This window comes from Ranitomeya variabilis, chromosome 4, assembly GCF_051348905.1.
Source record: "Ranitomeya variabilis isolate aRanVar5 chromosome 4, aRanVar5.hap1, whole genome shotgun sequence".
Lineage (NCBI taxonomy): Eukaryota > Metazoa > Chordata > Amphibia > Anura > Dendrobatidae > Ranitomeya > Ranitomeya variabilis.
In genome coordinates this window covers 664,244,279-664,316,367 of record NC_135235.1, presented here as the reverse complement: position 1 = coordinate 664,316,367, position 72,089 = coordinate 664,244,279, and the positions used below count along the sequence as shown (strand labels likewise).

At 44.7% G+C, this 72,089-nt stretch overlaps 1 protein-coding gene across 1 annotated transcript; it reads right to left on the bottom strand.

Annotated features, from left to right (window-relative positions):
- Window positions 1-18,941: 18,941 nt before the first annotated feature.
- On the bottom strand, window positions 18,942-64,582 carry LOC143766217 (uncharacterized). The gene is made up of 6 exons (XM_077253722.1): window positions 64,400-64,582; window positions 64,098-64,277; window positions 63,890-64,013; window positions 63,726-63,823; window positions 63,435-63,525; window positions 18,942-21,532 (listed from the first exon to the last, which is right to left on the bottom strand). The coding sequence occupies exons 1-6, from the start codon at window positions 64,469-64,471 to the stop codon at window positions 19,938-19,940; spliced, it is 2,160 nt and encodes a 719-aa protein (XP_077109837.1). The 5' UTR covers window positions 64,472-64,582; the 3' UTR covers window positions 18,942-19,937.
- Between the last annotated feature and the right edge of the window lie 7,507 nt (window positions 64,583-72,089).

The following is a 72,089-nucleotide window of genomic DNA, read 5'->3' as shown; positions in this document are numbered from 1 at the left end:
TATGAGGGCTTGTTTTTGGCAGGGCGAGTTGGACTTTTGAATTACACCATTGATTTTTACACATAGTGTACTTGAAAAAGGGAAATATGTTCCAAGTTCAGTGAAATTGTGAAAAAAAAAAAGAAAAATCGGATTTTTGTTTTAATTGAGCATTTTGTGATAAAAATTACCTTGCAATATCATTCGGCTCATCAGTATGATGACGGCAATATCAAACGTCCATTTTTTTATTTTTTGAGTAGTGAAAAAAAACATAGAACATTGAGAAAAAAAAAGATTTTGTGTCACCTTATGAGACCAGTTAAGTTTTTATTTTTCGGATGATGGAGCTGTGTGATAGCTTATTTTTTGCAGGGCTAGATAACGTTTTTATTAGTACTACTAGATGGTGGCCCGATTCTAACGCATCGGGTATTCTAGAATATGCATGTCCACGTAGTATATTGCCCAGCCACATAGTATATTACCCAGCCACGTAGTATATTGCCCAGCCACGTAGTATATTGCCCAGCCACGTAGTATATTGCCCAGTGAAGTAGTATATTGGCCAGCCACGTAGTATATTGCCCAGTCACGTAGTATATTGCCCAGTCATGTAGTATATTGCCCAGTGACGTAGTATATTGCGCAGCCACGTAGTATATTGCCCAGTGACGTACTATATTGGCCACTGGCCAGCCACGTACTATATATTGCCCAGCTACGTAGTATATTGCCCAGTGACGTAGTATATTGCCCAGTGACGTAGTATATTGCACAGTGACATAGTATATACAGCAGAGCCACGTAGTATATTGCACAGCCACGTAGTATATTGCCCAGCCACGTAGTATATTGCCCAGTGACGTAGTATATATAGCAGAGCCACGTAGTATATTGCCCAGCCATGTAGTATATTGCCCAGCCATGTAGTATATTGCCCAGCCACGTAGTATATTGCCCAGCCACGTAGTATATTGCCCAGCCACGTAGTATATTGCAGTGACGTAGTATATACAGCAGAGCCACGTAGTATATTGCACAGCCACGTAGTATATTGCCTAGCCACATAGTATATAACCCAGCCACATAGTATATTGCCCAGCGACGTAGTATATTGCCCAGCCACATAGTATATAGCCCAGCCACGTAGTATATTGCCCAGCGATGTAGTATATTGCCCAGCCACGTAGTATATTGCCCAGTGACGTAGTATATACAGCAGAGCCATGTAGTATATTGCCCAGCCATGTAGTATATTGCCCAGCCACGTAGTATATTGCCCAGCCACGTCGTATATTGCCCAGTGACGTAGTATATTGCACAGTGACGTAGTATATACAGAACCACATAGTATATTGCACAGCCACGTAGTATATTGCTCAGCCACATAGTATATAGCCCAGCCACATAGTATATAGCCCAGCCACATAGTATATTGCCCAGCTACGTAGTATATAGCCCAGCCACATACTATATAGCCCAGCTACGTAGTATATTGCCCAGTGACGTAGTATATTGCACAGTGACATAGTATATACAGCAGAGCCACGTAGTATATTGCACAACCACGTAGTATATTGCCCAGCCACATAGTATATAGCCCAGCCACATAGTATATAGCCCAGCCACGTAGTATATTGCCCAGCGACGTAGTATATAGCCCAGCCACATAGTATATAGCCTAGCCACGTAGTATATTGCCCAGCCACGTAGTATATTGCCCAGCCAGGTAGTATATTGCCCAGTGACATAGTATATTGCCCAGTGACGTAGTATATTGCAGTGACGTAGTATACAGCAGAGCCACGTAGTATATTGTCCAGCCACGTAGTATATTGCCTTACTCACTGTGTCACGTCACCTGATTTCCTGAGGACCCCTTCCCCACTGTGTCACCTAATTTCTTGAGGGCCCGCTGTGTGCCCCTTTGGGGCCCTTCCCCAGAGGTGAAATGGTGGGAGAGGTGACCGGGCCCCACAGTAAATTAGGAGACAGTGGGGAAGGGGGACCACAGGAAATTTGAAATTTTCTATGGGGGCCCGGACCCCCACCTTGTGTCACCTTTAGATTGCAGGGGAGTCTCCCATAACTGTCTCAATGGATGTAGAACTATGCTGCAGGCTGCCTGCAGGCATATTTTACTTACACTAACACATTACATTACTGACTCAGTAATCATCAAATGTCCGGACCCTCAGCTCCAGCCTCTCCGACTCCAACTGGATGATATATCATATTGCAGTGCGCCTGTGCTGCTTGGGCAGGGCAGCCGACCAATCACAGCACAGCTCATTGTCTGAGGTGTGCTGTGAGGTCACACAAAGAAAACTAATGCTGATTGGCTGCATGTCATAGTCTCATGCAATGCGGAGTCTCATGCAATGGGTATGTGAATGCAACAAGAAACAGGTGACTGACTGGTGGTGGGTCTGCTGAGCGGCGAGCCTGAGGAGCCTGTTGTGTGCAGTGCGTCCGCGTGTGTGTGTCTCTGTCTCCTCTCTCAGCTCACAGTCAGTCAGCTGTTCTGACTGTGCTGGCTGGCTGAAAGGTCGGCATGCACACACTCGCACGCTGCGCACGGGCCGCTCTTATCAATAGCATAGCACAGTCGGCGTTGGCAGCAGACGGTAGCCAGCACTGCAGGCACTGAGGTGATGAATCATGTGATGTCATTGTCATGTGATGTGAAGAATTAGCTGCCGCGCGGCTGCACTTCTTCACATGATCACATTATTTCTTCCGTACAGCCTGTGCGCCGGGCCCCGGCTAGTCAATAAAGTGTGCACCGCTTGGTGCACAGTCAGCACACTATGCATGCAGCCTGGGCAGGGACCAACGAAGGAGGCAGGCAGGGGCGGGGACCACCGGAGGATTCTCCGGTGTCCCGGTGCCCCAGTCCGACACTGCTTGCGTCACTGCATCCCACAACCTGCTTACACATTAATGACCAGGACAATTTTTACAATTCTGACCACTGTCACTTTATGAGGTAAAAACTCTAGAACGCTTCAACAGATCCTGGTGATTCTGAGAATATTTTTTCGTGACATATTGTACTTCATGATAGTGGTAAAATTTATTTCGTATGACTTGCATGTATTTGTGAAATTTGGTAAAAAATTTGAAATTTTGTAATTTTCCAACTATGAATTTACATGCCCTTAAATCACAGGGAGATGTCACTCAAAATAGTTAATAATTAACATTTCCCACAAGTCTATTTTACATCAGCACAATTTTGTAACCAGTTTTGTTTCTTAGGAAGTTACAAGAGTTAAAAGTTGACCAGCAATTTTTCATTTTTCCAACAAAATTTACAAAACCATTTTTTAGGGACCACATCACATTTGAAGTCACTTTGAGGGGTCTATATGATAGAAGATGCCCAAACGTGACACCATTTTAAAAACTGCAACCCTCAAGGTGCTCAAAACCATATTCAAGAAGTTTATTAACCCTTCAGGTGCTTCACAGGAATTTTTGGATTGTGGAAACAAAAAAAAAGAACTATGAAATATTCATATATTGTTTTTATTGTTTCGTTTATAGTATATTAAGGGGTTTCACCCAACCACTAACCATGAGTGGAGAAAAAGTTTTGGTGTTATCAATCATACTCTGTGAAAAAAGGCCAAGAAAGCAAAACTTCTGTCAGGGTATGCAAACCTTTGAGCACAACTGTACCAGATTTGTATCGGGTTTTTATGTTTGGCTACTGTCACACACCAAAAGATGATTTTTATTGCAAAAACTAGTTTTTGAACAACACAAGAAAAGTAGGAAGACCTACAGAGTACATCTGCCCATTAAAAAAAAATTTATTATATAATTAAAACATACATAGAAAGGAAAAAACAAAAAACGAATGCAGCTAAATACACATGCAAGGGAACATAGGCAAATGCAGGAGGTGAAACACAACATGCATAGTGTAGTATAGGTATATCATAATCCCGTAAAAAAGCTGAAATCAAATGGTTAAATTTTCCAATATACATGAACAGCAGAGGGGAAACTCAAAGAGCCATATAAAACTTACATGTAGATGTCACCGGCAGCCTGCAGCGTTCCCACCGCCCCAACGTACGTTTCGTTAACTCTTCATCAAGAGGCATGGGTTGGGGGAGAAATAGGTAGGGTTTAAAGGCGGTAAGCGGCCAATCGGACAATGGGACAAGAGTTGTGTGTGCTTGTATATTGTATCGCGCATATGCTGGCCATCTCACTCATATATAAAGGATGCTCTGGTTTGCGGCCCTGTGACAAGCGTTCCATCGCCGTCTTATTTTTTTCAACCAGATAAGTTTTTATTAAACATAACAAGATTTACAACAAATCACATGTCAGTACTGATCTTGTGTTTTACAATAAAATAACCCCCCCCCCCCCCCATGGAGACCAAATCAGGAGCAAACATCAATTCCCCCATAATAGATAACATTAAACAGGGTTCCAATTTATCATGAGTTGTACCCATTAACATTATATACTGGTAAAAACATGAATTAACCCTATCCAGCCACGACTGCCACAATTTATGGAAGAATACTAGCTTGTTTCTCTTAGTGTAGATACTTTTCTCAAGTTGGATTATATGATTCATTTGAGTAATGAAATCACGCCTGGATGGAGGCATCTCTCTGATCCTATATCTTGCAATCAGTTTCCTCGCGACAAACAGTAATCTTAGGATTGCAATTTTAGTCGTGTTATCAGCTAATATTTTCTCACATACCCTAATACACATATCAACGGATCCCTAGGGACAACGCACTCATATACCACTCCAATGCGATTCAAAACTACAATCCAATAGGAGGACAATCTGGGACAATGCCAAAGCATGTGCAGTATGCCCGCCTGAGATTGTGAACATCTAGGGCAGTCAGAGTTAGATTTCAACCCGGCTTTAAATAGCATATCAGGGGTTCTATTCACCCTATGAATTACATACAACTGTGACAATCTCCCAGGCTCACTCATAGATATTATAGGTACATACTCTAGAATAGATTCCCACCTATCATCATCTCTCTCCTGTCATGGTTCTCAATGGCAAGAGAACATAGTAAAGCATACAAAAGGGACTAGCTCTTGGAAGATGGGAACTCGAGCTGACTGTGAGCTAAACCTACCGCACAACTAACAGTGGCCGGGTAGCGTGCCTACGTTTTATCCCTAGACGCCCAGCGCCAGCCGGAGAACTGACTGACCCTAGCAGAGGAAAATACAGACCTGGCTTACCTCTAGAGAAATTTTCCCCAAAAGGCAGACAGTAGCCCCCACATATATTGTCGGTGATTTCAGAGGAAATTGACATACGAAGTATGAAGATAGGTTTAGCAAATTGAGGTCCGCTTACTAGATAGTAGGAAGACAGAAAAGGGAACTTCACAGTCAGCTGAAAACCCTTTCAAAACACCATCCTGAAATTACTTTAAGACTCTAATATCAACTCATGACACCAGAGTGGCAATTTCAGCTCACAAGAGCTTCCAGCCTCAGAAATAATCAATCACAGAGAACTGGAACAAAAATGCAAAACAAACTTAGGACTACAAGTCCAACTTAGCTGATAGTAGTCTAGGAGCAGGAACATGCAACAGAAAGGCTTCTGGTAACATTGTTGGCCGGCATAGAAATGACTGAGGAGCAAGGTTAAATAGAAAACTCCCACATCCTGATGGAAACAGGTGAACAGAGGAGATGAAGCACACAAGTGCAGTACCACCAGAAACCACCGGGGGAGCCCAGAAACCAAATTCACAACAGTACCCCCCCCTCAAGGAGGGGGCACCGAACCCTCACCAGAACCACCAGGGCGATCAGGATGAGCCCTATGAAAGGCACGGACCAAATCGGAGGCATGAACATCAGAGGCTGTCACCCAAGAGTTATCCTCCTGACCGTAGCCCTTCCACTTGACCAGATACTGAAGTCTCCGTCTGGAAACACGGGAGTCCAAGATCTTCTCGACAACGTACTCCAACTCACCCTCAACCAACACCGGAGCAGGAGGCTCAACGGAAGGCACAACCGGTACCTCATACCTGCGCAACAATGACCGATGGAAGACATTATGAATAGAAAAAGATGCAGGGAGGTCCAAACGAAAGGACACAGGGTTAAGAATCTCCAATATCTTGTACGGGCCGATGAACCGAGGCTTAAACTTAGGAGAAGAAACCTTCATAGGGACAAAACGAGAAGATAACCACACCAAGTCCCCAACACAAAGACGAGGACCAACACGACGACGGCGGTTGGCAAAATGCTGAGTCTTCTCCTGGGACAACTTCAAATTGTCCACCACATGCCCCCAAATCTGATGCAACCTCTCCACCACAGCATCCACTCCAGGACAATCCAAAGACTCCACCTGACCGGAAGAGAAACGAGGATGAAACCCCGAATTACAGAAGAAAGGAGAAACCAAGGTGGCAGAACTAGCCCGATTATTGAGGGCAAACTCCGCCAAGGGCAAAAAGGCAACCCAATCATCCTGATCCGCAGACACAAAACACCTCAAATAAGTCTCCAAGGTCTGATTAGTTCGCTCGGTCTGGCCATTAGTCTGAGGGTGGAAAGCAGACGAAAAAGACAAGTCAATGCCCATCCTAGCACAGAACGCACGCCAAAATCTAGACACGAATTGGGTTCCCCTGTCAGAAACGATATTCTCCGGAATACCATGCAAGCGCACCACATTTTGAAAAAACAGAGGAACCAGCTCGGATGAGGAAGGCAATTTAGGCAAGGGAACCAAATGGACCATCTTAGAGAAACGGTCACACACCACCCAGATGACAGACATCTTCTGAGAAACAGGGAGATCAGAAATAAAATCCATGGAGATGTGAGTCCAAGGCCTCTTCGGAATAGGCAAGGATAACAACAATCCACTAGCCCGAGAACAACAAGGCTTGGCCCGAGCACAAACATCACAAGACTGCACAAAACCTCGCACATCTCGCGACAGGGAAGGCCACCAGAAGGACCTAGCCACCAAATCCCTGGTACCAAAGATTCCAGGATGACCTGCCAACGCAGAAGAATGGACCTCCGAGATGACTCTACTGGTCCAATCATCAGGAACAAACAATCTACCAGGCGGGCAACGATCAGGTCTATCCGCCTGAAACTCCTGCAAGACCCGTCGCAAATCTGGGGAAACAGCAGATAATATCACTCCATCCTTAAGGATACCTGTAGGTTCAGAATTACCAGGGGAATCAGGCTCAAAACTCCTAGAAAGGGCATCCGCCTTCACATTTTTAGAACCCGGTAGGTAAGAAACCACAAAATTAAACCGAGAGAAAAATAACGACCAGCGCGCCTGTCTAGGATTCAGGCACCTGGCGGACTCAAGATAAATCAAATTCTTGTGGTCGGTCAATACCACCACCTGATGTCTAGCCCCCTCAAGCCAATGACGCCACTCCTCAAAAGCCCACTTCATAGCCAAGAGCTCCCGATTACCAATATCATAATTTCGCTCAGCGGGCGAAAACTTACGAGAAAAGAACGCACAAGGTCTCATCACGGAGCAGTCGGAACTTTTCTGCGACAAAACCGCCCCAGCTCCGATTTCTGAAGCGTCGACCTCAACCTGAAAAGGAAGAGTAACATCAGGCTGACGCAATACAGGGGCGGAAGAAAAGCGGCGCTTAAGCTCCCGAAAGGCCTCCACAGCAGCAGGGGACCACTCAGCAACATCAGCACCCTTCTTAGTCAAATCAGTCAACGGTTTAGCGACATCAGAAAAACCAGTTATAAATCGACGATAAAAATTAGCAAAGCCCAAAAACTTCTGAAGGCTCTTAAGAGAAGAGGGTTGCGTCCAATCACAAATAGCCTGAACCTTGACAGGGTCCATCTCAATAGAAGAGGGGGAAATAATGTACCCCAAAAACGAAATCTTTTGAACCCCAAAAACGCACTTAGAACCCTTTACACACAAGGAATTAGAGCGCAAAACCTGAAAAACCCTCCTGACCTGTTGGACATGAGAGTCCCAGTCATCCGAAAAAATCAAAATATCATCCAGATACACAATCAAAAATTTATCCAAATATTCACGGAAAATGTCATGCATAAAGGACTGAAAGACTGAAGGGGCATTTGAAAGACCAAAAGGCATTACTAAATACTCAAAATGGCCCTCAGGCGTATTAAATGCGGTTTTCCACTCATCCCCCTGCTTAATTCGCACTAAATTATACGCCCCACGAAGATCAATCTTAGAGAACCACTTGGCCCCCTTTATTCGAGCAAACAAATCAGTAAGCAGTGGCAAAGGATACTGATATTTAACCGTGATTTTATTCAAAAGCCGATAATCAATACACGGCCTCAAAGAGCCATCTTTTTTAGATACAAAGAAAAAAACGGCTCCTAAGGGAGATGACGAAGGACGAATATGTCCCTTTTCCAAGGACTCCTTAATATATTCCCGCATAGCAGCATGTTCAGGCACAGATAGATTAAATAAACGACCCTTTGGAAACTTACTGCCCGGAATCAGATCTATAGTACAATCGCACTCTCTGTGCGGAGGTAGTGAACCAATTTTAGGCTCCTCAAAAACGTCACGATAATCAGATAAAAATTCCGGAATCTCAGAGGGAATAGATGACGAAATGGAAACCAAAGGTACGTCCCCATGAGTCCCCTGACATCCCCAGCTTAACACAGACATTGCTTTCCAGTCGAGGACTGGGTTATGAGATTGCAGCCATGGCAAACCAAGCACCAACACATCATGCAGATTATACAACACAAGGAAGCGAATAATCTCCTGGTGATCCGGATTAATACGCATATTTACTTGTGTCCAGTATTGTGGTTTATTACTAGCCAATGGCGTGGAGTCAATACCCTTCAGAGGTATAGGAACTTCCAGAGGCTCTAAATCAAACCCACAGCGTTTGGCAAAGGACCAATCCATAAGACTCAAAGCGGCGCCAGAGTCGACATAGGCGTCCGCGGTAATAGACGATAAAGAGCAAATCAGGGTCACAGATAGAATAAACTTAGACTGTAAAGTGCCCATTGAAACAGACTTATCAACCTTCTTAGTACGTTTAGAGCATGCTGATATAACATGAGTTGAATCACCACAATAGAAGCATAACCCATTTTTTCGCCTAAAATTCTGTCGTTCGCTTCTGGACAGAATTCTATCACATTGCATAATCTCTGGCGCCTTCTCAGTAGACACCGCTAAATGGTGCACAGGTTTGCGCTCCCGCAAACGCCGATCAATCTGAATAGCCATTGTCATGGACTCATTCAGACCTGTAGGCACAGGGAACCCCACCATAACATCCTTAATGGCATCAGAGAGACCCTCTCTGAAATTCGCCGCCAGGGCGCAATCATTCCACTGAGTAAGCACAGACCACTTACGAAATTTTTGGCAGTATATTTCAGCCTCATCTTGCCCTTGAGACAGGGCCATTAAGGCTTTTTCAGCCTGAATCTCTAAATGAGGTTCCTCATAAAGCAACCCCAAAGCCAGGAAAAACGCATCCACATTGAGCAACGCAGGATCCCCTGGTGCCAAAGCAAATGCCCAGTCCTGAGGGTCGCCCCGGAGCAAGGAAATTACAATCCTGACCTGCTGTGCAGGATCTCCAGCGGAGCGAGATCTCAGAGACAAAAATAATTTACAATTATGTTTGAAATTCTGGAAGCGAGATCTATCCCCGGAGAAAAATTCAGGTAAAGGAATTCTAGGTTCAGATATAGGAGCATGAATAACAAAATCCTGTAAACTTTGAACCTTCACAGCGAGATTATCCAACCCTGTAGCTAAACTCTGAGGATCCATATTAATCAGGTGAAATCAGAACCATTCAAGGATTAGAAGGAGAGAGAGACGAAGGCTGCAGTAAGCAGAGATGCAAGTGAATCAACTAATGAGCAAACTCGGGAAAAAAAAAAATAAAAAAATTCTCTGCAGAGTTCTTTTCTCTCCTTTCTTCTGCCAATTATTTTAACCCTTGGCCGGCCAAACTGTCATGGTTCTCAATGGCAAGAGAACATAGTAAAGCATACAAAAGGGACTAGCTCTTGGAAGATGGGAACTTGAGCTGACTGTGAGCTAAACCTACCGCACAACTAACAGTGGCCGGGTAGCGTGCCTACGTTTTATCCCTAGACGCCCAGCGCCAGCCGGAGAACTGACTGACCCTAGCAGAGGAAAATACAGACCTGGCTTACCTCTAGAGAAATTTTCCCCAAAAGGCAGACAGTAGCCCCCACATATATTGTCGGTGATTTCAGAGGAAATTGACATACGAAGTATGAAGATAGGTTTAGCAAATTGAGGTCCGCTTACTAGATAGTAGGAAGACAGAAAAGGGAACTTCACAGTCAGCTGAAAACCCTTTCAAAACACCATCCTGAAATTACTTTAAGACTCTAATATCAACTCATGACACCAGAGTGGCAATTTCAGCTCACAAGAGCTTCCAGCCTCAGAAATAATCAATCACAGAGAACTGGAACAAAAATGCAAAACAAACTTAGGACTACAAGTCCAACTTAGCTGATAGTAGTCTAGGAGCAGGAACATGCAACAGAAAGGCTTCTGGTAACATTGTTGGCCGGCATAGAAATGACTGAGGAGCAAGGTTAAATAGAAAACTCCCACATCCTGATGGAAACAGGTGAACAGAGGAGATGAAGCACACAAGTGCAGTACCACCAGAAACCACCGGGGGAGCCCAGAAACCAAATTCACAACACTCTCCCCTATATCAGCCTCCCACATCCTCCTGGCCCTGACAGGGTGCCCTTCCAAAAAGGTGTGCCATAGATCTTCGTATACCTCCAATATTGCCCCCTTCGTTTCACTATTTAAGTATAAAATCTAACGTGAGATTCGTCTGAATCACTATAGGACCTCTTCTTCTTTACGCCTGGAATGCAGATTGAACCTGTCTGTATTGGAAAATATACAGCCTTGAGAACTGAATTCCTCCTGTAACATTTCGTATGACTTGAGGTTTCCCCCGCAAATCAACTGATCTATCAACTCAACACCCATTTCCTTCCACTCACTCAGTCCCTCCATATTGCTTGAACTCCTGAAAATAGATATTATCCCAAATAGGCAAAAATTATGTGAAACATGTCACCCACCTAATCTGTTTAACCTTCTGCCAAACTTTGTGCCACCGCCGTCTTAGAGACGGCGCATGCACAGGTGTGTCAAAGCCGGCCACTTGCCCGAGTGTCTATGGGGAAAGGAACACGCATGCGTTCTATAGCAAGCAATACACTCAGGAGGAGAATACAAAAGGTAAAGAAGTTTGCACAAAGTGAAATATTGAATGATAATTTTAAGTATATGTTGCCTACATTAGCATGTAAGCATGTATCCAGGGGAGGACATACCGCATGTGCAGCTGCATCGGGGCCCGGAGGTGGAGGGGGGCCCCTGCAGGGCAGCTAATAATGAGAACAATCTGGCCTGTTTATCTATCCTCGAGGCTCCGGGAGGCCCCTGGCCGCATTGCCCTTATGTGCGGCGGGCATGGAGAGATCTCCACTGTCTACAAGAGAAATGGCAGCAGAGCGGAGCAGCCGCAATCCATCCTGCTTCCTGCTCACGCATCCTGTCTCACACAGCAATGGTTGGAAATTGGACCATTTTTTTCAAATTTGGATACAAAACAAGAAGCATTTAAAATAATAGAAAATATGTTCAAAGACCTTGTGTGGAGGTAAAGAGATGAAAAAAATAACCTTTATTAGGTATACATTAAAAGAATAATCCTAAAACGGTGAACAAAGAGCAAATGTGCCAGAGTGCAACCTCACCTGCAGGACATCTGTCCTCTACTATGTTTATCTATTTAGATCTCCTGATGAACCTGATCTTATGGGGGAAACGCCTTGCGATGGAGATATAAATGCCCTTTTGAAGCCGTATCAGCTTAAGATGAGTAATATGATTCTGGCTTTCCTTTATCTATATTGACTTTTTATTATCAGATCTCACTATTGAGATCATGTTCTGTCATCTTGAGGCCTTACTCACACCGCATTCTTAATGGGATTGTTATAACGGACAGTAGGGTAGTGCAACACTAATGTATAGGTACCATGCATATCTCAATATAACACCTGTATTGTTCTTCGTTATTTTTGCCATCCTAGATATCTGACCAGTTATTTTTAACTGGTCTTTTTCCAGGGCTATCCCCAATACTATATGCCAGTGTTCCCTAACTCCAGTCCTCAAGAGCCACCAACAGGTCATGTTTTCAGGATTTCCTTAGTATGGAAATCCTGAAAACATGACCCGTTGGTGGCTCTTGAGGACCGAACTTAGGGAACACTGCTATTCGCGTTTGAGATCATTATATACTATCACCTTCTATATATATGTATATATATATATATATATATATATATATATATATATATATATATATATACTTACCACGGCACTTTATTCATCCTACCACTACTTTATTCATCCTCTACTATACACCAGCCCATTCACTAGGGGAACCCCTACCTTCCCTTTTTGCACATTGGTCCACTCTGTACCCTCTAACTATAGGTCTTTATTTAGTTATACCTAGGGGAGACTAGGATCAGTCACCGCATGAGTAGGGGCGCCATTTCTCGTCGTTTTAGGGTGCCAACTTCCACAAGCAGGAAGATACGCATTAAGCCCCAGTCATAGGGACAGAACACCGTTTCCCAGACCGGCCTTTTGGGTGTTTTGAGGTATTCTGGTTGTATTTTGCATCTACCTCACTCAGTCCTACCTTCAATATATATGAAGGCTCCATTGCTGTTATATTTATTGTTGAAATCCCTCTACTGTGCATCTCATACACCCTGGACAATCTGTTGTACTTATTTTCTTCTCTGCAGTAGAGCAGCCAAGCATCAGCGATATAGTCGACTTTCATCTGTCCTTGAATTAGGGCTTTCAAGATTAGTTTAGGGAACAGTCGATGTGTGAGCGGGGGGCGCCATTTCTCATTATCTCTTTAAAGGGTGCCAACCTCCGCAGTTAGGAAAGTGTGTAAAAGACTTCGTTGATAGGGACAGATCACCTTTCTGACCTTTTATGATATAGCACCTTGCACTTTGGCACATTTTCAGTGTGCACACCTTCTTAGGATTATTCTTTTCATGTATACTTAATAAAGGTTATTTTCTCTATAATGGTTTATTTTGTGAGCAGTTTGACACCCTTACTTTATCGCTTTTCTGTTAGCAAGGTAAAGAGCCGAGGCTGAAGAAGCTCCATCTCCAAAAGTCTACAAAACAGGGAGGATTGGCAATTCGGAATTTCCTTGTCTATTTTTTTTTTATTTGGGAGCTTGGAAACTTCTTAATCAGAAGGTTTGGATGAAATGGGCGACTCGTCAGATTCCATTTCTTTGTGTTGAAGGGAATCAGTTCCCAATGATGGAAAGGGAATTAATAAATGGATCACATCAGATGTTCCTACAAAGAAGGAACGAATCATAGAGCTAACTAGTAATGTGTAATATGAACAGGTTTATTACTGTAGTGTAGAGAAATTACAGACTTTGATCAGACATGGAGATTGTGAGCTGAAAGTAACAGTAATGAATGGCTGATCGCTGAGATTGGGAGTCAGGAAGAAGAGGGAGGAAGATATTTTGGGTATTTTCATTAAGGGTGGTGGTAAGGGTTGATATAATTGTCCATATAGTGCATACACATATAAATATATAAAAATGTGAGTTATTCAATGCACATAGAATACTGGTTTTTATTCGCTTATTACATGAAAAATATTAGTAATTGCAGATATTTTAAATACTAATTATATAACTAATGCTGTGGTTTTTTTTGGACTATAAGACGCACTTTACCATAAGACGCACCCCAGGTTTACACTTTAGAAAATAGGAAAACATTATTCCTACTAATTAAATTTTTTCCTCTTGTACAGTGGAGGGTCAATATAACTAGTTGTAATGCACTGAGGTAGAATAGGGAAATAATAAATCTATTGTTAGGGTTTCTCTGAACCATGTGTTATATGTAGAAATGACAAAGAACACACTGGTGCTCATGGGCTGTATGCAGGTTGAAGCTGCTGGTGGTTTTGACAGGCTCTGTGTGCAATCTTGTCTAAATACTGCATGCACTTAAAAATAAATAATAAAGTTACCTGCTGAAATGTGAAAGATAGTGCGTGTAAAGTGCGGACCAACCCTTTGCCGGTATCTACACATGGATTGCAGTACTTTCTCTGTCCTAGATGAGTGTGGCTTGCATCCCTGTTGTCCTGTACTGAAGCAGTCCTCGTGGAGCGGACGGTATGCCGTGGGAGCGTTCTCCCATTGCTATGCCTCCCCTAGTGCTACAAAATGATACAAAAAATGGCATGCTCAGGCCGGAAGGGATGCGGGGGGCGTGGTAGTAGTGACGTCAACTGCCCTATCTGATGGGCTCATTAATGGGCCATAAACCGATGCGTTTTGTAGGACACAGTCCTTCTTCATCAGGGTATGGTCCACCTGATTTAAATGTCTAGATATACCCTGTGTACCCCCCACCGCTAGGCACTAGTGACAGATGGAAGCCCCTAGGCAGAATTAAATGCCTTAGTCATTGAATGTATGGTGGAAATGGGATAAAGTACTTTATCACTTGATTTATGGTGAAAATAGGAATGACAACCGTGTTGCAATCCTAAATTTGCAAAATTTATGGTGGAGAACTGATTCGTTCAGAGAGTGCTTAGTGGTGTAGCGTGAACCACAGAACATCTGTGGATGCAACATACTCATGATCTTCTCTGTATTGGAACGATAGTAGTTCCCCCACCCCACCGATTGATAGTGTGCTTCCTGGCCCTACTGCTACATCTCAGTAATACATATATGATTTCAATAAAAAAAATACATATAACTTTTTTTACTTTATTATTAAAAAAACTTTTTTCCCCAAAAAAAGTTTGTTTTTAAAAATGTTTTCTTTTTCTTTTTTTTTTTTAAATCCAGAGAAAAATTAGTTAAGAACATCGTTTACTATAATAAAGCAGATTGCTCTAAAAAAAAATTAGTTTTTAATTTTTATTTATTTTTTTATTTTTGTAGTTTGTGAAGTTTGTATTTATTTGTTTTTGTTTTGTATTATTTATAGTTTTTTTTAATGTTCTGCATGTACTTTATGTAGCTGTGTCAAAAAGAAATGTTTCTTACAAGGCTTAAAGAGACCAACACAATAAATTTAGGAGTTTTTTTTTTAGAATGGTACTTGGTGGATCCCATTTGATTGAAGAGATTTAAGTGCTGAAGGATAGAAAATTGGGGGGAAAAAGGGATTTTGTCCAAAAATGTAGGATCGAAGCCATGATGAGTATATGCGATCTCTCTCTGTACGTATGTTGGGGACAGTATAATACAGACAAAATGGCTGTCCACCCAGTCAGCGTAGGGCATTAACATTATTTACAATTTGCCAAAGAAGGCAACTGATCGCTAACTAAAGACAGTTAAAAATTAACTTTTAATGAACTATTTAAAGGGAACCTATCACCCCGTTTTTTAAAAATTAGATAAAAATAGTGTGAAATAGGGGCAGAGCTGGGCTTTACATTAGTGCCTTTTTGGTGCCCTTACACCCCCGTTAGGCTGCCAAAATACCTTTGTGAAGTGGCCGTTTTGTCCTGTCACTCAAGTTGGTCAGGTCGGATGGGCATGGTCACAGCGCTGTTTCTCCCCCAGAATCCTGCTCATCATTACGTTGGTGGCGTAGTGGTGTGCGCATGTCCAAAGAGAAGATCCACTGCCCAGGAGATTCAAAACAGCGCGGTCTTCGCTATTCGCCGTTTACCGGTGGGCGCGGCCATCTTTCCTGTGGCTGCGCGTGCGCAGATGGAGCGCTCTGCTGCCCGGGGCTTCAGGAAAATGGCCGCCGCGATCTCCATCTGCGCACGCGCGGAATCCCGCGGCCATTTTCCTGAAGCCCCGGGCACCGGCCCACCGGTAAACGGCGAATAGCGTAGACCGCGCTGTTTTGAATCTCCTGGGCAGTGGATCTTCTCTTTGGACATGCGCACACCACTACGCCACCAACGTAATGATGAGCCTGATCTGGGGGAGAAACAGCGCTGTGACCACGCCCATCCGACCTGACCAACTTGAGTGACAGGACAAAACGGCCACTTCACAAAGGTATTTCGGCAGCCTAACGGGGGTGTAAAGGCACCAAAAAGGCACTAATGTAAAGCCCAGCTCTGCCCCTATTTCACACTATTTTTATCTAATCTTTAAAAAACGGGGTGATAGGTTCCCTTTAAAGAATAGGATTAAGGGTAAGTTCACACAGGGCGATTTTGCTGCGGTTTTTTTCTGCAGCAAAACCTGATCATCTTGACAGGAAAGAAGCTGCGCCAAAATGCAGGTTTAGGTGCGTTTTTGCTGCATTTTGTTCATGCATTTTTTTTCTCTTTGTGCATGCCAATAAAATTTAGAGCACAAAGAGAAAAAAAACAACTTCCTGTAGATAGATAGATAGAATTAATAGATTGATAGAATAGATAGAATAATAGAATAGATAGAATAGATACAGTACCTGCGGTATCCTCTTCCCTGGCATTTTCGCACGGTGCAGAGGTTACCTCAGGTCAGGCAGTGAGGGAGCGCAGGCTCGGTGACGTCACCGCTGGTTACTGAGCCTGCGCCCGCTCCGTCTCAATCATTCCCCAGTAGCTTACAGCCGGGAGCGGTCGTATTAGCATCGCTCCCGGTTGTAAGCTTTATCTCCCCCAGATACTGCGTGGGAAACTCGGTATATCGGACTACGACGGATCAGGGAGTATACTTTTGCTTTTTTATTTTATTTTTATTACAGAAGATCGAGGGCTTCGCTTTGGAATGGCAGAACAATAAAAAGATGGTCAACACTTTTTTCTGCATGTGTGTGTGTTTATTTAACCCTTTAACCGCTATATGATTAGTAATGGGTAGGTGTCTTATTGATACCTCTCCATTACTAAGCCGGCTTAATGTCACATTACAATAGCAAGGTGACATTAACTTCTCATTACCCCACTTGCCACCGCTACAGGGCAAGGGGGAAGAGGCGGGCAAAGCGCCAGAATTGGCGCATCTAATAGATGGGCTCCTGCTGTCACTGTAATTAGCGGCTGTAGGTGTCAGATGATGGGCCCAGTAGTCCCATCAGCTAACACCAGTGATCAGAGGTGAAGTTTACACCTCCGATCACAGCTGTCAGAAGACAGCAGGGAGCCGAGGCTCTCTGACCTGCAGTGAGGATTTCATGCATATGACAGCGTGTCAAACACTGTAATGTCAGACCCCCCATTCAAGCGAATGGGGTTTGGGTACGCTCTGCTGGATGACAGGCTGCATCATGCAGCTTGCCATCTAGATGTAGCAGAGCCGATTGTAAGGTCACATCCGGCTCTCCTTGACTTTTCTGAAGCAAATACACTGCAAGAAAAGTCAACCTTGCGTATTTGCAGCGTTTTTTCACCATCCATTCAAATCAATGGGTGGAAAAACGCTGAAAGAAGTGACATGCCCTATGTCAAAAAATTCTGCAAAGCACAAAATACTGATCAAACAAAAATCCAATGCGTGTGCATGAGATTTCTGAAATCTCATAGGCTTTGCAGGTACCATAAAAAGCAGCTGAAAATTAGCATAAAAAAGCAGCAACAAAAAACAGCAAATACGCCCTGTGTGAACTTACCCTTAAAGGGGACATCGGGATATAACCCCTTTTTTTCCACTATGCTCACAATATAGTAAGTCCCTATATCCCACACTAGTGAGCATTGACAAGTATTAGCTTGGTGCGGCCGCTACCAACTGCTCTCTAATATTGTTCCCAATAACACAGACTGACTGAAGCTAGTAAAACCTTTAGATTTTTTGCCCTGATGAAGAGGTTGTGTGAGACCTTGAAACGCGTGGACCTGTAAACCTTTACAATAAAATACTATTGATTTCACCTTGCCATCGAGCTTCCTTCAGAATCACACTGAATGACACCTCCTTCTTGTGCTTCATTTCTCCAACAATGGCAACTTAAAGCCTTTATGAAGGAATTGCTGTTTGAGATGTTCTGTCTCGGTATTATATTCTTCCATATTAGTGCAATTTCACCGAATTTGTGTGAACTGGCCTTTATGGATGTTGGTTAGCCATACTGGTAAATGGCAACTGCTAATGTGGCTAAAGCTAATGGAATGGACTTCCTTACGATAGCACTTAATTATCAGACGATGATGTTCTACACAAACATTCTTTGTATATCTATATATATAATTGTCTAAGGGTTTTTCTGTCTGTCTGTCTGTCCTGGAAATCCCGCGTCTCTGATTGGTCGAGGCCGCCTGGGCCTCGACCAATCAGCGACGGGCACAGTATCGACGTAGATGTCATAATGGAAATCCCGCGTCTGGAGGCCTCGACCAATCAGCGACGGGCACAGCATGGCGACGATGATGTCATAATGGTTGCCTCGACCAATCAGCGACGGGCACAGTCTGCCGCGAATTCGCCTAGACGAATCAGCGACGGGCACAGTATCGACGTAGATGTCATACTGGTTGCCATGTCGACGATGATGTCATAAAGGTTGCCTCGACCAATCAGCGACAGGCACAGTCTGCCGCGAATTCTGGAATCATCATTGTCCATATACATGCATATTCTAGAATACCCGATGCGTTAGAATCGGGCCACAATCTAGTATGTTATATTTAGCTATAACGTCGAAGTACGGACATTAATGAACACTCTGCAGCACACATATACACACAACACTGCACTTTTACATACACACTCAGCTCTGCTGCATCTGCACATTTACATACATTCAGCTCTGCTACATGTGCACATTTACATACAAACAGCTCTATTTATTTTTATTATCCATTGCTTATATAGCACCATCATATTTTGCAGTGCTTTACAGACATTATCATCGCTGTCCCCAATGGGGCTCACAGTCTAAATTCCCTATCAGTATTTCTTCGGAGTGTGGGAGGTAACTGGAATACCCAGAGGAAACCCATGCAAACACGGGGAGAACATAAAAACTCCTTGCAAATGTTGTCCTTGGTGGGATTTGAACCCAGGACCCCAGCAGTGCAAGGCTGCAGTGCTAACCACTGAGTCACCATGCTGCAGGTCTACAACATACGCACATTTATATATATATACAGCTCTAATATATACATGCAAATTTACATACACACAGCTCTACGACATACACACATTGCATACATACACAGCTCTACTACATGAGCACATTTGCATACACATACACTGTGTATACATTAACCCATTTTGCAGTTCCTTCCAGGTCATGTGAAAGGTCCTGTAGCAAGTCAGGTGGAAAGTTCATCAGCTGCTCTCTCAGAACATGCAGCCTCTGTGCAGGTCCTGGTATCTTCCTCTCCTGCTCTGCAGCGATCACATAGATCAATGTTGGGCAGGAGGAGAGAACACATCTCACAGTGATCGGGAAGGATGATGTTTGCTCCATCACAGGAAGCTGCTTCCAGACTAAAAGTGGCTATCACTTATTATCAATAATTTTTACTGTTAAAAGTGCATCTAACAGTACAAAAAATACAGGATGTTCTAATGTAATTTCCCTATTTTGCTTATATGACTGTAATATGGTTTTTGAACAATTTCTCAATAAAACATACAGTTTCTCCCCTTGTGCATTTCTTTTTATGTTCAACAAAATATATTTTCTATTAATTCATTTTTCACATTCCAGATATGATAATGACTTCTTCCCTTGTGGAATTTAAAATGTTCAACAAAATAGCATTACTGTTCAAAATATTTCCCACATTTCCCATCATATGAACATTGCTTCTCACTTGTGTGAATTCTCTGGTGCTTAGCAAAATATGATTTATACGCAAAACATTTTCCTCATTCTGAACATGAATATCACTTCTCCCCTTTGTGAATTTTTTGGTGCTTATTAAGACTTAATTTATCTGACCAACATTTTCCACATTCAGAGCATGAATATGGCTTCTCCCCTGCATGAATTCTCTGGTGTATAACAAGGTATGCTTTCCATGCAAAACATTTTCCACATTCAGAACATGAAAAAGGTTTCTCTCCTGTGTGAATTTTCTGGTGTAAAACTAGATATTCTTTCGATGCAAAACATTTTCCACATTCTGAACATGAATATGGCTTCTCCCCTGTATGACTTCTCTGGTGTATAACAAGGTATGAATTCCAAGCAAAACGTTTTCCACATTCAGAACACACAAAAGGTTTCTCCCCTGTGTGATTTTTCTGGTGAGAAACAAGAGCTGTTTTTCGTACAAAACATTTTCCACATGCTGAACAAGAAAAAGGCTTCTCCCCTGTGTGAGTTTTCTGGTGTAAAACTAGATAGTCTTTCGATGCAAAACATTTTCCACATTCTAAACATGAATATGGCTTCTCCCCTGTGTGAGTTCTCTGGTGTAAAACTAGGTACCTTTTCAATGCAAAACATTTTCCACATTCTGAACATGAAAAAGGCTTCTCCCCTGTGTGAGTTCTCTGATGTTTAACAAGTTCTGATCTCACTCCATAACATTTTCCACATTCTGAACATGAAAAAGGCTTCTCCCCTGTGTGAGTTCTCTGATGTTTAACAAGTTGTGATCTCACTCCATAACATTTTCCACATTCTGAACATGAAAAAGGCTTCTCCCCTGTGTGAGTTCTCTGATGTTGAATGAGTTGTGATCTCACTCTGTAACACTTTCCACATTCTGAACATGAAAAAGGCTTCTCCCCTGTGTGAGTTGAATGGTGATTAAGAAGTTCTCGTTTACGTAAAAAACATTTCCCACATTCTGAACATGAATATGGCTTCTCCCCTGTGTGAGTTCTCTGGTGAATTACAAGATTACATTTATGTTTAAAACATTTCCCACATTCTGAACATAAATATGGCTTCTCCCCAGTGTGAGTTCTCTGATGTGTGTTAAGATTTGATTTCTCTGTAAAACATTTCCCACATTCTAAACATGAATATGGCTTCTCCCCTGTGTGAGTTCTCTGGTGAATAACAAGATCTGATTTCCAGTTAAAACATTTCCCACATTCTGAACATGAATATGGCTTCTCTACATCATGAATTATTTTATGCCTAACAAGATCTGATTCATAGTGAAAATACCTCTCACATTTGGAACAAGAAAATCTTTTTTCCTCTGTGTGATTTTTTTGATGTCGAACAAAAGAAGTTTTGAGGGGAAAATTATTTCCGTATTCTGAATGTGTAATTTGCTTCTTTGCTTTAAGAGAAGTTCGTTTTTTAATGCCTCTTTTCTGATTTTTATTTTCATTAGTAGACTGTAATGAATCAGAAGATAGGACCTGTTTCAAAGAAGGAGATGATAAATCTTTGCTGTGAATAGATGATGGTGTATCTGGAGTAATGGCATTCACTTCAATTGTATCCTGTGTGATCTCAAGGTCATCTGATTTAAAAACTGAAGATGTCAGTTGTCCCTCTGATCTCCTGGCACTGTCATCTGCCAAGAATAAAACCAATTATTATTTTTGAATAAAATATCATTGAAACTTATATTTTTTAACATTTCTACTCAAAATCTCCATAGAAATGGAAAAAGTTATGTAGTAAAACTGAATCATTCACTATGACAGTCCACGATCTAATAGAAGAACTCATTGCATAAACCAGTGAAGCATGGTGTTCAACTGTTTGTTCATTCTGCCTCCCAAATCTAAGAATAAAGAGCCACAAAAAATGTTATGTAGGTGAAAATGATACAAAAAAACCTTTCACTGCTCCTGTAAAACAAAAAAAAAACATTCAGGTGTCAAAAAGTCACTCCTCCTATATATTTATTCACTGATTATTAAATTTACAAATTAGAGTCACTTTATGGAGTTTTCTGTCTTTCTGCAACACTAGGGCCTCTGCAAATGGTATGTCTGATCTCCTCTGGGGTCTGATCTTGCGATGTCTGCTTCTATCATCACCAGTCGCCGCTAACATTCCTTCTGCAGGTGGCACTGGTGATAGAGGACACATTGTAACCAGAAGCTCTGTCCAGCCACTAAGAATAAGGTGGCTGGGACCAGTAGTACCACCCACTGTGGTAGTATGGGCGTGTGCGCAGTCCAGCTGGAATAATCAGCTCCCTACTTCAGGTAATTGTAAAGCACCACACCCTACTAAAGCTAGAAGCATATTGCCAGAAGCTGCCAGATACAGCCTTGTTCTCCTCTGGTTCAGTCCTGTGTGATCAGCCCCTGGCTTGTGTATTTGATCCTGCTGTGACCGTGGCCCGTTTCCGGACTACTCTTCTGTCTTCTGACTTTGTATTTTCTCTGCCCTTTTGGTTCTAGCAAAAATCTAGGCCCCTTAAAGTAATTTCAAAAAAAGATTTGTTACCCAAAAACTAGCTTATGTAAATTTAGTTAAACATATAAAAACGTTTTGCTAAACTTGTAAGCCTTCTATTATCTGAGAAACGTAAAAAAGTTGAAAAAATAAAACCAAATGTTAAACAAAAATCTTTTTTAATAATTTGCAATTTTTAGATATTTTCAAAAATAAATGTAAAATATATTAACCTAAAATTACCAGAATCATAAAGTACAATGTGTCACAGAAAAAAATATTTCAGAATCACTGGAATCAGAAGAAGCATCCAAAGTTATCACCACATAAAGTGACACGTCAGGTTTGAAAAATGGGGCCTGTTTAGGAGCACAAAACTGGCTGCAGGGAGTAGTTAAATCAGAGTATTTTGGGCAATAAAAACTGTAGGAATCTGTACTCACCCAGCTGCTCTTGAGGTAGGCACCGGAGGCGGTTTTCATGCAAAGTTCAGGCAAGTTTATTTAATTTCATAAACCGCACCGGGTGGCAAAACAAAACATAGCCTTGTCAAGCACAAAGTGAAAAACCAACTGAAAACAAATAGTCCATATGGTATTGCGGGTCCAACCGCTTAGGTCAGTGCCTTTAGCAACACACACTGAAGGTGAACACAAACTGCAAGTAAATTGTCCATATAGCACTGCGGTTCCGCCAGCTCAGGTCAATGTCTTTAGCAACACATATTGGAGGTCTGCACACCTCCAGCCACAGACACTGAATGAGAGACTCGACCTCAATTTTATCGGCCAAACCACGCCCCTGGGGTTGGGATATGTAAGCGGTCATCCCCACCCATCTCTTATGACCACTTGTAAAACTCGGCCCTGGAATGGCCCAAATAACTCTCTCAGGACTATAGGTGCTGGAGCATATGCAGCGCCCCAGAGTCCTGGTCGCTGCAGTACTGTGGCTCCGCCGCTAAGGGGAGCTATGGTACGTCTGATGGCACTGAAGGAGTTCACCTGACCAGGTATCACAGACACCAATACATTTCACAGCCGGGCCTCCAGGGGGAGCTAAGGGTTCTATTCATTAGGCCACTCCTCACATACTGGTAAAACTGGGGGTCAGGCAGGAAGTTAGACAGAAAGCTGACTGGGTTGGAACCAGGCAACACCTTGTGGCAGAGGGTGTTGTGGGGGAAGATTCGGTAGGGTCCCTGTCAGGGGTGGGATCCTGACAGAGGCCTGGCAACTGGAGAGAACGTAACGGGACTGTGCCTGCTCAGTATAGCGGCGGTGCCCGAGGAAGGATTGGAAGCGAGATAGATTGTGCTGAGTGAGAAACGAGATCAAAGCAACAAGGAGAATACCAGTAGGAGTCGTGCTGTAAGACCGAGGCAACATTCTACTGAGGCGCATAACTGGCGGCCGGAACGCCGAGGAAGTATTAATAAATCTAGCTTCAAGCAATACTTCAAATCAACGGCAGGACAGTCAGTCATAGGCGGGCTGTCTCACCTAAAACACCTACGAAGACATAGGGGGCAACTAGTGGAGAGGGGCAACTCTAGGGTCCCGGAAGAGCTCCGAGCCTACCCGTCATACGGGTGCCATCCTAACCGTAACATCAGGGAGGGATGGAAGATTAGTAGAACATCACCTAATCGAGTTGTGAGGGGACTTAAGAAACAGACACAACAGTTGCGGGGACTTTCCGTAAGCACAGCAGGGAAGGACCACAACACATAGCGCTAGCAGGAAGGCACAGATTTTCACCTGCAAAGAGAACTCTGGAGGTGCCATTGGACCGGCCGGACTTGCGCAGCCTGGTTAACCGTATTCCGGATTGAGGACCCAGAGATCTTCAGTAAAGAGGTAAAGAAACTGCAACCTGGTGTCATCGTTATTTACCCGTGTCCGGCACTACACCGCATCACCATCCTTGTCTATCATTCACTGTACGTCGCCTCCCCACCAGCAGGGTCACGGACCGGGCCTAGCCACCGTGACAACCCCAGAGCAGAGACTCGGAGGCCCGGTACCGGGTACCCCTTGGCCCTGTGGCGGTGGGGGCGCTGCAACTTGGCGTCACGAACAGGATCTACTTAAGCCTGAAGAATCAGGTCATGTGTGCCTTGGAACTGTGATTTACTGTGTTTGGACTGTACTTTATTGCAAAGACTGTGGATTGTCACTTGCCGCCAAAAGTTTGCGCCAAAACCGCCGCCATTACAGCGCTAAGGAGAGCGCAGGAGAAGAAGAAGGGCGTGGAAGTGGGCATGAACAAGCTGAAGAGCGCGAAAGACAATGGCCGCCCAGTCTAAATATCTCGGCCCCTTGAGGACGTGTCCGTCAGCAGCCGAGATCCGCCTCCTGATCCTCAATGGTGGGCAGAGACAGAAAACGAAACCGCCCACGAAGGAGAGAGCGGGAAAAGGACCAGGAAGAAGAAGTCAGCGACATGGAGGACGCCATGGCCAGCCGCCCGGAGCCGGAGCGTGGGGTCGGAGCCGAGGACTCCCCCAGCTACACGGAGAGGCACCGCAGCCAGACCTCCACAGTTGACGCTGACCTCCTGCAGACCGGAGCGGACGGGCTGATCCACCAACCCCTGCAGATGCAGCTGAGCACTGAGGCCGGGTGGAAGAAGACCATCATCGGGAGCCTCGCCAGACGCCTGTTGGCAGCCTCGCTTGGTCCGGAGTAGGGAAGAAGGTCCGGCGCTCCGAAGCTGGAAAGCGAGGCCCTGCCGGAAAGCGGGATGCTGCAAGCAGAGATGACAATGTCGCAGCACCAGGCCCCGCAACAAGCGTTCCAGACCCCAGCGGAGACGGAGCAGACCGGCGCCAGAGGGACCGCATCTGAAGCAGGTATGAAGGACGACCCTGCCCTGATGACCAACACCACTCCAGTGACTGACCTTGCAGCAGCCGCTACCTCTGCTGCAGCAAATGCCCCTACTCAAGCTGCACAGACTGCTGCGCATGATTTAACCATACATGAAAGACGGATTAACGGCGTTTGTCCAGCACTGGGTGTAACCCTGGACCTCACTTTTCCCAGACCAGGAAGGGTTAAGTGCCAGGTGCAGCCCTGGAAACCGTTCAACTAAACCTCGGAAACCTGAAACTGTAAATAGTTAACTGTTTGTTTCCCTGCTTTTTGCTGCTTTAAACCCGACTAGGGTTATTCTTAAAGGGATCCCTTTGTTGACCCGGGATCCCTATTGCTTTTTGGTTTGTTTTCTAATTTTTGCACAAGTTCTCAAAAACTGCTGGAATCATGAACAGTGCATGATACAAACTGCTTGTAAATAGTTTGCACCTTCTTAAAGGTGCTTCCTACTGGTTTTACTTAAAGAAGGACTCTTTGCGAAGATACCGCACCGGAGCCTTTGCGAAGTATGGACTGGTAGCTTGAGAAGATGCGCTACCTCATAAAGACTTGGTCCCCTCTTAAAGGGGATGTCCACCTGTGTACTTACGAGTAATACTGCCTTAAAACAGTAAAGTGATAATGATGCCTTGAAAGAAAGTAATAATGTTGACAGGTGAAAGTTATGTGTCCCTAACTAGTTGACTGTAAGAAATGTTTGATAATGTTGATAGGAAATGAGGACAGAAAGTGAACCCGTACGGGTTAGTTGGTGAGTCCTCTTAGGAGCCATATAGAGATGGCTCAGTGACCTTAAATTGAAAGAAAATATATGTTCTATACTGTGTATAGTAGTTGAAAAGGCAGTAGGCCCGGGCTGAAAGGGGCGGTCCTGTAAAGAAAGGAGAGGCAGTAGGTCTGGAGCCGTTAGGACAGGCGGTCCTGCAGATTTAAAGAAGGAGAATGAAGTGAATTGCCTTATAATGTGTTATAAGAAGGTCTTTAGTGGATTCAGAGTGTACATCCTTAAAGGCAACGTTGAATTAATGTCTAAAAATTTTGCACTTAGTAGAATACCCGGTTGGGTAAAGGAAGTTATTTATAGAAAAGTTATTTAAAGGTATTTAACCGTGTTTGTAACGTTCAAGTGTCCTCACCTCCCATAAATGGAAGCTCTGTTCAAGTATACTTATTGTTATTACACTCAACAAAATTGTATGTCTTTTTGCTAACCTGTATTGTTGTTTTCTTCCCAGTCCAGGAGTACTGGATTTAACCGGGGGGGAGTGCAGCGCCCCAGAGTCCTGGTCGCTGCAGTACTGTGGCTCCGCTGCTAAGGGGAGCTATGGTACGTCTGATGGCACTGAAGGAGTTCACCTGACCAGGTATCACAGACACCAATACATTTCACAGCCGGGCCTCCAGGGGGAGCTAAGGGTTCTATTCATTAGGCCACTCCTCACATACTGGTAAAACTGGGGGTCAGGCAGGAAGTTAGACAGAAAGCTGACTGGGTTGGAACCAGGCAACACCTTGTGGCAGAGGGTGTTGTGGGGGAAGATTCGGTAGGGTCCCTGTCAGGGGTGGGTGTTGTGAATTGAACTTTTTGGCTCCCTCTTGTGGTCACTAGCGACATGACACTTTGATTTTCTTTCCCCAGCTTGGTACCCACCTGGTTCGTTAGTCCAGGTGTGTTGCTATTTAAACTCCCTGGATTCTCAGTCTGGTGCCTGGCATCGTTGTAATCAGTTCCTTTCTGTTTGCTCCAGTCTGCTGGTCCTGGTTCTTTGCAAAATAAGCTAAGTCCTGCTTCCTTATTTTTTGGTTATTTGCATTGCTCTTATTTTTGTCCAGCTTGTACTAAATGTGATTCCTGATATTGCTGGAAGCTCTAGGGGGCTGATATTCTCCCCCCGTGCCGTTAGACGGTTCGGGGGTTCTTGAATATTCAGCGTGGAAATTTTGATAGGGTTTTTGCTGACCGTATAAGTCATCTTCCTATATTCTGCTATTAGTCAGTGGGCCTCTCTTTGCTAAAAGCTAGTTCATTCTTACGTTTGTCTTTTCTTCTTACCTCACCGTTATTATTTGTTGGGGGCTTGTATCCAACTTTTGGGGTCTTTTCTCTGGAGGCAAGAAAGGTCTATTGTTTCCCTTTAGGGTTAGTTAGTTCTCCGGCTGGCGCGAGACGTCTAGAACCAACGTAGGTACGTTCCCCGGCTACTGCTATTTGTTGTGCTAGGATCAGTTATACGGTCAGCCTAGTTACCACTGCCCTATGAGCTGGTTTTTTGTGTGTGCAGACTTGGTAATAACCTCTGAGACCCTCTGCCATTGGGGTCATAACAGTACTTGGTGATGCCTTTTGGGCTCTCTAATGCCCCTTCAGTGTTTCAGTCCTTTATGCATGATATTTTCCGGAAGTACCTGGATAAATTTATGATCGTTTATCTGGATGATATTCTGTTTTTTTCTGATGATTGGGACTCCCATGTAAAGCAGGTCAGGATGGTGTTTCAGGTTTTGCGTGAGAATGCTTTGTTTGTCAAGGGCTCAAAGTGTCTCTTTGGAGTGCAGAAGGTTCCCTTTTTGGGTTTTATTTTCTCCCCTTCTGCGGTGGAGATGGACCCAGTCAAGGTCCGAGCTATTCATGATTGGACTCAACCCACGTCAGTTAAGAGTCTTCAGAAGTTCTTGGGTTTTGCTAACTTCTACCGTCGTTTTATCGCTAACTTTTCTAGCGTTGTTAAACCTTTGACGGATATGACCAAGAAAGGTTCTGATGTTGCTAACTGGGCTCCTGCAGCCGTGGAAGCTTTCCAAGAGCTGAAGCGCCGGTTTACTTCGGCGCCTGTTTTGTGTCAGCCTGATGTCTCACTTCCCTTTCAGGTTGAAGTGGATGCTTCTGAGATCGGTGCAGGGGCCGTTTTGTCGCAGAGAGACCCTGGTTGCTCTATAATGAGACCATGTGCTTTTTTTTCTAGGAAGTTTTCGCCTGCTGAGCGGAACTATGATGTTGGCAATCGGGAGTTGTTGGCCATGAAGTGAGCATTTGAGGAGTGGCGTCATTGGCTCGAGGGTGCTAAGCATCGTGTGGTGGTCTTGACTGATCACAAAAATCTGATGTATCTCGAGTCTGCTAAACGCCTGAATCCTAGACAGGCCCGTTGGTCATTGTTTTTCTCCCGTTTTGACTTTGTGGTCTCATACCTACCGGGTTCAAAGAATGTGAAGGCTGATGCTCTTTCTAGGAGCTTTGTGCCTGACTCTCCTGGAGTCTCAGAGCCAGCTGGTATTCTTAAAGAGGGAGTTATCTTGTCGGCCATTTCTCCGGATTTGCGACGTGTGTTGCAGAGATTTCAGGCTGGTAGACCTGACTCTTGTCCACCTGACAGATTGTTTGTTCCTGATAAATGGACCAGCAGAGTCATTTCCGAGGTTCATTCCTCGGTGTTGGCAGGGCATCCGGGGATTTTTGGCACCAGAGATTTGGTGGCTAGGTCCTTTTGGTGGCCTTCCTTGTCACGGGATGTGCGGTCGTTTGTGCAGTCCTGTGGGACTTGTGCTCGAGCTAAGCCTTGCTGTTCTTGTGCCAGCGGGTTGCTCTTGCCCTTGCCTGTCCCGAAGAGGCCTTGGACACACATTTCCATGGATTTCATTTCAGATCTTCCGGTGTCTCAGGGCATGTCTGTCATCTGGGTGGTATGTGATCGTTTTTCCAAGATGGTCCATTTGGTGTCCTTGCCTAAGCTGCCTTCCTCTTCCGATCTGGTTCCTCTATTCTTTCAGAATGTGGTTCGTTTGCACGGCATTCCTGAGAATATCGTGTCTGACAGAGGATCCCAGTTTGTTTCCAGGTTCTGGCGATCCTTTTGTGCTAAGATGGGCATTGATTTGTCGTTTTCATCTGCCTTTCATCCTCAGACTAATGGCCAAACTGAGCGAACAAATCAGACTCTAGAGGCTTATTTGAGGTGTTTTGTTTCTGCAGATCAGGATGATTGGGTGACCTTCTTGCCATTGGCTGAGTTTGCCCTTAATAATCGGGCTAGTTCCGCTACTTTGGTTTCGCCATTTTTCTGCAACTCTGGTTTTCATCCTCGTTTTTCCTCGGGACATGTTGAGCCCTCTGACTGTCCTGGGGTAGATTCTGTGGTGGATAGGTTGCAGCGGATTTGGAATCATGTGGTGGACAACTTAAAGTTGTCACAGGAGAAGGCTCAGCGTTTTGCCAACCGCCGCCGCGGTGTGGGTCCCCGACTTCGCGTTGGGGATTTGGTGTGGCTGTCTTCTCGGTTTGTTCCTATGAAGGTCTCCTCTCCTAAATTTAAGCCTCGCTTCATCGGTCCTTATAAGATTTTGGAAATCCTTAATCCAGTGTCCTTTCGCTTGGATCTTCCGGTGTCATTTGCCATTCACAACGTGTTCCATAGGTCTTTGTTGCGGCGGTACGTTGTGCCGGTGGTTCCTTCTGTTGAGCCTCCTGCTCCGGTGTTGGTTGAGGGCGAGTTGGAGTACGTGGTGGAGAAGATCTTGGATTCTCGTCTCTCCAGACGGAGGCTTCAGTATCTGGTCAAGTGGAAGGGCTATGGTCAGGAGGATAATTCCTGGGTGGTCGCCTCTGATGTTCATGCGGCCGATTTGGTTCGTGCCTTTCACGCTGCTCATCCTGATCGCCCTGGTGGTCTTGGTGAGGGTTCGGTGACCCCTCCTTAAGGGGGGGGTACTGTTGTGAATTGAACTTTTTGGCTCCCTCTTGTGGTCACTAGCGACATGACACTTTGATTTTCTTTCCCCAGCTTGGTACCCACCTGGTTCGTTAGTCCAGGGGTGTTGCTATTTAAACTCCCTGGATTCTCAGTCTGGTGCCTGGCATCGTTGTAATCAGTTCCTTTCTGTTTGCTCCAGTCTGCTGGTCCTGGTTCTTTGCAAAATAAGCTAAGTCCTGCTTCCTTATTTTTTGGTTATTTGCATTGCTCTTATTTTTGTCCAGCTTGTACTAAATGTGATTCCTGATATTGCTGGAAGCTCTAGGGGGCTGATATTCTCCCCCCGTGCCGTTAGACGTTTCGGGGGTTCTTGAATATTCAGCGTGGAAATTTTGATAGGGTTTTTGCTGACCGTATAAGTCATCTTCCTATATTCTGCTATTAGTCAGTGGGCCTCTCTTTGCTAAAAGCTAGTTCATTCTTACGTTTGTCTTTTCTTCTTACCTCACCATTATTATTTGTTGGGGGCTTGTATCCAACTTTTGGGGTCTTTTCTCTGGAGGCAAGAAAGGTCTATTGTTTCCCTTTAGGGTTAGTTAGTTATCCGGCTGGCGCGAGACGTCTAGAACCAACGTAGGTACGTTCCCCGGCTACTGCTATTTGTTGTGCTAGGATCAGTTATACGGTCAGCCTAGTTACCACTGCCCTATGAGCTGGTTTTTTGTGTGTGCAGACTTGGTAATAACCTCTGAGACCCTCTGCCATTGGGGTCATAACAGGTGGGATCCTGACAGAGGCCTGGCAACTGGAGAGAACGTAACGGGACTGTGCCTGCTCAGTATAGCGGTGGTGCCCGAGGAAGGATTGGAAGCGAGATAGATTGTGCTGAGTGAGAAACGAGATCAAAGCAACAAGGAGAATACCAGTAGGAGTCGTGCTGTAAGACCGAGGCAACATTCTACTGAGGCGCACAACTGGCGGCCGGAACGCCGAGGAAGTATTAATAAATTTAGCTTCAAGCAATACTTCAAACCAACGGCAGGACAGTCAGTCATAGGCGGGCTGTCTCACCTAAAACACCTACGAAGACATAGGGGGCAACTAGTGGAGAGGGGCGACTCTAGCGTCCCGGAAGAGCTCCGAGCCTACCCGTCATACGGGTGCCATCCTAACCGTAACATCAGGGAGGGATGGAAGATTAGTAGAACATCACCTAATCGAGTTGTGAGGGAACTTAAGAAACAGACACAACAGTTGTGGGGACTTTCCGTAAGCACAGCAGGGAAGGACCACAACACAGCGCTAGCAGGAAGGCACAGATTTCCACCTGCAAAGAGAACTCTGGAGGTGCCATTGGACCGGCCGGACTTGCGCAGCCTGGTTAACCGTATTCCGGATTGAGGACCCAGAGATCTTCAGTAAAGAGGTAAAGAGACTGCAACCTGGTGTCCTCGTTATTTACCCGCGTCCGGCACTACACCGCATCACCATCCTTGTCTATCATTCACTGTACGCCGCCTCCCCACCAGCAGGGTCACGGACCGGGCCTAGCCACCGTGACAACCCCAGAGCAGAGACTCGGAGGCCCGGTACCGGGTACCCCTTGGCCCTGCGGCGGTGGGGGCGCTGCACATGCATCCGAGCTCACATCACCACAGCTAACAGCTGCAATGACACATATCTCCCCTCAAGGACTTGTCCAGCGGTCCACTTACAGACTATAGACAATAGCACATCTACTGAAATAAACAAACTCAACAGTTTTACTCAGTAAAAAATGAGTAATTAGTGGTGAAACCTCTGTGGAGTAATTAGAGTATTTGCAATGGCATAACATCAATGGAGGCCAAGCAGCTGCTATGTGGCACTTGAGCAGCTCCGCTCTCCATCGCAAGTCGAATTGTATTGGTATCCTGGATGCTGATACAGTTGATAGCAATGATGCAAGAGGGAGCGTCAGCAGATGCTTCCTCCTCTACCATTCTTTCTCAACAGCTGACATCTCAGAGCAGTGGGCGCTATGACGTTACTACTGATGTGCTGAGATGCATGGGCGCTTCAGAACACTCACTGCAAAAACAGGAGCAGTGTGGGAGCGAACAGGAGAGGCGTGTATTGTACTTCTTTTTTTGTTAATTAAGGAGTACATTGTGGTGGCCATAACACTGTATAGTGGAATATGGGGACTGCATTATATTGTATGAAGTATTGGAGAGTGCATTATAGTTTATAGAAGACTATTGGGTGCATTATGCTATATGGATTATGGGGAGCAGATTATACTGTAAGTACTATGGGGAATGCATTGTACTACATGGAGAACTAAGAGGGTGCATTATACGGTATGGAAGACTATGGGGATGAATTATGCTATAAGGAGGTCTATGAGGAGTGCATTATACTATATAGAGGACTAGTGATGGTCCAATATACTGAACGAAGGGCTATGGAGAGTGCATTATACTATATGGAGGACTATGGAGGGTGCATTATACTATATGAAAAACTATGGGGAGTGCATTATACTGCATGGAGGGCTGTGTGGGAGTCACAGTTGGGTGATCATACTGTGTCAGGGTCACCATAGTTTGCCGGGGGAGTTGAGGTGGGGTGCAAGTAGGGTCATCATACTGTGCGTGTGGAGGGTACTATGTTTCTAGGGCACTTTTGATTGCATCATACTTTATGGGTGCAATGAAAGGGGAGCACACCGAATCACCGATACTTCATATATGGTGCAAAATTACTGTTTGTGTACATGGCAAGGCTCGGAAGGGAATGAGTGCCCAATTGACTTTTGGAGAGCAAAATTAGCTTAAAAAGATAGCGGCGCAATGTCACATTTGAAACAACAGATTTTGGGGCCCATTTTCCCCTGAGTACGCAGATACCCCATATGTGCTGGAAAACTACAGTTTGGGCACATGGCAGGGCTCGGAAGAGAAGGAGCGCCAATTGTAGTCTGAAGCGTAATTTTAGATGGAATAAATTACAGATGCCATGTCACATTTGATGAACTCCTGACATGCCAAAAGAGCAGAAACCCCAGACAACTGACCTCATTTTGAAGTCTACACTTTTTGCATCTAAGGGTGCAGTGATCATGCTAACACCATGGATGTGTCACAGAATTTTATACCACTGGGCAGTGATGAAAAAATAATTACATTTATACCACAAAAAAATTATTTTAGCCCCAGACTTTACATTTTTACATGGGGAAATGAATCAAAATGGCATCAAAAATTTTCACGCAATTTCTGCTGAATGTGAAAATACCCTTTATGTGGCTGTCAGTACTGCTTAGCCATATGGTGAGACTCAGGAGGGATTAAGTGCTATTTGACTCTCAGAGAACAGATTATCATAGAATAGTTTGCGGACTCCATATACAGAGCCCCTAAGTGCCAGAAGAGCAGAATTCCCCCTCAAGTGACCCAATTTTGGAGATTTTACCCCTCTAGAAATGTATCTACAGGTGTAGTGACGATTTTGACTCCATGGGTGTTTTCCACAAACAAGAAGCAATGGGTGTTAGTGATTGAAAGTTACAAATCTACAGTTGTAGTGCAGGTACATTGTAGTGCCAATACACTACAGCGCCCAGTACATTGTGCCCAGCTCATGCTTCTGGAGAAATGCACCCATAAATCAAGCGAGCTCTCCCAGCTACAGAAATGCCAAACATGTGAATGCTAAACTTTGTTTAGGCACACTGGCGCTCAGAAGGGAGATGGTGATTTGGGAAAGTCGAATTTGCGGGATTTTTTTTGTTGGGCGAGTATGCAGTAGCGCTGCTCAAGAGCCTTTGTACTACCAGTAAAGCCCCCTATAAAGTCCATTGACAGATGATGAACCCGAGTGGGGACTTTTTTTTTTTTTGTGGTTTGAATTTAAGGTTTTATTGGGAAGATTTTACATAATGTTAGGGATCACATTTGTCCGGCGCTCTACGCTCAGCACTTACATCAGGGTTTCCATTTAAATCTCTGAGTGACATGAATCAGATAAAACCCCTGAGGGATCCACTCACTACAATGAGTTAGCAGAGTAAGGCCGGGGTCACACTGGCGACTAAAACGGACGAGTGCAATGCAATAAAAAATCGTATTGCACTCGGACCAATGTTAAACTAAGGGGGAGCTCCCAGCAGCCGATTTTTTTGTCGGCCGTTTTCCTCAGTCCGAGACAATCGCAGTATGCTGCAATTGTCATGGACACTCTGCCAACTCTCGGCTCACTGGCACCCATATAAGTCTATGGGTGTGAGTGAGACAACGCACATCACTCGGATATCATTCGAGTGATGTGCGTTAAACACTGACCTCGGCAATGGAGGAGATGGAGAAATTACTTTCTCCGCCTCCTCCGCAGCTGTGCTCCGATCCGCTCTCTGCAAGAGGCTCGGAGCACAGAAGCATGACACTTGGCTCCCGCTCGCAGCAAAGCAGGAACCGAGGGTCATTAGCATATTGCATCCGATGCTCTCGCATTGGATGCAATAAGCTAGTGTGACTCCAGCCTTACTCTGCTCTCCATCTGGCCTCTGTTCAGCAGTGTCCTTCCTTTCAGAGGTGCACAAAACTGCGGCAGACGTCACATTTTTGCACGCCTAAAAAGACCTACACCAGCGGATCATAGGCCAGACAGCATCCACAGTGCCTCTGTCTGCCTCCCTATAAGGAAACTTCAGTTGGGGGTTCTGTCTGAATCACATATTTCCGAGATTTACATGGAACCCAGGTGTAAGCGCTCAGAGTGTGATACAGTTATATGGCCATCCCAGTCCCCAGACCTGAATATCATTGAACATCTGTGGGATCATTTGAAGAGGGCTGTCCATGCTCGGCGACCATCAAACTTAACTGAACTGGAATTGTTTTGTAAAGAGGAATGGTCAAAAATACCTTCATCCAGGATCCAGGAACTCATTAAAAGCTACAGGAAGCAACTAGAGGCTGTTATTTTTTGCAAAAGGAGGATCTACTAAATATTAATGTCACTTTTCTGGTGAGGTGCCCATACTTATGCACCTGTCAAATTTTGTTTGAATGCAGATTGCACATTTTCTGTTAGTACAATAAACCTCATTTCAAGGCAGAAACATTACTGTGTCCAACAGTTATTAGATATATGAAACTGAAATAGCTGTTGCAAAAAATTTTTTTTTTATAAAACATTAAGCTTAAGATTAATAGGGGTGCCCAAACTTTTTCAAATAACTGTAAATATGTGCCAACACTCATTGTGATCTTTGGAAGGCAGAATGAACAAATCAACAGAAGGTCAATAACTGATTTTATTTATTGTTTTACGCTGTTCCTTGAGCAGTATAAGTGATTAGATAATTTTATACTTTGGGTCAGGGTGATTACAGCGAAACCAGATTTATGTTGGGTTTTTATGTTTAGCTGCTTTTACACAATAAAAATTAATTTATAGAAAAAAAGAATTGTTTTTGCATAGCTATGTTCTGAGAGCTTTAGCTTTTTTATTTCTCCACTGACTGAGGTGCATGGCGGCTTATTTTTTGCAGGACAAGACGTTTTCACCTATACCATTTTTATTTACATTCGACTTTTTGATCAAGTTATAGTCTACTTTTTGTTCATTAGTATAATGAAAAAATAGTTTTTTTGCCACGATTTTTATTTTTTTACGGTGTTCACTCAAAAGGATAACTAGTGTGACAGTTTTATTCATTGGGTCATTCTGGATGCGGTGATACCAAATATGGGGAAAACTCTTTTTGAGGCACAGTGCAAAGCTCAGAAGAGAAGAAGCGCTATATTGGAGTTCACATTTTGCTGGAATGGTTGAGGGTGCCATGTCACATTGGCAGAGCCACTGAGGTGCCAGAACAACATATGCGATCTCATTTTATAAACTACACCCTCCAATTAATTCATCTGGGGTGCAGTGATCATACTGACACCACATGTGCCTCAAAGAATTTTATACCATTGAGTCTATAACAAAGAATAAATTAAATTTTTACCAATAAAATGTTGTTTTAGCCCTAAGTTTTTAATTTTTTTAAGGGCTAATGGGAGAAGTTTTTACAACAAACCGAGGTCCATTTTTTCCTGAGTGCACCAATACCCTACATGTAATGGGGGAATACTTTTGAGGCACAGTGAAAAGATCAGAAGGGAAGGAGCGCCAAATTGCAGATCAGATTTTGATGGAATGGATTGAGGGTGCCATGTCGCATTGGTAGAGCCCCTGAGGTGCCAGAACAACAGAATCCCCCCATAAGTGACCCCATATTACATACTACACCTCTCAACTAATTCATATATGGGCGCAGTAGTCATATTGATGTAAGGGCTGTACTGGGAATGTGTAATACTCCACTCCCTTCTTTTATTCTAATTGTATATTTGATGTATATTAACTTCTGTGATGTTCTGTTATGCCCTGTTTGTATGTTTACAATGTATGCTTTATTATAGGGAATTTGCAGTACCCTAGTTTGGACACTAGATGGGGTATGATAGCATACATGGTTAATTATAGGAGAAGGCCAGCTGCAGTTATGATAGGGAAGACTTCCTGATTTGAGTCAGACAGGCTAGGGTGCCCAAACCACCTGCAAGGGCTTAGATGCACAGAATGATATATTTTATTTTGATATTGGTTTGTGGCTGACCACCACTGTTGCCGTGCGCACTGGGTCATGCACGGTGCATTATACTATAGGGGTGCATTATACTATATATGATAAGGGGGTGCATTATACTGATACGAGGGTGTATTACAATGCTATGGGGGTGCATTATACTGCTATTAGTGTGCATTATACTGCAATGGGGATGCATTATACTATATATGACAAGGGGGGGGAATTATACTATGAGGGTGCATTATACTATGGGGGTGCATTATACTATGGGGGTGCATTATACTGTATTTGACAATAGGGTGTATTATACTATATATGACAAGGGGGTGCATTACACGATATATGAAAAGGGTGTGCATTATACTATGGAGGTGCACTATACTGCTATTGGGGTGCACTATACTGCTATGGGGGTGCATTATACTATGGGGTGCATTATACTATAGGTTGCATTATACTACTATGGGGGTGCATCATACTATATATGATAAGAGGGTGCATTATACTATGGGGTTCAATTATACTATGGGGCTGCATTACACTATGGGGTGCTTTATACTATATGTGACAAGGGGGTGTATTACACTATATATGACAAGTGGGTGCAGCTATTATATCTCGGACATGCTCGCATGCTCGGACCTTAAGGGCCCATGTTATAAGACCCACGTAAATCTTGTCATGTGGACAAGACGCATGGTAAACAACCATGGTGGTTGAGCAAGTGATGGCCTGAGTGATAACAAAATTCCTACCATCAGAAGAGGAAAAGTTATTTGTGTTGACATTGTTTTGGCAAGCCACGTATTTCCCACAGAGCCTGCACCCCCATGCTAAAGCACGAGGTACCGAATCCGTAGGAAACACAAACTGCAAAACTCAAGGACAATTCTCAGGTAAGATTGGTGACCCAATATCACTCTCAAAGGGTGAAAATGCAGGATGTATTGGCTAGACATTGGCCGATACTCCTTGCTGACATTATTTTCAGGCAATATTTACCACCTCGACCTTTGATAACAGCTAGGAGGTCCCAAAACTTAGGTTACCATTTGGTAAGGAGTTACTTTGCACCCCGTGATCCACCTTCTGTGTTTCCTACGGAGTTGGTACCTCGTGCTTTAGCATGAGGGTGCACACCCTGTGGGAAATGCGTGGCTTGCCCAAACATTGTCCACACAAACAACTTTTCCTTCTCTGATGGTAGGAATTTTGTTATCACTCAGGTCATCACTTGCTCCACCACCATGGTTGTTTACCATGGGTCTTGTCCATGCGACAAAATTTATGTGGGTCTTACAACATGGGCCCTTAAGGTCCGAACATGCGAGCATGTCCGAGATATACTAGCTGCAGCTAAGGAAGATGATGTTGAGTCTCTTAAAACCATCCCTTGACATTTTAAATTGTATCACTCCTGTGACTCTTCTGGCCTTAAAATCAGAGGGATTGGTCATATTGTTTCCAATCTTTGGGGTGGAAATCTAGGCCGCCTACTGGCACAAAGGGATTCCTGCTAGAATTGGAGGCTCCATACATTACAACCCCATGGTCTCAATGAGAATTTAAGTTTTGCCCCTTTCCTTTGAGTAACCTGTTCCATGCGGTTTTAATTAGCATTGGTTTTTTTAAATATATATATATATATTTATTTATTTTTTAGTTTTGTTTACTCTTGTTTTTAATTATTTGTGTTTGTTTGTTTACCTTTTGTTTTTATATTTTCAGATTTTGTTTCTTCATTCCCAGTTTGCCTTTACTGTCTGGGTGACCCTTTGGCTTTAATGGACTAGCGTCTGCTAAGATTCCTGTGTGGATTACACTCAGTCACCTCCTTCTGATGGGATATCACTTGAGACTCTCATCCCATGCAACACGAGCGTTCTTACATAAAGCACCACACAGTGGTGTATTTTTATTGTTTTTATTTGTTATGCACGATTATCACTTTATATGTTTTCACTTTATTATGTCATATGTTTACATGTGTATGATTTACTTTGTCTACATTGGCATATTAATTATGCATATTTGTATGCTTATGTATGTATCCATGCATTTCTTGCTTATCTCTGTTGCCACTTTTACTTTTTTCAATCATCCACACATCAGTCTCCCCACTCCTCCTTTTTGTATTGTCTGCCATACTCTTTATACTTACCTGCTTGTGCGCATGTGTGCTGGCGTCTCATTGCTTGGCATTGCCAACGGCGTCTTTTCCCTGCCGTGGTGGGTTTGTGTCTGTGGTCCTGCTCATATGATTCCATGTGGGCGTGGCCTGAGGACATGGACCCTCCTGACTGAATTCCGGGAGCAGCCAGCGTCACATGTGCCACTGATGTGCAGCGTTACTAACCTCTTTGTTATACTTATCTGGATAGGCTTACCCAACATATTTAAGGCTTACATTTCCTATTGATGCTACTCCCTCGGAAGAAGGCACAGCGCCGAAATGCGCGTTGGAGCGGGTGGCACCACAGATGCTCAGTAAGACCAGGCTTGGAGGAGGCGGACTGCCCCACTACCATCCTATAGTCCGCTTCACAAATAAAAACCCTTACCGGGTTTTGCTGAACATTACCTTGGTCAAATAGCTTGACCCAGGTCAACACTTACTTTTACTTTGCATTGTGACTCACAGGCGTCCTGCTGTGAATACAAGGCACTCCAGCGGGTCTAATAGGACTCGGTCCAAATCCTGGAGGATACATATCAACCCTCGCATATAATCCCCTTCACTGCCTCACATATCTCCCCCTCTGTACAAACTTGTGAGGTTGAACATTTGTCACCATACAGGGGGCCTGTGACAGGGCATCCGCATTTCCCTGCGATTTCCCCACCTGATGTTCAATGGTGAAATTAAAATTCTGCAGGGATAGAAACTATCTAGTGAACCGAGCATTCCTCTCCTTGGCATTCCTCATCCACACAAAGGTTGAATGATCTGTCACCAAGCAAAACAGTTGACCGAGTAAATAATAGAATAGGGACTCCAAGACCAACTTAATGGCAAGGCACTAATTCTCCACTACGCTATAATTTTTCTCGGCAGGGGTGAGATTCCTACTTAGGTAGGTGATTAGATGTTCCACCCCGTTCACCTCCTGCGACAAGACCACTCCTAGGCCCACATTAGAAGCATCCGTCTGTACGATGAAGCGTTTCTGGAAGTTGGAGCTAATGATGTCCGCTCAGCAGCACCTTCATGGATTGGTACGCTTCTTCCCCCTGGGGGTTCCACCAAATCATGACTGATTTCTTTCCCTTGAGGAGATTGGTTAGGGATGTTGTTCTAAAAAAATTAGGTATAAACCTCCGGTAATACCTTATGATGCCTAGAAACGCTCTCATCTATTTGGTGGTAACAGGTCAGGGCCAGTTCTGAATGGCCTTGATTTGATTTATTTGAGGTTTGATAACACCACAGCCGATCAGGTACTCCAAGTACTGGGCTTCCTCGCGCCCTATTGCATATTTTTGGGATTCGCCATTAAGTCCATGCTCTGAGCGAATCGCTTGTACCTGGGACAAGTGGGTGTGCCAGTCATTACTAAAGATGAAGATGTCATATGTGGATCCTGATGCGTACTTCCGATGGGTTCCAGCAGGGCCGGACTGGCCATCGGGCACTTCTGGCAAATGCCAGAAGGGCCGGTGCCAGTAGTGGGCCGCTTGATCACTGCACGCTGTGCCGCTGTCAGCAGTGCCAGCACGGACTCACCCCCCCGCCAGCGCCACCTGTTGTGAATTCTGCTCTTGGGCTCCCTCCGGTGGTTGTTGGTGGTAGTGCAGTTGTCTTGGGGTTGTAATCCAGGGCAGGTGTTTCTGCTTATTGCAGTTCTATTAGATATTTAGGTGTGCAGGATCCATGAGTCCTGGCCAGTTGTTCATTGTTCTTGGAGGGATTGCATCTCTCTCTGGTTCCTCATGCCCTGCTGCCAATTCAGCTAAGATAAGTGTCTGGTTTTTTTTGTCTCTGTGCACACATGCAGTGTGCTTTGCAACTCAGTGCAATTCATTGTGTTTTTGTCCAGCTTAGACTTTGTTTGGATTTTTTAGTCATGCTGGATTCTCAGGAGATGCAGATATACTGTCTATGTCTTTAGTTAGATGTAGAATATTTGTATTATCTGCTGTGGATATTTATAGGATTTTAATACTGACCGCTTAGAATTCTGTCCTATCCTTTTCTATTTAGCTAGAAGTGCCTCTTTTGCTAAATCCTGTTTTTCTGCCTGCGTGTGTCTTTCCTCTTTTACTCACAGTCAATATTTGTGGGGGGCTGCCTATCCTTTGGGGTTCTGCTCTGAGGCAAGATAGAATTCCCATTTCCATCTACAGGGGTATTTAGTCCTCCGGCTGTGTCGAGGTTTCTAGGACGTGTTAGGTACATCCCACAGCTACTTCTAGTTGCGGTGTTAGTTTAGGGTTTGCGGTCAGTACAGGTACCACCTACTCCTGAGAAAGTCTCTTATGCGGCTCCAAGATCACCGGATCATAACAGCCGCCACATTCAACGGTACCATTGTCCATGACGATGGTACAGTTGAATGCAATGATGGAGGAGAGGGCGTCTGCTGACGCTCCCTCTCCCATCATTCCCTACGCTGCCTCTGACACTGTGAGTGCACGATGATGTCATATCATCGCGTACCTGCTGTGTTCCGGGCAGACTGCGGCCGCTGAGACCGGAGCCGCGCGGGGCACGTGGAGAGGTGAGGATTGTATGTTTTTTTTAATATATCAATGAGTGATAACTGGATTGTGGGGCTATTGGGGGGGGCTGTATTACATTCTATGGGGGGTTGTATTACATTCTATGGGGGCTGTATTACATTCTATGAGGGGTTGTATTACATTCTATGGGGGGCTGTATTACATTCTATGGGGGGCTGTATTACATTCTATGTGGGGGCTGTATTACATTCTATGGGGGGCTGTACTACATTCTATGGGGGGCTGTATTACATTCTATGGGGGGTTGTATTATATTCTATGGGGGGGCTGTATTACATTCTATGAGGGAGGATTGCGTCATACTCTTTTATGGGGCTACATTATATTCTATGGGGAGGTAGGCTGTATTATATTCTATATTAAATGTATTCTATGTATTAAATTTATTATATTCTATGAGGGGTGATTGCATCATACTCTATGAGGGGGCTACATTATATTCTATGGGGAGCTGCATCATACTATATGAGGAGGGCTGCATTGTATTCTATGGAGGTGCTACATTATATTCTATGGGGGGCTGCATTATGCTCTATGAGGGGGCTACCATATATTATATATGTAGGAGCTGCATTATACTATATGAGGGGGCTGCATTATATTCTCTGGGGGGTTACATTATACTCGGGGCTACAATATATTCTGTGGGGTGGCTGCATTATACTCTGTGGGGTGGCATCATTATACTATATGTGGGCTGCATTATACTGTATCGAGGACTATGGGGAATATATTATACTATATGGAGAACTATGGGGTGCATTATACTATGGGAAGTGAATTGTACTACATGGATGACTATGTCGGTGCATTATACTATATGGAGCACTATGAGGAGTGTATTATACTATATGGAGGACTGAGCAGTGTATTTTAATATATGGAGAACTATGAGGAGTGTATTTTTATATATGGAGAACTATGAGGAGTGTATTATACTATATGGTGGACTGAGGAGTGTATTATACTATATGGAGGACTGAGGAGTGTATTATACTATATGGAGGACTGAGGAGTGCATTATACTATTTGGAGGACAGAGGAGTATATTATACTATATGGAGGACTATGAGTAGTGTAATATACTACGGTATATTGAGGACAGAGGAGTGTATTATACTATATGGAGGACTGAGGAGTGTATTATATTATATGGAGGACTGAGGAGTGTATTATACTATATGGAGCACTGAGGTGCACATTATAATATGTGGAGGACTATGGGGTGTATTATACTAAACAAGAAAAATGCTGCCTATTCATCGAGTGATTGGATTATGTATGGGATAACAGAAATCCTTGTTCTCTGCAGCACATCACCTGTGTAAACTGTAGTTGTGCTGCTGATAACATGATACTGTATGGGGACAGCTTGATCTAATTGTGATTGTTCTGTTCCATTCATTCTTTCTCAGTTGGTGTGAAGAGGCCGGGAAACAAGAGAACGACTTCAGTATTGTCAATCACACTCGTTTAGTGGCCTGAGATCAGCGCATGTAAATACAACAGAAATGAGGGAGACCAGGCAAGGATGATGACAATTGTAGTTAGCACCCGGCACCTGGGAATAGCGCTAACTCTACTGCTTTTCCCAGCCGCCAGAGCATCTAATTCTGGTATGTGTAATGATTTTTAGGGTTGATGTCAGCTGCTATCAATCCCTGGTGTAAGTAATGGAGAGGTGTCTATCAGACACCCCCCACTACTAGCCCAGATCTGGCTAGACACAGCGACTCTGAAGAGCGGTGATGGTAGTCACAATACCGCTCTTCACAGTCGCCGAGCTCAGCGCAAGACCCGGAATATCTGAAGAGCGGTGACGTTACTGATGTCACTGCTCTTCAGAGTCACCGGGTCTCGTGCTACGCAGCGGAACCAAAAGTGGCTGTAGGCAAAGTATATGGAGCATCAGAATAAGGTTTCATAGCCTTTGGTCATCTCAATCCCTTCATTATCTACGAGATCCCGTTATGTAGGTAAAGTAGCGGCTTTTCTTGGTACTGCAACTAAAAGCAATAAATAGGACTGAGCTGTAATGCTGGATACAGCTGTGATTATATGTTATATAGTCGTGTTACACTCCCCTCACTTCTTGTAACCTACAAGTGTACAAAGATATTATACAGTCACCATGTGACAAGTGGGCCTGTGTAACTTCAAATGCCAGGGCTGAATTTTAGTCCCAGTCCATCCCTGGGTTCTAGCATTATGTCCATCAACCTCTGGAACGTGTCTGGGGACCTATGTAGTCCAAAGGGCAGGACGACATAGTGGTACAGACCCTTGGGTGTTATGAATGCGGTCTTTTCTTTTGCCGACTCTGTAATAGGCACCTACCAATAACCCTTGGTCATATCGAGCATGGTAAAATACTGGGCCTGACCCAGTCGCTTGATCAGCTCATTCACCTGGGGCATTGGGTACAGGTCGAACTTCGACACCTCATTTAATTTAAGAAAGTCATTACAGAATCATAATGATCCATCAGGCTTCAGAATTAGCACAATTGCGCTACCCTAGTCACTCCGGGATTCCTTGATTACACCCAGTTGGAGCATTTGCTTTACCTCACTCATGATGGCTTGTCTCCGGGCCTCAGGCGCACGTTTCATTTGTACCCTTACGTGAGGCTCGGTGACAATGTCATGCTGGATGACAGATGTACGACCGGGTAATCCCGAGAATTCATCCATATTCTCCTGTACCCAGTAGCGTAGCTACCAGGGGGGCAGAGGGGGCGGTCGCACCGGGCCCTGTGCTCTGAGGGGGCCCACCCGGAGCTACGCTACTGTCAGAGCCGGCGTTAGGCACCCCTGCCTCCGGTCAATGTTTATCTTTAATTTCCCCTGCGTTTGTACTGTGTATGTAGCTAAAGTAACATGCACGGTACAAACACTCACAGAGGGTCAACAGAGAGATGGAAGAGAAGGCCTCCAATCAAAGTGCAGGGAGTGAGTCATGTGATCACTCTTCTGCAGTCTGTGGAGGAGAGGGGGAAGGGAGGTCACTCACCACTCACCCAATCCCGGCTGAGCGCGCTCTACTTCAAAGCTCCTGTGCTGCAGAGAAGTGATCAGCTCCAGCAGCAGCAGCCGGGGACACAGGGGGACTCTGCCTCTGACTGTGACCTGAGCTCACTGCCTGCACATGATGTCTGCATCTGACTGGAAGGAGCCTGAGGAGCCACCCCCAGGACCAGAGGACACTCTCCACACAGCATGATGAGTATCTTGGCACATGTCATTTGCTATTTAATATGTCTGATCTGTTGCCTTGAATACATACATACAGGCACAGTATATAAAGCAATGAAGGTTCTTAAACTTGTACGTCTTGTTTATCCTACAATCTGGACAGACACTGAAAACTGACATGTGATTGATAAGTGTCTTGGCACATAATTTATTTACTGCTGATTAGCTTATGAGAAGGAGAATGATTATTTTCTTAAGTTTGCGAGTGGCTGGAATCTTGCAAGACGGCTTTTACATGTGGGAGCCTGTCACCGTATAAGGTCCGGCCAGCATCTGTACTATGCCCTCACATAGTGTTCTAGAATGCTCTCTATGTCCCCAATCCTCTATGCAAGGCACATAAAAGAGCTTTTATTATACTCACAGATGGCGCAGTCCGGGCGTCACTAGTCTTGATCCGGCGCCGTCCCTCTTCCTGTGATCGCTGTCCCTCTTTGTGTGGAAGATGCGATACATCATGCATTCAGTGTCCTCTATCGCACTCCCATGCAGGTGCACTTCTCTTTGCCCTGCTGAAGTCAGAGCACAGTATTGTAGTGCGCATGTGCCGGCTTTATTTCCAGGTCATCAGCGCCCTTTGGCCTTTCCCAGCACATATGCACTACAGTACTTAGCTCTGCTTTCAGCAGCTCAGAGAGAAGTGCGCCTGCACAGGAGCGCGATGGGTGACACTGTGTGGATGAAGTAGGACGTGTCATCCAGATGAAGCAGTAATGGAGGATGGCGATCTTAAATCAAGACCAGCTATGCCTTGGTGAGCGCCATTGGGGAGTATAATGAGAGGTCATTTTTATGCCTTGCGGAGGGGATTGGGGACACATTTACAGCCTTCCTTATAGAGGCTGCCTATGGGAGCTGCATTATACTATATAGTCTTCCTATGTGAAGGGCATTATACTATAGGGTCTGCCTATGGGGAGTGCATGATACTATATGGAGGCCTATGGGGAATGTATTATACCATATTGAGGACTATCTGGTGTATTATGCTATATGGAGGCTATCTAGAGGGCCATCATTCAGTGTGGAGATTACAGTGACGGGGCCATCATACAGTGTTGGAGCCAGTTTGGGGGATATTAAGCGGTCAGTATATACAGTGAGGGGGCATCATACTGTGTATAGGGGAGCTGTACAGTGGGGGAGACTCAGGACTTTATTAAATGTAAAGTGGGCACTTATTCTTACAGGAGAACTCAGGTTACTGTGACTATCAAAGGGTCACACACAGAGGGCATTATTACTTTCTAGGGGACAAAATGTGGGCACTGTTTTCTAGGGCACTTGCACCCGGCATTACTATATTATAGAGGGGTGCATTAGAATTTAGAGGGCACAGAGAACCACACAGCAGGTGCAGTAATAGGGACACATACGGCAGCAGCGACTCAGTATTGGGGTATCAGCAGTAATAGGGACACATACGGCAGCAGCGACTCAGTATTGGGGTATCAGGTGCAGTAATAGGGACACATACGGCAGCAGCAGCTCAGTATTTGGGTATCAGGGGCAGTAATAGGGACACATATGGCAGCAGTGGCTCAGTATTGGGGTATCAGGTGCAGTAATAGGGACACATACGGCAGCATCGGCTCAGTATTGGGATATCAGGGGCAGTAATAGGGACACATACGGCAGCAGCGGCTCAGTATTGGGGTATCAGGTGCAGTAATAGGGACACATACGGCAGCAGCGGCTTAGTATTGGGGTATCAGGGGCAGTAATAGGGACACATACGGCAGCATCGGCTCAGTATTGGGGTATCAGGTGCAGTAATAGGGACACATATGGCAGCAGCAGCTCAGTATTGGGGTATCAGCAGGATGAGGAGGTTGTGCAGGTTGGGAATAGATGGTGGTGTGGCTGGAATGTGAGAAGTGAAACGTGTCTTTGTTGTATTCTCTGCAGATGAGTTGTAGCTGGAAGAAGTTGTCATGTCGGTCTGGGCCAGATGGAAAAGACGGGAAAAATGAACAATTCTATCAGAAAGAACGTCAGAGGTAAGTCATTATCTGTAACTGTGCAGTGATCTGTTATATGTTCTGTAGGACTGGTATCTACCACTGACCATATGGCGGTAATATCTGTGTTGGTCTTTATATAGAGATTATCTTCAGTAACAGCGCGGTCATCTGCTGAGGTTCTCCTCCACTATTAGGGGGCGTCATCGAGTTGTAATGAAGGTTACCTGGTTAGGGGCCCACTCAGAAGCTTCGCCCCCCCTGGACCAAAACCCTAGCTACGCCTCTGCCTGTACCAATTTCTGCACCTCTCGCTGCTGCTGTTTCGAGAGCGTGTCTCCTATCTTTACCGATCCCTCAGCTTCCGTCCACACACCGACATTGGAGGGTCCCCAGATGACATGGCGGGAGTCACCTTGGTAAGCATACACTCCCAGTCCTTCCACGCTTTCAACAAATTAACGTGATACAACTGTTTAGGTTTCCTTTTCCCGGGCTGGTAAACTTGGCAGTTTACTTCCCCCACTTTTTCCTGGACTTCAAAGGGCCCTTGCCCCTTGGCCATAAGCATGCTTTCGGTGGTGGGCACCAACAATGCTTATGCATGCGCTAATCATATCCCGCCTCAACTATTGCAACATCCTCCTCTGTGGCCTACCTTCTAACACTCTCGCTCCTCTCCAGTCCGTCCTATACTCTGCTGCCCGACTAATTAATCTCTCTCCTCGCTACACTCCTGATTCCCCTCTTTGCAAATCTCTTCACTGGCTCCCAATTTCCCAGCCTATCCAGTTAAAACTACTAACACTGACCTACAAAGCCATCCATAACCTTTCTCCTCTGTACATTTCCGAACTAATCTCTCAATATCTTCCCTCACGTAATCTCCGGTCCTCCCAAGATCTCCTTCTCTCCTCCACGCTTATTTGCTCCTCACCCAATCGCCTCCAAGACTTCTCCCAAATATCCCCCATTATCTGGAATTCTGTGTAACACATGTCCGGTTATCCACCACATTTGGATCCTTCAAACAGAACCTGAAAACCCGTCTCTTCAAAAAAGCTGACAACATGTAATGACCACACGGCCAACTCAACACCATCGGAGCTACTGCATCCCCCGACCTACTGTCTCCTTCCCCATATTCCTGTAGAATGTAAGCCCGCAAGGGCAGGGTCCTCTTCCCTCTGTATCGGTCTGTCATTGTTAGTTTTGTTTACTGTAAGTGATATTTGTATTTTGATGTAACCTCGTCTACTGTAAAGCACCATGGAATTAATGGTGCTATATAAATAAATAATAAATAATTAACAGAAGCATACAGTCTAGATCACGTGAAGTTATTATTGCCCTCTACGCCTCCTTGGTCAGACCTCATCTGAAATACTGTGTCCAGATCTGGGCACCAGAGAAGAGTGATCAGAATGGTAACCGGACTGCAAACCATGTCATATGAGGAACGGTCACAGGATTTGGGAATGTTTCGCTTGCAAAAAAGAAGACTGAGAGGAGACTTAATAGCTGTCTACAAATATCTCAAGGGCTGTCACATTGTAGCACCATTATCTTTATTCTCATTTCCACAAGGAAAGACTAGAAGCAATGGGATGAAACTGAATGGGAGAAGACACAGATTAGATATTAGAAAAAACTTTTTGACAGTGAGGGTGATCAATGAGTGGAACAGGCTGCCACAAGAGGTGGTGAGTTCTCCTTCAATGGAAATTTTCAAACAGAGGCTGTGATGATTTAGTGAATCCTGCTTTGAGCAGGGGGTTGGACCAGATGATCCAGGAGATCTCTTTCAACTCTACCTATTTCTATTCTATGATTCTATAGTATGGGGCTGCATTATACTGGTATGGGGTGCATTATACTGCTATGGGGATACATTATACTACTATGGGAGTGCATTATACTATGGGGCTGCATTTTACTACCATGGGGCTGCATTATACTGGTATGGGGCTGCATTATACTGGTATGGGGGTGCATTATACTACTATGTGGGTGCATTATACCGGTATGGGGCTGCATTATACTATATATGACTAGGGGTGCATTATACTACTATGTGGGTGCATTATACCGGTATGGGGCTGCATTATACTATATATGACTAGGGGTGCATTATACTACTATGAGGGTGCATTATACTATATATGACTATGGGGTACATTATACTACTATGGGGGTGCATTATACTGCTATATATGACTATAGGGTACATTATACTACTATGAGGTGCATTATGCTGCTATATATGACTATGGGGAACATTATACTACTATGGGGGTGCATTATACTACCATATATGACTATGGGATGCATTATACTGATATGGATGACTGTGCTCTAGATAACGGTGTTATTTTCTGCAGAGACAAGTCCTGACTGGAAGAAGTGATGATGGTGTGCGCTGGATGAAGATGAAAAGCAAAGATGAAGGACTTCAACTAGAGACATCACTGGTGAGTCAGAGAGTTACTTGTACACTTACATTATACCATATAAACAATATACAGAGCTCCTGTGTATAATGTCTCTGGTGATCACTGTATTACCTGTACACTATACACTATATACAGAGCTCTTGTTTATAATGTCACCGGTGATCACTGTATTACGTGAATACTGACACTATACACTGTGCGCTATATACAAAGCTCCTGTGTATAATGGCACTTATGGTAAATTTAGTATTGCTTTTTTATTAATGATCAGTATAGTAGTATTCCGTCACTATGTGGTTGTAATATGTGGTCCACCCATGGCGTAGTCATATTTGTCTCTTGTATGTGGTATTATTCTGTCACTATGTGGTGGTAATATGTGGTCCGGCCATGGTGTGGAGGTATTTGTCCCTTGAATGTGGTATTATTCGGTCACTATGTGGTGGTAATATGTGGTTTGGTCATGGTGTAACGGTATTTGTCCCTTGTATGTGGTGTTATTGTTAATTTTAAAAATTGTATGTGACACATTCCCTTAACCCCTTCGAACCGAAGCCTGTTTTCACCTTCCTGACCAGGCCAGCATTTTACAATTCTGACCCCGGCCATTTTAAGAGGTCATAACTCTGAAACGCTTCAACACATCCAGGTGATTATGAGAATGTTTTCTTGTAACATATGGTACTTCATGATAGTGGGAAAATTTCTTTGTCATGACTTGCGCTTATTTGTGAGAAAAAAACAAAAATAAGTCGAAAATTTTGCAATTTTCAAATTTAAGTTTTTATACCCTTAAATCAGAGAATCATATTGCACAAAAGAGTTAATAAATAACATTTCTCCCATGTCTACTTTACATCAGCATGATTTTGAAAACATTTTTTGTTTGGAAGTTATAAAGCCATGTTCACACAGTGCGTTTTTTACCGCGGAACCGCAGCAGTTTTGCCGCTGCGGTTCCGCAGCTTTTTTCCATGCAGGGTACAGTACAATGTACCCTATGGAAAACAGGAACCACTGTGCACATGATCCTGAATTTCAAAAAAAAAGCCGCGCTGAATAGCTGCGGGAAAAAAGAAGGAGCATGTCACTTCTTTGTCCGAAACAGCAGCGGTTCTGCACCCATAGACCTCCATTGTGAGGTCAAACCCGCAGTAAAACCCGCAGATCAAAAATATATCTTATTGCGGTTTGTGGTGCAGAACCGCTGCAGCAGGAAGTGCGGGGAAGCGGCCGGAAGTGCGTGGGCGGAATTGCTTGGGCGGAGAGACATGGAGGCATACCGTCGCATGGGGATCGTGTCGGCCGTTTGATTGATTTGGTATGTGTGTGTGTGTCTGTGTGTGTGTCTGTGTGTGTGTGTGTGCGTGTGTGTGTGCGTGTCCCCATGCGACGCTAGTGCCACCATTGTGCTAAGTCGCCGTATGGGACTACTACTCCCATCCGGTATTAGGATGGGAGAGTTGTCCCTGTGTCCGGCGACTTAGCACAGTTGTAAAGTTACACAAAACACACACAATACACATACATGACACACAGTACAGTACATACAACATATAACACAGAGTATATACTCACCAACAGCACACTTGTAGGCGAAGCCCTCGATCCTCCAGGAAAAAATCACAAAATAAAAAATCAAATCCATACTCCCTGTCCGCAGAATCCATAAAACGAGTGTCCCACGCCGATCGGCTGCTCTCCGGCGATACACTGCCAGGAGCGAAGCTCCTAGCAGTGTATCGCGTACTGTTCCGGAGTTCAATGACTCCGGCATCTCGGTTAACGGCAGTACAGCTGCGTTGAACTTTCCCACGCAGCACTGCCGTTAAGCGAGAGTGCCGGGGTCAATGACCGCCGGTAAACTCGCTCGCGCATGCGCAGTGACACACCGACAGGAACTATGGCTCCTGTCAGTGTGTTGCTGCAGCCGTGGAGAGCAGACATATCTCTGGATGTGTCTGTTCTCCATGGAAGATCTTCGTGGGATACGTGATACGTGGCACTTAAATACGTGGCAATTAAATACGTGATACGTGTCACTTAAATACGTGATACGTGTCACTTAAATACGTGATACGTGTCACTGAAATACGTGGCACTTAAATACGTGATACGTGGCACAAATACGTGGCACTTAAATACGTGGCACTGAAATACGTGATACGTGGCACTTAAATACGTGATACGTGTCACTTAAATACGTGATACGTGGCACTGAAATACGTGGCACTGAAATACGTGGCACTGAAATACGTGATACGTGGCACTGAAATACGTGGCACTGAAATACGTGATACGTGGCACTTAAATACGTGGCACTTAAATACGTGATACGTGGCACTTAAATACGTGGCACTTAAATACGTGGCACTGAAATACGTGATACGTGGCACTTAAATACATGATACGTGGCACTGAAATACGTGATACGTGGCACTGAAATACGTGGCACTGAAATACGTGGCACTGAAATACGTGATACGTAGCACTGAAATACGTGGCACTGAAATACGTGATACGTGGCACTGAAATACGTGGCACTTAAATACGTGATACGTGGCACTTAAATACGTGGCACTTAAATACGTGGCACTTAAATACGTGGCACTTAAATACGTGATACGTGGCACTGAAATACGTGATACGTGGCACTGAAATACGTGGCACTTAAATACGTGATATGTGGCACTTAAATACGTGGCACTGAAATACGTGGCACTGAAATACGTGGCACTGAAATACGTGGCACTGAAATACGTGGCACTGAAATACGTGGCACTGAAATACGTGATACGTGGCACTGAAATACGTGGCACTTAAATACGTGATACGTGGCACTTAAATACGTGGCACTTAAATACGTGGCACTTAAATACGTGGCACTGAAATACGTGGCACTGAAATACGTAGCACTGAAATACGTGGCACTTAAATACGTGGCACTTAAATACGTGGCACTGAAATACGTGGCACTGAAATACGTGGCACTGAAATATGTGATACGTGGCACTTAAATACGTGGCACTTAGGCTATGTTCACATTTGCGTTGTGCGCCGCAGCGTCGGCGCCGCAACACACAACGCAAACAAAAACGCAGCAAAACGCATGCACAACGCTGCGTTTTGCGCCGCATGCGTCCTTTTTTTGATTGATTTTGGATGCAGCAAAAATGCAACTTGCTGCGTCCTCTGTGCCCGGATGCGTGCGCTGCAGTGACGCATGCGGCGCAAAACGCAAGTGCGACGCATGTCCATGCGCCCCCATGTTAAATATAGGGGCGCATGACGCATGCGGCGACGCTGCGGCGCCCGACGCTGCGGCGCAGGCCGCAAATGTGAACGTAGACTTAAATAGCTGGATAGAGCTGGATCCGCGGGCTGTGATCTGGCCTACGCTCAGCACTCTGCGGAGCGCTGTCATTCAAAACACGTCCACTCATTTTGGTGTTTAGTCCCAAAATGGAGGATGGAAGAAGAAAAGGGTTGGACAAGGAAATGACATCATTTCTTTTTTTTTTTTTTCCCCACTGCAGTTAAAGCTTTATTTGTGTCAAACACAGACAATCTGCAGAGAAAACTGCATAAAAAACCGCACTAAAAACCGCATAAAAAAACGCATCAAAAACGCACCAAAAACGCACCAAAAACGCACCTGCGTTTTCTGCCAAGAGCTGCGGTTTTTGTCCTGAAAAAAAAGGATTGAAATCAGGAACGTGTGAACATACCCTAAGGGTTAAAAGTTGACCAGCGATTTCTAATTTTTCCAACAAAATTTACAAAACCATTTTTTTAGGGACCACCTCCCATTTGAAGTGACTTTTGCAAGGGAAACAGGAGAAAATGGACAATACATTTTGTTGTGCAATTTCTCCTGAGCATGCCGATACCCAAAATGTGGGGGAAATCTACTGTTTGGGCACACGGCAGGGGTCAGAAGGGAAGGAATGCCATTTCACTTTTTGAATGTAAAATTTGCTGGCATAATTAGCGGACACCATGTCATGTTTGGAGAGGCCGTGATGTGCCTAAACAGTGGAAACCCCCAACAAGTGACACCATTTTGGAAACTAGACCCCTTAGGGAACTTATCTAGATGCGTATTGTGGACCTTGAACCCACAGGTGCTTCACAGAAGTTTATCAAGTTAAGTTGTGAAAATAAAAAAATCACATTTTTCCCAAATAAATCTTTTTAGTTCTATATTTTGCAATTTCATAAGGGTAACAGGAGAGATTGATCCATGCAATTTGTTGTGCAATTTCTCCTGAGTATACCGATACTCCATATGTGGGGGAATACTACTGTTTGGGTACATAGCAAAGCTTGGAAGGAAAGGAGCGCCATTTTACTTTTTGAATGCAAAATTTGATGGAAAAATGAACGGACGCCATGTTGCGTTTGAAGAACCCCTGATGTGGAGTGCCCGCTAGGACCCTGGGGTACGCGGGCCGGGTCCGGTGGTCGTTTAAAGGGGTGGTAATGGTGGCAGAGACCCAGTCCGTGGCCCTGGGCATCCAAGTAAAAGGAAAGGACTTTTAAGGGGTTATTTGAATAAAGAGTGATCGTGACGGAACCTGTGGTATTCGGTCAGGGATGACCGATGATGCTTAAAGGGGTCCTCTGGGGGTGATGACACTGCAGCAAGGATGGTATGGCTTCCCACAGGTGAAGCTGGGTCCCCAGGGCTCCAGGTGTAATAGGCAAAGAGGGTGTGGTGCCAGAAAGAATCAGAGGACACATGGTTACAGTCTCTTTACCTGTTTACTGGTGGTGAAAAGCCACAGTCCAGGGTACTGGTAACAGGTAATGGTGAGGTCCAGGCAGCCTGGAAACTATTTGGGATCCCCTTAGCTGGGTGGGATTAGGAGCCTTCCTTGTTGCGCTGTAAGGTGCGTCCCTTGCTGCATATGGCTTCTCACAAGGTCCTCTCTCTTTCTATCTCTGTGTCCTGGGAAATTACCCTCAGGCAGTGCGAGCCTTTTTACAGGTGTCTGTATTTATCATGACTCCGGGCTCTGGATGCTGCTGTGCCTTCGGGTATAGATGTGTGCAAGCAACTTTTAATCTCCGGCCCGCTGCTTTCTGCTGTGGGGCATACAGTCCCACAGACCCTCAGACTCCCGGTGTCCGGTTCCTGCGCTTCAGCATGGAGGGAGCCCAGTCGCAGCTCCCTTCCAGCTCCTCACTTCTCCTGTGCTCCTTCCTCCTTCATTGTCTGCTACAGACTACACTATCTCCTCCTCCAAGCCAGAATATATATATATATATATATATATATATATATATATATATATATATATATAAATATATATGAGTTCCCCTGAAACCGGGTCTAGAGCTCCCCCTTCTGGCCTGGTGGTAGAACATGTTGCATGTATTGTGCTACCTGTTAAAGGGATCCTCCTTGTTTCCTGGCATGGCATCACCCTCCCTGAAAGGAAGGCAATTCCACTGTGGTACCCGAACTCCTGGGGTGCCACAGATGTGCCTAAACAGTGTAAACCCCTCAAATCACACCATTTTGGGAACTATACCCCTTTGGGACCCTATCTAGATGTGTATTGAGCACCTTGAAACCCCAGGTGCTTCACAGAAGTTTAGAACGTTAAGCCGTGAAAATTTTTCCCACAAAAATCTTTTTTAGCTACAAATTTTGTATCTTCACAAGGGCAAAATGAGAAAATGGACCCTAAAGTTTGTTGTGCAATTTCTCCTGAGTTCATCAAAACCGCATATGTGGTCAAAAACTACTTCTGAGGCACAGTGCAAAGCTCAGAAGGCAAGTAGCACCATATTACAGTGCAGATTTTGCTGCACTGGTTTGACGGTGCCATATTACATTGTCAGAGCCCTTGAGGTTCCAGAACAGCAGAACCCCCATAAGTGACCCCATTGCAGGGGTGCAATGATTATATTGACACCATAGGTGTGTGAAACCTTTATACCATTGGGCAGTGAATAAAAAATAATTTACATTTTGACCACAAACATTGTGTGTTAGCCCCAAATTTTACATTTTCACACTGGTAAATGGGTAAAAATGGCAACAGAACTTCCACAATTTCTGCTGAATGTAGAAATACCCCATATGTGGCTGTACAATACTACTTTGCCATACAGAGAGATTCGGGAGGGACAGAGCGCTATTTGCCTCCTGGAATGCAGATTTTCCTTTACTAGTTTGAGGATTCCATATAAAGAGCCCCTAAGTGCTAGAAAAGCAGAATCCCCTTCAAGTGACCCCATTTTGGAAATTATACCCCTTTGGGAATTTATGTACAGTTGTAGTGACGATTTTCACTCCATGGGTGTTTTCCAGAAACAGGCAGCATTGGATGTTGCCGAGAGAAAATTGCAAACTGCAGTTATAGTGACCAAAACGCTGTAGTGACCAGGACATTATGCCCATCTCGTGCTTCTGGATACACGCACCTGTAAATTAGGCGGGCTCTCATCATTACAGAAATGCCAAACATGTGGGTGCTAAATGTGGTTTAGGCATACTGGGGCTCAGAAGAGAGGGGGGGGCATTTGGATTTGGAAGTAGAGAATTTGGTGAATTTCTTTAGGGGGGCGAGGAGCCATTTAGCTTTTCCAGAGCCTTTGTGCTACCAGTAACGTGGAAGCCTCCTATATTTCCTTTAACAGATGACAAATCTGAGTGGGAACTTGCTTTTTTATGTGGATTGAGTTGAAGCTTTTATTTGGAACATTTTACATAACATTTGGGATCACATTTATCTGGTGCTCTACGCTGACCACTTACGTTGGGGTTTCCATCTGAATTTCTGAGTTACTTTATTCAGATACAACCACCAAGGGATATATTCATTAAAATAAGGCAGCAGATTTACTCTGGACTCCATCTGGCCTCTGTTAAGCGGTATCCTTTTGAGAAGTGCACAAAACTGTGGCCACTGGCACTTTTATTCAATCCTAAAAAGATGGACACCGCCGGATCACAGGTCAGACGGCATCCACAGTGCCTCCATCTGCCTCATTATAGGGAATCTTCCGCTGGGGGTTCTGTCTGAATCATGGATTTTAGAGATTTACATGGAAACCCCGGTGTAAGCGCTCAGTGCAAAGCACAGGATAAATGTGCGCCAAGCCTTACTGCGATCTTTGGGAGGCAGAATGAAAAAATCAACATGTGAAGAACTGGTTTTATTTATTTTTTACGCCGTACCTCGTGCGGTATAAGTGATTAGGCGACTTTATTCTTTGGGTCGGTGCGATTACAGTGATACCAGATTTATATTGAGTTTTTATGTTTGGCTGCTGTCACACACTAAAAGACACTTTTTATTGCGAAAACTAGTTTTTGCATCACCATATTTTGAGAGCTATAATATTTTTATGTTTCAGCCAACAGAGTCATCTGAGGGCTTGTTTTTTTGCGGGACCAGCTGATGTTTTTATTGGTACCATTTTCAGGCATATAATTGCTTTCTATTCTGATTTTGGGGAGACAGAATGAACAAAAAACAGCAATTTAGGAATTGCTTTTTGTTTTGTTTTTTTTTTAATCCGTTCCACGTGTAGTAAAATTGGTAAGACCGCTTTATTCTTCGTGTCAGTACGATTACAGCGATACTTCATTTATATCTTTGCACTTCTTTATTCTGAGAGCTATAACTTTTTTATTTTTCTGCTGACGGAGCTGTATGGTGGCTTGTTTTTTGAGGGACAAGATGTTGTTTTCAGGGGGTCCATTTTTATTTACATCCGTCTTTTTTATCACATTTTATTGCACTTTTTGTTTGGCGGCATGATGATAAAGCATTGTCTTTTGCCTCTTTTTTTTTTTTACGGTGTTCACTGAAGGGGTTAACTAGTGGGACAGTTGTATAAAGTGGGTCATTACGGACGCGACGATACCAAACGTGTACTTTTACTATTTTTTTTATTTACATAAATAAATGCATTTAGTGGTAATATATATATATATATATATATATATATATATATATATATATACATTTTTTTTTCCTTTATTTACGGATTTAAAAAAAAATATATTTTTACACATTCTAATATTTTTTACTCTTCTACGTTGTCCAATATGAAACATTACTATAATGCATCAGATAGCATTGCAGAGTATCAGATCAGGATCTGACAGGCAGGGAAGGAGGCATGCTCACAGCAGGCACTCACAAACCACCTTCCCTGCAGGACCCGGAATTACCTGGCGGACTACTTGGAGCCGGAGGTCTCAATGGAGACCATGAGGACAACATGATCATATCGCGTTGTCCTGATGGAAGTGTGCAGGGACCCCCTCCCTGCACGATGCTCCTCTATGCCGCTGTCACAACTGACAGCGGCATCAGAAGGGCTAAATGCCCACATTCAGTGATAGCACCGATCGTGGGCGTTGCAGCAGGATGTCAACTGTTACATACAGCTGACACCCGTAAGCAATCGCTGCGGCGCTCAGTGTGAGGCCACACCATACATATATTTCTGTTTGCAGGAACGCACCTCCCGCAGAGCAATATATGTACGGCGCACGTCGAGAAGGGGTTAAAGTGAACCTGTCATCAGGTTTGGCTGAAATGAGATACGGCCACCACCTTTCAGGGCTGGTATAATGCTGTTAGTCTGTCCCAACCTGACCTGTAAGAAAAGAAAAATAACTTTCATTCTACTCACCTGTGAGGTGGTCCAGTCCGAGGGGTGTCTCTCTTCTTTATTTGGTGCCTCCCATCTGCTTACGATCGCCATCCTCCTTCTTGCTTCATGTGGATGACATGTCCCTGCATCATCCACAGGCTCCCCGGCATCGTGCTCCTCTGCAGGCATACTTATCTGACCTGTTGAGGGCAGAGCAAAATACTGCAGTGCGCAGGCGCTGGGGATCTCTGACCTTTCCCTGTGCCTCAGCACCGCAGTACTTTGCTCTGCTCTCAACAGGGCAGAGAAGTACGCCTGCAGAGGAGCGCGATGCTAAGGAGACTGTGTGGATAAGGCAGGGACGTGTCATCCACACGAATAAAGTAGGATGGCGACCCCACGCAGATGGGAGACAGCGGGAAGAAAAAGAGCGACACCCCTCGGACCACCCTGCAGGTGAGTATAATAAAAGATATTTTTCATCTCTTACAGGTTAGGGCAGATATACAGTGGAGCGCCCCCAGATGCAGGGCCGCGGGGTACTCGGTACCGGGCCTCTCTGTCTCAGTTCTGGGGTTATCACGGTGGCTAGACCCGGTCCGTGACCCTGCTAAGGGGCGTCCAATGAAAGGTGTAGGTGGTGGTGCGTGATGCAATTCGCGGTGAATAACGAGGACACAGGGTTGCAGTCTCTTTACCTCTTTACTGAAGGCTTCAAGGTCCTCAATCCAGAGTACGGTTAACAGGGCTGTCTGAGACCGGCCGGTCCGATGGCACCTCCAGAGTTCCCTTTACAGGTGGAAATCTGTGCCTACCTTCTAGCGCCTGTGTGTTGTAGTACTTCCCTGCTGAGCACCACGGGATAGTCCTCACAACTGTTGTGTCTGTTTCTGATGTTCTTCTGATGTTCTTTCCCACAACTTATCTCTTTTCTGATGTTCTTCTCCGTCCCCCAGATGATATGGATAGGACGCACCCGTATGACGGGTAGGCCTGGAGCTCTTCCGGGACCCTAGTGACGCCCCTCTCCCACAGTTGCCCCCTATGTCTGCTTAGGTGTTTTAGGTGAGACAGCCAAACTATAATTAACTGTCCTGCCGTTGGTTTGAAGTAATGCTTGGAGCTCAATACTTCCTCGGCGTTCCGGCCACCGGCTACGCGCCTCAATAGGATGTTGCCTCGGTCTTACAGCACGACTCCTATTAGTGTTATCTCCTTTTTGCTTTGATCTCGTTTCTCACTCTCCACAATAAACCTCGCTTCTTGTCCTTTCTTGAGATACCGCCGCGATGTAGTGCATGCGCGGTTCCTTAACGTTCTTTCCTGTTTGCTAGGCCTCTGTCAGGATCCCACCCCTGACAGGGACCCCCCTGAATCTTTCCCCGCAACACCCTCTGCCACAGGATGTTGCCTGGTTCCAATCCAGTCAGCTTCTGTTCTAACTTTCTATCTAACCCCCAGTTTTACCAGATTGTGAGGAGTGGCCTAATACATAGCGCCCTTTGCTCCCCCTGGAGGCCAGACTATGAAGTATATTGGTGTCTGTGATACCTGGTCAGATGAACTCCTTCAGTGCCATCAGACGTACCATCACTCCCCTTAGCGGCGGAGCATCAGTACTGCAACGACCAGGACTCTGGGGCGCTGCACTCCCCCCGGTTAAATCCAGTACTCCCGGACTGGGAAGAAAACAACAATACATGTCAGCAAAAGACATACAAATTTTGAAATGCAAATAACAAGTAATAAGTAGAAATAACAGTGCTTCCCTTTATGGGAGGTGAGGACTCTTGAACGTTACAAACATCGTTAAATATCTTAAAAAACACACTATAAATAACTTCTATTACCCAGCCGGGTATTCTACTAAGTGCAAATGCTGAACAATAATTTAACTTTGCCTCTAAGGACGTGTAAGCTGAATCCACTAAAGGCCTATGATAAAACTCCTAAAATATAAATTAACTTTTCTTTCTAAGTGCAACATTTTCTATTTACTTTCTGATTTGTCTTATGCAGGACCGCCTGTCTATCTGCCCAGGCCTACTGCCTCTTTCTTAGTACAGGATCACTGAGCCATCTCTGTATGGCTCCTAGGAGGACTCACCCACTAACCCCTACGGGTTCACTTTCCTGTCCTCATTTTCTAGCATATTATTAAACATTTTCTATAATTAACTAACTACTTATAACTTTTCTATGTAAAACATTATTCTTAAGGCAACATTGTACATTAAGTGCAAACGGTGAACATTCCCTTTAAGAGGGAACCAAGTCTCTTTGAGGTAGTGCAACTACTCATGTTGCAAGTCCGTGTAAGGCAGGAACTCCGATGCTGTTTCCAGGAACAGTTTCTTCGCAAAGAGTTCTCTTTCTTGTAAAACCAGTAGAGGGCACCCTTAAGAGGGTGCGAACTATTTACAGAGCAGTTTGTGAATCATTCACCATCCATGATTCAGTAGTCTTTAAAACAGTGGTAAACAAAACAAAAAGGCAAAATAGGGATCCCGGGTCAACTAAGGGATCCCTTTAAGAGATAACCCTGGTCGGGTTATAGCAGCAGCAAAAACACAAAAAGACAGTTAACTATTTACATACTTGTGGTTCCGAGGTTTATCCTCACAGAAGGTTACACTGCATCAATTGGTGACGGACGCTCACCGGCCGGGAAGGCTGCGGTCCTCTGTCCTCAGCGGATGCAGAATCGGTATGATTGGTTGGTCTCCCAGACGCGGTCAGATCACCCGGCGTCTGGATTCAAATGTCAGCTGTGGTTGCAAGTTCAGTAGCGGTGATGATGCACACCGTAGCGACAGTAGTGGTAATGGTCAAATCTGGGTTGGTCGTAATCGGGACAGCAGGTGGCGCTACGGCCGGCTCGCTTCGTTGGACGTCTCGAGCGCACCACTCCTGCGCGCTCCAGTGGCGAGTGTAGGTCACCTGGTCCCCTTTACATGGTAGCTGTTTGTAATATCGATTGCGGGTCGGGGTTTTCACATTGTAGCTGGTAAAGAAGATTTCTGTCGGCAGTCCCAGTTCTTGTATAGAGCCCCAACCCCGCTTCGGGTGAAAGGCTAGTACAGTCCCCTGCCAGACCGAGTTCCTCCTGTTGTGTTCAGTCTTTGGTCTCTGTACTCTCGGTGGGTCATTTGGTTCTGTCTCTTTTTGGTTTTGCCATTGTCGAATTAAGCATTGCTTATACTGTTCACAGGTGAGCGCAGCAATGCTGAGGCCCTCCTGCCTGGCCCCATCCAGCCCGATCCGTGGGGTATCCCACTGGAAAGTCACCCCCTCTGAGCTCACATCTAGCGGTTTCCCCATTGTTGTTGGTAGCAGAGGCACCAGCTTCTCCATGGTGCCTGGGGTTAGTATTACTAGCTCAGCGGTGAAAACTCGGTTATTGTCGGGCTGGGGAGTGGTCACGGGAGCCTGGTCGGTCGGGAGAGCAGGATCGGTCGGGGGAGCAGGGGCGCTTTCCATACCTGCATCTGATGTGATTCCACCGATGTCGATCGGTTCCGTTGACAAGGACACTGGAATCGGCTGCAGCCCGGACCGCGGTTCTTCCAGGGCGGTCTCCTGACAGCTCCGACCTCCATTTCTTCGCATCGGCTGGCTCCATATTCGGGATAGGCTGGCTCGGCTCCGCCACCCGTGGCTCTGATCCTCCAGCTGCGGTGGGTTCGGGTCCATCTCCGGTGGGCGAAGACAGGCCGGGATCACTCCGTCGTCGCTCTGGGACTCGCTGGTCTCCATCCCTGCTCCGGGATCTTCGGTGGCACATGCACGTTGCCCCTCCATTTTCTGAGGGCGTAGCATTTCTTCCTCCCGTTCCCGCCGTTGCAATTCAGGGGGCGGTTCTCCTCTGCTTCTTGGCAGGTCGTCATCTCGCAGCAGTAGTCGGAGGGGGCGGTCGCCACTTTTGGCGCCGCTTGAATAGTCTCCTCCCATTGCACGCCCTTCTTCTTCGTCTGCGCTCCCCGTGGCGCTGCAATGGCGGCGGTTTTGGCGGGAACTTTTGGTGGCAAGTGGCAATCCACAGTCTTTGTAATAAGTCACAGTCCAAGCACAATAAATCACAGTTCCAAGGCACACATGACCTGATTCTTCAGGCTTAAGTAGATCCTGTTCGTTATGCCAAGTTTTGGAGCGCCCCCAGACGCAGGGCCCCGGGGTACTCGGTACCGGGCTTCTCTGTCTCAGTTCTGGGGTTATCACGGTGGCTAGACCCGGTTCGTGACCCTGTTAAGGGGCGTCCAATGAAAGGTGTAGGTGGTGGTGCGTGATGCAATTCGCGGTGAATAACGAGGACACAGGGTTGCAGTCTCTTTACCTCTTTACTGAAGGCTTCAAGGTCCTCAATCCAGAGTACGGTTAACAGGGCTGTCTGAGACCGGCCGGTCCGATGGCACCTCCAGAGTTCCCTTTACAGGTGGAAATCTGTGCCTACCTTCTAGCGCCTGTGTGTTGTAGTACTTCCCTGCTGAGCACCACGGGATAGTCCTCACAACTGTTGTGTCTGTTTCTGATGTTCTTCTGATGTTCTTTCCCACAACTTATCTCTTTTCTGATGTTCTTCTCCATCCCCCAGATGATATGGATAGGACGCACCCGTATGACGGGTAGGCCTGGAGTTCTTCCGGGACCCTAGTGATGCCCCTCTCCCACAGTTGCCCCCTATGTCTGCTTAGGTGTTTTAGGTGAGACAGCCAACCTATAATTAACTGTCCTGCCTTTGGTTTGAAGTAATGCTTGGAGCTCAATACTTCCTCGGTGTTCCGGCCACCGGCTACGCGCCTCAATAGGATGTTGCCTCGGTCTTACAGCATGACTCCTATTGGTGTTATCTCCTTTTTGCTTTGATCTCGTTTCTCACTCTCCACAATAAACCTCGCTTCTTGTCCTTTCTTGAGATACCGCCGCGATGTAATGCAGGAGCGGTTCCTTAACGTTCTTTCCTGTTTGCTAGGCCTCTGTCAGGATCCCACCCCTGACAGGGACCCCCCTGAATATTCCCCCGCAACACCCTCTGCCACAGGATGTTGCCTGGTTCCAACCCAGTCAGCTTCTGTTCTAACTTTCTATCTAACCCCCCCCCAGTTTTACCAGATTGTGAGGAGTGGCCTAATACATAGCGCCCTTTGCTCCCCCTGGAGGCCAGACTATGAAGTGTATTGGTGTCTGTGATACCTGGTCAGATGAACTCCTTCAGTGCCATCAGACGTACCATCACTCCCCTTAGCGGCGGAGCATCAGTACTGCAACGACCAGGACTCTGGGGCGCTCCATAGAGCATTATAGAATGCTGTATATCAACCCTGAAAGGTGGTGGCTGTATCTCATATCGGGCAAACCTGGTAACATTATGTGTTGTGGAATATAATAGCAAAGTTTGCCCAGAAAGACTGGACTTGGTCTTGTAGGGACCATATGAGCACAGAAGGGAGAGAAGGTAGATTCATTCAGTAAGATATAAGGAAGGTAACAGCATCATTACCCTCCGCTTTCACTTAGAGGCCATCATAATATTTTTCTTCAAATGATTTTCTAACTTGTTAGCTTTTTCTACATACGCAGTCATTAGACTTTGTAGTTTACAGATCAGGGCAGGTAAGGGTGAGCATCTTCTAATTTCAAGGGGAAGGTGGATACTCCAGTTTGTAAGCTCAATATAAGAAGGAATTTCAGTGCCCAAGTAATTGGAAAAGTTTAGAGTGGAGGAACATGTACGGGGTCTAACGGCAGAATGGTGAACATATGATTGTGATATGTCTGGACTACACCACCAATAAAGCAGTGAAAGCTGATGACTAAGAAAAATCTCTGACTGTATTTACTACTCACCTTGGCGATTATCTGTAGGAATCTGCTCTTTACTCTGCTCATCCCCCCTCACACATTTCTCTGTAGTATTAATGTTGGTCTGATCTTTACCCTGAAACAAATTTTGCACAAGTCACAGACAGATGGAGAAGTCACATCTATGATCAGCTCGAATCCTGCCTTCTCCACCGTTCTCATTACGCAAGTATAAAAAACATATAATATTAGTGGATAACACATGGCTGATCACTGGACCTTCACAGCCATCTACACATCATAGGGGAGATCTCATGACACCTTCTCTCCATCTACCTGATGATCCTGAGGAACATTGGGATCTTCCTGTTTACAGTCCTGTGGAAGAAGAGGATGGGGACATCTCTCTGATGTTGTCCTCTTACTGGATAGATCTGAAAGAAACACATTTGTGACATACAGATAATTATAGGCTGTGTGTATTTAGTTCTGTCTATTACCTGGTGATGAGAGGGGCTGGGGAACCTCCATCATGACGTCCTTGTACAGATCTTTGTGTCCTTCTAAATACTCCCACTCCTCCATGGAGAAATAAACGGTGACATCCTGACACCTTATAGGAACCTAACACATACAATGATACAGTTATCTCCCCGAATCCGTTTATAGGGTTACTGTATAATGCCCGAGTATTCCCAGCAGTGTCACCTTCCCAGTCAGCAGTTCAATCATCTTGTAGGTGAGTTCTAGGATCTTCTGGTCATTGATGTCCTCATGTATCAGGGGGTGAGGTGGAGGCCCCGTAATTGGGCTCAGGGGTCTTCCCCATCCCTCAGAAGTAGGGACCTGACAGTACTCACTAGAGGTTTTCTTCATTACTGTGTAATCCTGGTTATGGAGAGACACATTAATAATTCTCACTACAGACATTTCCAGAGTCCTCACCTCTCCAGTTCTGTCCATCTGTTATAGATAGTACGATATAATGTGGTATTATCAGAATCTCTCACCTCTCCAGTAAGCCTGAAGAGAATCTCTAGGTTAAGTTGTAATAGCCTGTCCACCATTTTGTCCTTGTCCATATCCAACCTTTATTGGTAAATCAGAAAAAGATCTCCACTGAGAGGATCCAATATCGTTGAGAACTAGATGTGAAGAAGATAAGACCGATATAACATCATAAAGAATCCCATCTAATAATACAAATACTGGAGATAATAAGAGGAAACATATGATGAGATATAATTGCAGTTGTATTCTCTAGTCTTGCACGGACTGCAACATAAGTTGAATTGCTGACCAAGTCATCTCCTCCATGTACCCAATCACTGGCTATGATGGTCATTGCTTCAGCAACTAATTGGCCATAGGTATCACAAGTTTGTTGAAGCTGACTCAGTAAAGTTCAAAGCAAATGTCTTTGTTGTCCAAAACTCACAAATGAAAAGCAAACGGTATCGTCTGAATTGCAGCCGGGCTGAGACCGGTTGCCGTTGGTGACTGCACCACCATGTCATGCTGAGGGGGCACCAGGCGTTTGCTTCGCTTGGCTCCGTGTTGCCTTTACACACAAGATGGACCTTGCAGAATGTGCTGTTCAGTTTATACTGATAGACTTTCAGTCATACATGGACATTTATCACATCACATCCCTCAGATACATCATACACATATATCGGTGGCAGAATAGTAACAAGAGACCTAGTCTACAGTGTCTGTGTGCATATGCATTGTCTGCTAGCAAGTCTTAACCGTCCGCCATCTTAGCTAAAACATGTCTACAAAAAGCACCGTGGACCCATCTGCAAGTGAAGCACATCAGGTTCCTGATACCATAGATGCTGCAGGAGCAAAGTCCACACTTACTGCAGAGCAGGACGTACGACTCAGACGTGTAACCAAGCCAACACAAAAGGCCAGAGAGAACTTTGAGACTACTAGAGACGAGTTCCATGATAACCTAGAACATTTATGGGGCAGAGTTGATCACTATTTAGCAGCTCTTCCACACTATCACAGTGACGCTGCAGTTTTAACCGCCACATTGAAGAGTTTATCTGCCGCCTATGATCTCTACCAGAGACTGTCTGCAAAGTACATCACATTCTTGAGTAACTGTGACATGGAAGATACCCCAGCAGAAGTAACTGAAAGGGAAACTCTTCTCCAAGAAAAGACCTCATTATCCACAAAAGGCCTCACCCTCTTAATCCCTTCACCCCCAAGGGTGGTTTGCACGTTAATGACCAGGCCAATTTTTACAATTCTGACCACTGTCCCTTTATGAGGTTATAACTCTGGAACGCTTCAACGGATCTTGGCGATTCTGACACTGTTTTCTCGTGACATATTGTACTTCATGATAGTGATAAAATTTATTCGATATAATTTGCGTTTATTTGTGAAAAATACGAATATTTGGCGAAAATTTTGAAAATTTTGCAATTTTCCAACATTGAATTTTTATGCCCTTAAATCACAGACATATGTCACGCAAAATACTTAATAAGTAACATTTCCCACATGTCTACTTTACATCAGCACAATTTTGGAACCAAAATTTTTTTTTGTGACGGAGTTATAAGGGTTAAAAGTTGACCAGCAATTTCTCATTTTTACAACACCATTTTTTTTTAGGGACCACATCTCATTTGAAGTCATTTTGAGGGGTCTATATGATAGAAAATACCCAAGTGTGACACCATTCTAAAAACTGCACCCCTCAAGGTACTCAAAACCACTTTCAAGAAGTTTATTAACCCTTCAGGTGTTTCACAGAAATTTTTGGAATGTTTAAATAAAAATGAACATTTAACTTTTTTTCACAAAAAAATTATTTCAGCTCCAATTTGTTTTATTTTACCAAGGGTAACAGGAGAAAATAGACCCCAAAATTTGTTGTACAATTTGTCCTGAGTACGCTGATACCCCATATGTGGGGGTAAACCACTGTTTGGGCGCATGGCAGAGCTCGGAAGGAAAGGAGCGCCATTTGACTTTTCAATGCAAAATTGACCGGAACTGAGATGGGACGCCATGTTGCATTTGGAGAGCCCCTGATGTGCCTAAACATTGAAACCCCCCACAAGTGACACCATTTTGGAAAGTAGACCCCCTAAGGATCTTATCTAGATGTGTGGTGAGCACTTTGACCCAACAAGTGCTTCACAGAAGTTTATAATGCAGAGCCGTAAAAATAAAAAATCATATTTTTTCACAAAAATGATCTTTTTGCCCCCAATTTTTTATTTTCCCAAGGGTAAGAGAAGAAATTGGACATCAAAAATTGTTGTGCAATTTGTCCTGAGTATGCTGATACCCCATATGTGGGTGTAAACCATTGTTTGGGCGCAGGGCAGAGCTCGGAAGGGAAGGAGCACCATTTGACTTTTCAATGCAAAATTGACTGGAATTGAGATGGGACGCCATGTTGCGTTTGGAGAGCCCCTGATGTGCCTAAACATTGAAACCCCCCACAAGTGACACCATTTTGGAAAGTAGACCCCTTAAGGAACTTATCTAGATGTGTGGTGAGCACTTTGACCCACCAAGTGCTTCACAGAAGTTTATAATGCAGAGCCGTAAAAATAAAAAATCATATTTTTTCACAAAAATGATCTTTTCGCCCCCATTTTTTTATTTCCCCAAGGGTAAGAGAAGAAATTAGACCACAAAAGTTGCTGTGCAATTTGTCCTGAGTACGACGATACCCCATATGTGGGGGTAAACCACTGTTTGGGGCGCATAGCAGAGCTCGGAAGGGAAGGAGCGCTATTTTACTTTTCAATGCAAAATTGACTGGAATTAAGATGGGATGCCATGTTGCGTTTGGAGAGCCCCTGATGTGCCTAAACATTAAAAACCCCCACAAGTGACACCATTTTGGAAACTATACCCCCACGGAGCTTATCTAGATGTGTTGTGGGAACTGAGATGGGACGCCATGTTGCATTTGGAGAGCCCCTGATGTGCCTAAACATTGAAACCCCCCACAAGTGACACCATTTTGGAAAGTAGACCCCCTAAGGATCTTATCTAGATGTGTGGTGAGCACTTTGACCCAACAAGTGCTTCACAGAAGTTTATAATGCAGAGCCGTAAAAATAAAAAATCATATTTTTTCACAAAAATGATCTTTTTGCCCCCAATTTTTTATTTTCCCAAGGGTAAGAGAAGAAATTGGACACCAAAAATTGTTGTGCAATTTGTCCTGAGTATGCTGATACCCCATATGTGGGTGTAAACCATTGTTTGGGCGCAGGGCAGAGCTCGGAAGGGAAGGAGCACCATTTGACTTTTCAATGCAAAATTGACTGGAATTGAGATGGGACGCCATGTTGCGTTTGGAGAGCCCCTGATGTGCCTAAACATTGAAACCCCCCACAAGTGACACCATTTTGGAAAGTAGACCCCTTAAGGAACTTATCTAGATGTGTGGTGAGCACTTTGACCCACCAAGTGCTTCACAGAAGTTTATAATGCAGAGCCGTAAAAATAAAAAATCATATTTTTTCACAAAAATGATCTTTTCGCCCCCATTTTTTTATTTCCCCAAGGGTAAGAGAAGAAATTAGACCACAAAAGTTGCTGTGCAATTTGTCCTGAGTACGACGATACCCCATATGTGGGGGTAAACCACTGTTTGGGGCGCATAGCAGAGCTCGGAAGGGAAGGAGCGCTATTTTACTTTTCAATGCAAAATTGACTGGAATTAAGATGGGATGCCATGTTGCGTTTGGAGAGCCCCTGATGTGCCTAAACATTAAAAACCCCCACAAGTGACACCATTTTGGAAACTATACCCCCACGGAGCTTATCTAGATGTGTTGTGGGAACTGAGATGGGACGCCATGTTGCATTTGGAGAGCCCCTGATGTGCCTAAACATTGAAACCCCCTACAAGTGACACCATTTTGGAAAGTAGACCCCCTAAGGATCTTATCTAGATGTGTGGTGAGCACTTTGACCCAACAAGTGCTTCACAGAAGTTTATAATGCAGAGCCGTAAAAATAAAAAATCATATTTTTTCACAAAAATGATCTTTTTGCCCCCAATTTTTTATTTTCCCAAGGGTAAGAGAAGAAATTGGACACCAAAAATTGTTGTGCAATTTGTCCTGAGTATGCTGATACCCCATATGTGGGTGTAAACCATTGTTTGGGCGCAGGGCAGAGCTCGGAAGGGAAGGAGCACCATTTGACTTTTCAATGCAAAATTGACTGGAATTGAGATGGGACGCCATGTTGCGTTTGGAGAGCCCCTGATGTGCCTAAACATTGAAACCCCCCACAAGTGACACCATTTTGGAAAGTAGACCCCTTAAGGAACTTATCTAGATGTGTGGTGAGCACTTTGACCCACCAAGTGCTTCACAGAAGTTTATAATGCAGAGCCGTAAAAATAAAAAATCATATTTTTTCACAAAAATGATCTTTTCGCCCCCATTTTTTTATTTCCCCAAGGGTAAGAGAAGAAATTAGACCACAAAAGTTGCTGTGCAATTTGTCCTGAGTACGACGATACCCCATATGTGGGGGTAAACCACTGCTTGGGGCGCATAGCAGAGCTCGGAAGGGAAGGAGCGCTATTTTACTTTTCAATGCAAAATTGACTGGAATTAAGATGGGATGCCATGTTGCGTTTGGAGAGCCCCTGATGTGCCTAAACATTAAAAACCCCCACAAGTGACACCATTTTGGAAACTATACCCCCACGGAGCTTATCTAGATGTGTTGTGAGAACTTTGAACCCCCAAGTGTTTCACTACAGTTTATAACGCAGAGCCGTGAAAATAAAAATTCTTTTTTTTTTCACAAAAATGATTTTTTAGCCCCCAGTTTTGTATTTTTACAAGGGTATCAGGATAAATTGGACCCCAAAAGTTGTTGTCCAATTTGTCCTGAGTACGCTGATACCCCATATGTGGGGGGGAACCACTGTTTGGGCACATGACAGAGCTCGGAAGGGAAGGAGCGCCATTTGGAATGCAGACTTAAATGGATTGGTCTGCAGGCGTCACGTTGCATTTGCAGAGCCCCTGATGTACCCAAACAGTACAAACCCCCCACAAGTGACCCCATATTGGAAACTAGACCCCCCCAAGGAACTTATCTAGATGTGTTGTGAGAACTTTGAACCCCCAAGTGTTTCACTACAGTTTACAACGCAGAGCCGTGAAAATAAAAAATCCTTTTTTTTCCCACAAAACTTATTTTTTGGCCCCCAGTTTTGTATTTTCCCAAGGGTAGCAGGAGAAATTGGACCCCAAAAGATGATGTCCAATTTGTCCTGAGTACGCTGATACCCCATATGTTGGGGTAAACCCCTGTTTGGGCACACGGGAGAGCTCTGAAGGGAAGGAGCACTGTTTTCCTTTTTCAACGCAGAATTGGCTGGAATTCAGATCGGATGCCATGTCCCGTTTGGAGAGCCCCTGATGTGCCTAAACAGTGGAAACCCCCCAATTATAACTAAAACCCTAATCCAAACACACCCCTTACCCTAATCCCAACAGTAACCCTAACCACTCCTCTAACCCAGACACATCAACCCTATTCCCAACCATAAATGTAATCCAAACCCTAACCCTATCTTTAGCCCCAACCCTAACTGTAGCCCCAACCCTAGCCCCAACCCTAGCCCTAACCCTAGCAATAACCCTAGCCCTATCACTAGCCCTAACACTAGCCGTAACACTAGCCCTAACCCTAGCCCTAACCCTAACCCTAGCCCTAACCCTAGCCCCAACCCTAGCCCTAACCCTAGCCCTAACCCTAGCCCCAACCCTAGCCCTAACCCTAGCCCCAACCCTAGCCCTAACCCTAGCCCTAACCCTAGCCCTAACCCTAACCCTAGCCCTAACCCTTGCCCTAACCCTAACCCTAGCCCTAACTCTAGTCCTAACTCTAGCCCTAACCCTAACCCTAACCCTAATGGGAAAATGGAAATAAATACATTTTTTAATTTTTTTATTTTTCCCTAACTAAGGGGGTGATGAAGGGGGGTTTGATTTACTTTTATAGCGGGTTTTTTAGCGGATTTTTATGATTGGCAGCCGTCACACACTGAAAGACGCTTTTCATTGCAAAAAATATTTTTTTCGTTACCACATTTTGAGAGCTGTAATTTTTCCATATTTGAGTCCACAGAGTCATGTGAGATCTTGTTTTTTGTGGGACGAGTTGACGTTTTTATTGGTTACATTTTCGGACACGTGACATTTTTTGATCGCTTTTTATTCCGATTTTTGTGAGGTAGAGTGATCAAAAACCAGCTATTCATGAATTTCTTTTGGGGGAGGCGTTTATACCGTTCCGCGTTTGGTAAAATTGATAAAGCAGTTTTATTCGTCGGGTCAGTACGATTACAACGATATCTCTTTTATATCATTTTTTTATGTTTTGGCGCTTTTATACGATAAAAACTATTTTATAGAAAAAATAATTATTTTGGTATCGCTTTATTCTCAGGACTATAACTTTTTTATTTTTTTGCTGATGATGCTGTATGGCAGCTCGTTTTTTGCGGGACAAGATGACGTTTTCAGCGGTACCATGGTTATTTATATCAGTCTTTTTGATCGCGTGTTATTCCACTTTTTGTTCGGCGGTATGATAATAAAGCGTTGTTTTTTGCCTCGTTTTTTTTTTTTTTTCTTACAGTGTTTACTGAAGGGGTTAACTAGTGGGGCAGTTTTATAGGTTGGGTCGTTACGGACACGGCGATACTAAATATGTGTACTTTTATTGTTTTTTTTATTTTATTTAGCTAAAGAAATGTATTTATGGGAATAATATTTTTTATTTTTTTTCTTTATTTAGGATATTTTTTTTATTTTTTTTTTACACACATGTGGGGAATTTTTTTTTTACTTTTTTACTTTGTCCCGGGGGGGGGGGGACATCACAGATCATTGATCTGACAGAGTGCACAGCACTCTGTCAGATCGACGATCTGCTGTGCAGGGCTGCAGGCTTACCAAGTGTCTGCTCTGAGCAGGCACTCGGTAAGCCACCTCCCTCCCTGCAGGACCCGGATGCCGCGGCCATCTTGGATCCAGGACCTGCGGCGAGGAGGGAGGTAGGAGACCCTCGGAGCAACGCGATCACATTGCGTTGCTCCAGGGGTCTCAGGGAAGCCCGCAGGGAGCCCCCTTCCCTGCGCGATGCTTCCCTATACCGCCAGTACACCGCGATCATGTTTGATCGCGGTGTGCCGGGGGTTAATGTGCCGGGGGCGGTCCGTGACCGCTCCTGGCACATAGTGCCGGATGTCAGCTGCGATAGTCAGCTGACACCCGGCCACGATCGGCCGCGCTCCCCCCGTGAGCGCGGCCGATCGGCTATGACGTACTATCCCGTCGAGGGTCAGATAGGCCCAGGTCACCTCGACGGGATAGTACGTCTAAGGTCACAGAGGGGTTAAAGAATGCTGTGGATTCAGAGCAAGGACTTTGCAGGAGCGTAAAGACACCGTCAAGGAGCTTGGGATATGTTATAAGTGTTGCACCTCCTCAGACCACCTCGCTAAGGACTGTAAGGTCGTCATTAAGTGCACTGAATGCAGCAGTGATAAACACATCACAGCCATGCATCCCACGCCAGCTCCACACATCTCACAACCTTCTGCAGCATCCAATCCTGCTCAAAGGCATGGCGGGGAGCCACAAGTTCCTGACCCAACTGCAACTTCTGTTTCCT

What these genes read in the sequence shown, in the direction of transcription:
- LOC143766217 (XM_077253722.1), bottom strand. Translation starts at nt 64,471, where the DNA reads ATGGACAAGGACAAAATGGTGGACAGGCTATTACAACTTAACCTAGAG. An exon ending in TTGAACTGCTGACTGGGAAG is followed by an intron (nt 64,014 to 64,097) that starts GTGACACTGCTG and finishes TGTATGTGTTAG; the next exon opens with GTTCCTATAAGGTGTCAGGA. An exon ending in TCCTACAGATAATCGCCAAG is followed by an intron (nt 21,533 to 63,434) that starts GTGAGTAGTAAA and finishes TATTCTTGGCAG; the next exon opens with ATGACAGTGCCAGGAGATCA.